This window comes from Centroberyx affinis, unplaced genomic scaffold (assembly GCF_046629955.1).
Source record: "Centroberyx affinis isolate AG114_WGS23_722 - 3 ecotype Tasmania unplaced genomic scaffold, CSIRO-AGI_Caff_v1 ptg003210l_1, whole genome shotgun sequence".
In the NCBI taxonomy this organism is placed as follows: domain Eukaryota; kingdom Metazoa; phylum Chordata; class Actinopteri; order Beryciformes; family Berycidae; genus Centroberyx; species Centroberyx affinis.
The window spans coordinates 22,665-84,319 of NW_027281248.1; the positions used below are offsets into that span (position 1 = coordinate 22,665).

A 61,655-nucleotide genomic window follows, 5' to 3' on the forward strand; every position below is an offset into this window, starting at 1 on the left:
CATAAAAGACGCCGGACTGTTGCACAACCCCTGTGGCATCCTGTTGTACTCGTGCAGCCCTAAGGGTGTTGTGAATGCCGTGTACTTTTTGTGCTCTTCAGCCATGGGTAGGTTGTAAAACCCAGACGTCAAGTCCATGGTGCTGAAGAAGACGTTTCCCCCCAAGGCAGCCAAACAGTCCGCTTGATGTGGACTGTCCTTGAGGGTCCTCGCGTTCAGCCACCTGAAGTCTGTGCAGATTCTCAAGCTGCCATCTTTCTTGAGGGTCCTCGCGTAAAGCCACCTGAAGTCTGTGCAGATTCTCAAGCTGCCATCTTTCTTCCACACCAACACCAGGGGAGAAGCGTACTCACTAACAGACTTTCGTATTATGCCCTGCTCCTCCATTTCTGTGAGGACTTGGCGCAGTTTCTGATAATGAGCAGGTGGAACTCTCCGATACGGCAGACGGAAGGGACGTTCATCAGTAAGCCAAATGCGGTGACCGAAGCCTTCTGCTTCACCACAGTCCAAAGCATGCTTGGAGAAGACGTTGTTGTATTTCTCAAGCAGCTGTACCACTTTCTCTTTTCCAGAGTGGTCAAGGTGGCAGAGGTCGATGTTGACATCCCCGAGTCCAACGTCTTTCATCTTCTGCTTCAAGTCATCTGGCTTGCCTGTCGACTGTTTCTCCTCTGAAGTAGACTCCATATGCTGACTGCAGCCCTGGAACACCTCAAAGTCCTCCACAGCCAGGCAAGGAGACACGTCTGCCAGCTTACAGTTTCTCTTCAGAGTGATGGGCTTGTCTGATAGATTGGTCACCTTCATGGGGACCCATCTGTCTCCCCACATAGGTCTGACGACGCGGCCTACCATGATGTTTCGTGGCATTGTCTTGGATGTGGTTGGTTCGACTATCACAGTGCTGCCTGGTGACAATGGGGTGCCGTATGGGAGCTTACCCCAAACCAGATGTTCACTCCTTGCTATAAGCGTTACTGCTTGTGCAAGCTTCACGGTTCCGATCTTATCTGGCAGCTCCTCACCCCTCCAACGTGAAGTGTTTGCCATCAGATCCAAGAACTGCTGACACTCGGAGGACCCCTCTGCGTTACGTGAAATCAGTTCCCAATAGTCACAGTTGGTTTTGATCTGATGTAAGACATACTTCAGCATATTGGTGCCTATGATGATGTCGTCCTTTTGACCAGGAACTACTAGGACTGGAACCATGCAACGGATGCCATACACGCTCAGTTCTGCATCGTACATGCACTTGGGGCTGACTTGTACCCCCCCACAGCCGACCAGAATGATCCGCTTCGTCATCTGTTCTGTTTGCGTTAGAATGTTCTGGGCCAAAAGAGCCTTTTCTGCTTCTTCACTAATTGTACAGGCCATTGACCCTGTATCAAGCATTCCTCTAAGTCGGAAGGAGCCATTGACCATTACCGGTGCATAAAACAGTTCGCTGTATGGCTCGACTCTGTGTATGTTCTGAACGATAACTGTGCAATCCTCTGGCATTGCCTTGCAAACATTCACATACACCTCTTCCAAGTTTTCATCTGCTTTGAGGGTTGGCCCTTTGACACCCACACGTCCCCTCTCCGAATGTGGGCTGCCTAGTTTAAATCTGCCCCACTTTGTTCATGTCTGTATGATGTCTGGGCGGGTCTTTGCTGGGCTGTATTTCTTGGCTTGCGTTGTTGACATTCCCTTCTCCAGTGGCCGGGCTGAAAGCAGTTCATGCAAAGATTCTCCTGTCTGCAATGTGTACTGGTGGAATGATCAACTGATTGACATACCTTGCATCTCCCCCGGGGGGCAATAGATTGGCCCCGGAAAGGCGGTGCAGCTGTCGCTGACTGGACCCCTTGCCCCAGGACACGATCCAGTAGGCCAATGAGGGACTTTATGCAGACACTCTCTGCCTGAGGGGAAACGGTTGCCCCCTGTTCGCTCTTGTTGAAAGTAGGCTCTGTGACATCACCAGCAACAGCGCCTTCAATCACAGGTGTCTGAATGTGTACACCCACCTGCTTTAATGGTGGTCACTGAGTAGTTTTTGCCCTGACTTCCCTTTGATGCTCATCCAGACGTTCCTGAATCTCAGTTGCCGTCCATCTTTCTGCTGTCTTGAACTTCAAAACACTTGCAAGCGCTGGATCAGGGCAATGTTTTACAAACATCATGGTAACTTCACGGGCCGGATCCTCAATATTCCTTCCTTGTCTCTTCAAACACTCATCCGCCACGTCCACTGCTTTATTCAACCGAATCCAATAGTCCATTGAGCTTTCCCTGGACCGAGGAAGAGTGTTATAGAAATCAGCAAGAGGCATTGAGGAATATGTCACCTCGCCAAAATGCTGTTTGAGTATGTCTATGACAAGCTTGGGGTTTTCAGCGGGTTTCAAAGTTGGAGTGCTACGCAAGGTGATTTTGACAATGTCTCTAGCCTTTCCCATCAGTCTTGACATTATTTCGTGGGAGTGTTCATGAAGTGGAATGCCTCTCTTTTCCAGGTACATATCCATGCTCTCCTCCCATTCATGGACTGTGTATTTGTCCGTCCCGTCACCCCTGAAGTGCGGTGGTTCTTTAACATCTGCCTGCATGACCAACTTAACCCCTGTGAGGTTTAACTCAGAGGGACTCTGACCTACGTTCATGCTCTGTGTCTGAGGAGTGCTGTTATCGAGACTAGGAGCACATTGCTGTAGCTGGCTAACAATTTGAGCCCCAATTTGTTCAGCTAACTGTGTGATGAGACTCCCTATATCTGTACCACTCATGTCTGGAGGGGGTGTGTGTTGACTAGGGGGAGACACATCAGTACGTATGCGGGTGGAAGTAAATGCAGGTGAGCCTACTGCTCTAGCCCCCCCAACCGGAGTAGAGACCATCTCTCTCCATAGCCTTCCCCTTCCAAAACCTACAACACCCTCTTCAAGTTCGGATGACACCCCTCCCTTTCTTTCATCATCCATTTTAAATGGATGCTAACATCAGATTAAAACCAACAACAGGTAAGTGAATTACACTGGGACAATATCTTTGAGAAAAAAAAAAATCCTCAATAGTCTCACAAGTCTCAATAACGTTGGATATCCACAATAATATTTATGCTTAAAACTTCAGCATCCCCTTATAGCCTTAAACATTTACAAAAATACTTGTGCTTAAAACTTCAGCATCCCTAACATGTATTCATACTTGTTACAGCAACCATCGACGAACACTCTGACGGTGGTCTGAAGAAATCCGGGTCACGGCACCACTGTAGCCGGTCCAAACCAGCCACACTGCGTTGTGTTCCGGGGCACGAGTGATCACAGCATTCAGGCGATAATCTTTTATTTCTGCACATTAGTTTGACAGAAAAGCAAAAGGTCCTCGTCACGCCTGGCACACACAGTAATCAACCTCTCGTCAGATCAAATGTAAACTGACATTAAACAAATAAAATGTATTGAAAATACACAAAAAGTTGTATAAAAATTACAACAATACAGTATATACCCCAAGAACAAGGATAATCAATACAAAAGAGATACCATAACAATTATACTTCATCACTGTGCCTGTATAACTATCCACATACCTGCACATTAGTTTGACAGAAAAGCAAAAGGTCCTCGTCACGCCTGGCACACACAGTAATCAACCTATGACAGGCAAAAATGACGAAGCACGTTTCACTAGCAAGAAAATGCACACCTCTCACTCGGTCAAACTCCGCGAAAAATCTATAAAAACCAGTGAAACATACACTAAAAAACTGTAGTAGCAACCCAATACATCTTTACTGTAAAATAATACATTTAAACTAATTTTATTTTATGAACCATATCATCTCAGTGCTGCCTATGCGAACGTGACTCACCTCTCGTCAGATCAAATGTAAACTGACGAGAGTGCGGAAATACACTGCAACGTCACCAGATGGCGCCGGAAATCAAAATAATAACACTCATTTATAATAAAAACAAAGTGAGGGATTTTGGTAAAATAAAATACATAAATCAAGAAAAACGTACTTTGGAAATAAAATATGTAAATGAAAATAATTATAATAGGAAAATAAGGTAGGTGATTTTCCTCTCTGTTACATATCCATTTAGTAAAGACCCTCACATGCCAGTAACATTCATCCTACATTTTAAAGGCCTCCCCAGATGTGGGTCCTTTGTTTGGTCCTTTATTGGCTTCAGCTGCACTTTTGTAAAGGAACAGTTTGGTATTTTGAACCCTGGGCCCAAATAACATGTTTTCCGTCATGATCCCTATTAGTAGAAACCATAACTTCGCTACCCGCCTGCTCGCGACAGTCTTTTAAAACTATGATAACCGTTCTTTTGCAAAACACAACGCTCACAGTATTGTAAAAAAAAAAAAAAAAACAAGCTTTCTGTCAGCTGTTATTTTTGAATTCTTCTGGCTCTCGTGGACGCTTACACCAGTCCATTCGTCCATCCTGTTCCACAATTGGAGAAGTATTAGTTACCTGTACATTAGTAGGCATTTCTGTATGTTGGCTCTTTGGTTGTTCACACTGCGTGAAACATTGAATTGTACGTGCTGTATTAACACTGGTAGGTCTTTGGAACTCTAGTTGTTCATATGATACACACTTTTCTATGTCCTCTGGGAAAATAGTCTCTCAATATTTTTCTTTCCATTTCTCTTCTCCGATTGTCTTTAGCCTCCGCTGTTTGCTCACTTTTTTTTAAGTCATCAAATTAGACTAGACATGAGTGATACTCTGTGCATGCTATTCACCTTTTGTGACATTTGTGGTTGAAGTCATCTGTGATACACAGTATTTACAATGGAAGACCTCTCTGTTTGTTGACAGTGTGATTGTTCACAAGATGCATTGAAATCTTTCTGCTGAACGTTGGTCAGGATTACGGTGTGTTGGCTGTCTGTTTTTCCCATGGCACAGCCGAGTGCAATAGAAATCAGCAATTAAATAGTCAAAGATGTTTTACACATAACAAATTCCAAATAATGCAAATTCCAAATATTCAGTTTTGTGTTTTGGTGCGTTGGCAAAAATGCGTTGGTGTGTTCACCTGCAAATTCAGAAAGAAAACTCGTTGCATTCATTTGAGAAACATCAACAACCATATCTACTGTTTGGAAAGGAAAACATGGAGAGTGATTTCCATCTTGGTAAGCCACATGTATTATTGTGTTATTTAACATAAAAAGATTAGTAGAGGATTTTGCTGAAGAGGTAAACGAGACAGCCCAGGATAGACTAATTGTTTGTGTTGAAGGATTTACATTTGTGTCCAGTTCTTCCTTAGTTGTATTTACATTGTAAATTCAGTTAGTTTGGCTGTTGAAACAAAACTATGATGAAAGGCATAAGATGAAGCTATGATGAAGCATGTTGACATTGAATGAAGCTACATCAGGTGGCCGTATGGTTATTTGTTTCATTAACATGTTGCTATTACATTTCTTTCAGCATCAGCGCAAATGGTCGCTCAACTCACTGCCCTTAATGACGATCGTCATGAAAACATCAACAAAGAAGGAGCAGTACCTTTATGCTGAAGCCTCTAGTTTCTCTGGAGTTCCTGCTGAGCTTGACTGTGACCTTTCACCTCAGTCTGCTGTCGGTCTCGACTCCAAACCTGCTTGTGGATTTGTGAGCCTCAATATATGGGAACCAATAGGCAGCACAGCTTCATCAGCATATAAAACCTCTCTTGGATATGGACAAAGAAGACCTTCCTTCCACAGAGAAAGAGTCTCCTGTCATGAGCGAGGACACAGCTGTAGGAAATGCTGGAGCATCCATCCACCAGTTCAGGATGTTGAGGCTCATTGAGAGATTGATGCTGCTTCAGCAGGTTTTGACGATGACTACCACCTGGAGGCAGTTCTAAAGAGACACATATGCTCCCTCATGTGAGACATCTGGATTTGTGGCTGACTGCTGCTCACCCTGTGGATCTACTCTGGGCTGCCTGGATGAGTGGCAACCAGTGGTCAAATCCCGCTTTGACTTGAAGAAGGAGGGATGTGGTAAGGAGCTCCTATACGCTTCATTACATCTCTCTAGATTTGTGCTGGACTGCTCCTCACAGCGTGGGCTGACTCTGGATCATCTTGACAAATGGAAACCTGTTGTCTGCACTGATTCTCAACTGATGCAGGTCATCTCTGTCCTCCTGGAAGAGGAGGAACTTGATCAAAACCACATGTATGCTTCCTCAACAGTGAGTTCCACATTTTTGGCTGCCTACGCTCCGCGCCATGGGCTTTCTCAAGATCATCTTGATGTTGCAGTTTCAGTCTTTATGCTTGCAGTTAAATCAATTCAGTTAATCTAAAATCATATTGTATCCAATGCAAAATCATTTAGTAACCAAAGTTTAACTGCCCTCTCACCTGCAGTGCACTTCTTTTTCTTTTTTTTTAAGATTTATTTTTATGCTTTATTGATAGCGACAGTGTGAGAGAGAGACAGGAAGGTATGGGAGAGAGAGGAGGACATGCAGTAAAGGACCACGGGCCGGATTCGAACCCGGGTCGCTGCGGGAAGGACTGAGCCTTATGGTAAATTTATGTTGGGCATTAGAGATGTTTTCCTGGGCATCTCATCATAAACGTCAAAGATTCAATCATGTGTATCTTAATCATTGCACTCATAAAGTAACAAAAATATAAAAATTCACAGATTGCATGCTGTTGAAAGACTTACTAAGTTGTGTTGACCTGCAAATTGTTGCTAGGCCATTTGCAATAGAGTGGAGTTTATGCACAGAACATGTTTTCTTCATTAATGGTATAAGGTGGTATGAAGAGCAAAGACCAATGGACACATTAAAATTATGGCTCATAGTTAATGTCTTCTGTTAAGTGAAATCCACTAGCTGATGTCCTCTCCAGTGATTCAGTGGCACATCATCCTGAACGGTTAAGTTCACCTGTCAAACCACTGTCAGACCACTTTTTTGGAATCCACCCCAGCCTGGATAACTGCTGATCATTGCATATGACTGCAAACAATTCAGAACAAAGCTATAAAAATGAACCACAGACTCCCATTCTCCACCAGGAACCACTACATCCCTAATATTGCAGGGAATTTAAATTGGGTTAGAGAATGTCCATTAATTCCACATGATTGGTGAAACATGACATGAGTATTCTAACAAATAATTTTCCAGTGTGACTGAGGAGGCTGATAAGAGAGTAGCTTGTGACACTGTGTCTGTCTTTTCCAGGTTAGCGAATCATACTGAGCGCAATCGTCCATGGTGAGGTGAAGTGGCTGTTGGTGAGAAAGGGGGTACAGAGGTGATAGAGATTGGTCTGATTGGTTTGATCTTTGTTGTGCCAATGGTGTTTTCTCCAGGCTCTTTATTTTATTTTAGGTGAGTTTGGTGTCATGAGGGCAGATCGAGGTCAAGAAGATACACTCACTGTAGGTGGTGAGTGTATCTTCCTCTTTTTCCAGGTCACTTGTTTGTTGAGTGAGGTTCCATGGACCTTTGGGAGCAGGTTGGCATTGGAAGGGTTAATAGACTTTCTTGTTTTGCTTCACGGTTTTCCATTTCCTTGTATTCGAGTACAATACCATTGTGGTTGGTGGGTTTGCAATTAATATAGGTGTGTTTTGTATGAACCTCTTCCATTATCAGGGTGTGATTGCAGTTGGAGGTAGCAAACAACTTCAGAGGCGTTGCTGTTTAGGAGGGTCAGTTTACACTGACTACTGTGAGGGAATGTTGCTGTTGTTGGCTGTCACACATTTGTGTCCTTTTAGTTCTTCTTCTGTAAGGTTGAGAACAACTTCATGATATACTAACTTTGATATAATTTTTTTTATTAAAAAGTGCTGAGACCAAGGGGCATCCTGGTGGCTCAGTTAACTAAGGTACATACCATGTTCCAACGTTGAATACCCAAAGGTAAAAAGGTAGCACACACACAGATCTTCAGGACAAAGTTGACTAATCTCAATTTCACCAATTTATTTTGGCCATGTCAACAAACATGCTAACGTTTCGGCCTAGCGGCCTTCATCAGAGCATAGAGGAAAATGGAAGTCATGTCATTTATATACAGGAGTTGGCAGGTGATTGGCTCAAAGGGTCACATGGTAATTAACTTCCTGAGGTCACATATACATCTTTTTTTAACAATATGACAATGACTAAAAAAGAGTGAAATGGTAAATCCCATACAATTTAACAGTTCTAACTGAGGTTACAGGTTTTGTTATATACATTCTATGTTTCCATATTTTGAAACTTGTTCAGAGGAAGCATTTGAAACTGAAATCATCATTCAGTCCAGCAGGTGTCATTGTGTTGAGTGTTGAACTCCAGTACATCTCTGTCTACATACATACCATGTATCTGCAACATCCTGGGATTGAATCCATCTCGCGACCATTGTTGCATGTCATCCCCCTCTCTCTATTCCATTTTTCCTGTCTCTTGGCACTGTAAAACTGTCCAATAAAAGTGTTTCATTTATGTTTGTTAATACCAGGAGACGTGTTTTGGTCCACACACGCCCCTTCACCCTCTGAGTCCGCCTCTCAATCAATAAGCATGGATAGAAAATGGCACTTCAGACTCAATATCTTCTCAGTTTTTCAAAAACAGTCAGCTGGTGTTAGCAGATTGCTGTAAGTCACAGATTGCTGATGATTCTTACCCCTGCTTCATATACAATTCTTACCTTTGGTTGAATATTATTGAATTTGTAAGAAAATGTTGCACACCTCTTTCCACAAGACCAGTAAGATGACTTTGACTACTTTTACATCAACGTACACATACCTTTGAGGCAGTAATAAAGTAGATAAAAAGGTGGTTAAACTCCAGTTGGTGATTATCACATCATAGGGCAAACAACCACCAACATTAACAAAAATCATGTATATTTTCAGAAAAGCATCAATTTATGATTATATTCCTTATAATATCCTATCCTTGTACAACATTGTAAAGATTTATGTCAGCCTAAAAAGGAGGGTGAACCCTATTCTGCAAATAAAAAGGTGGGTGGGTTCACCCCTGGTCCTCCCTCTATCAGTTTGCATAAAAATGCATTTGCGACCAAAAAATACTTGAAGAATGTGCGACAAGTCTGATTTACAACTTTTTTTCTTTCTTTTAAAGCATATTTTTTTCACAAAGTCCACATGAGTCTGCAGACAAATGAGTAGTCAACACCCCTCCCTTCCCCACCCTCCCCTCCCTCCCCTTGTTCCATCAGGAGAAAAGAGCTGTCAACCCCCACACAAGACAGAAAATACAAATACATACATCATGAGCATGAGTTATGACTTTTGAGGATGGAAATAGGATTTCAGTAAGAGCACTTCAAGTATTAGATGTTATAAAGTCAGTTAATTGTTATTAGTTGTTGAAAAACGAAAATCAACTTAAAATTCTACAATTTGCTCCAAACTTGCATATGTTTGTAACGGTGTGTGTATAAAGTAACTTGACACTTTTAATCAACACTCATATAGAAAATTAATATGAGTGCTATACAGGCATATTGCCCCTGTTCCATGATGTATTGAAAATAAGTAATGACATATTATAAGTCCATATATAAAAAAAAAAGTGTGTTCAGCACTTTGTAATTTTGTTAAGAAAAGTGCTATATACATAAAATTATTATCATTATTATTATTGTCTCTTTTACAATATTTTTTTTAGCATTTGGCAACATGCAAGTTCCCAGGTTGGATTCAAAAACCCCAAAAGTTGCGGGTACATGGTATGTGCCAGGTAACTGATCCACCAGAATGAATGGTATTTTCCAGTATTTGCCACCTGAGAGTTGGGGTGAACACTTGTAATAATGACTTTATCAGAAACACGCTGTTAAAAGCATGTTATCCTGACCCTCTAAGAAGGAATTATACCTTAGACATTTACTCAAGTTTGGCTGCCCGCAAAATTAGAAAAAGATATATTTCATTCCCTATCCCCCCTCCAAGGCTAAAGAGGTCCACTTCAAGATAATTAATGAAATTTACCCCTCTAGTGAATTTCTAAGATTAAAATTTAATATAGACTGTAATTCTTGTCAATTTTTTAATACAGAGGTAGAGACAACAGATCATTTATTTTTTCACTGTAATATTACTCCTAATTTTTGGTCTAATTTGAATTTATGGATTAAATCTAGCATTGAGGTTCTACCACCATTTCTACTAGAAAATGTCAAATTTGGAATGTTTATAGAAGATAGAAATATATATTTGTTAATGAATAATTTAATTATTTTGGCAAAATATTTTATACACAACTATTGCAAAACACAACCCTGTTTAACAGCCTTTAAAAACGAATTAGAAATATTTTCCAAATCTCTAAAATGTATCAAAAGCATGAATGCCCAAAAATTACACTTATATGTATATGTGCAGTATAAACTAATTTAACCCCTGGAATGTATACATTGTTCTTTGTTCTTTTTTCCCCTTTAATTTACAATTTCTTTTCTCTTTGTTTTGTTTTTGTTTTCTCTATTTCCTTGTATTATTGTCTTTGACACATATGTACTGTACTCAGCTTACTCTGGTGATATAGAAAGAACTGTCATTGCCAATTTGTTGTATCGTTGAAGACTCTAATAAAAAATTTTTAAAAAGTTGGGGTGAACAGTATTTTCTCCTAGGAAGCTCGCATTTCCCATCCTCCCCATGGGACCTGAATGCAGCATTAGCCTGCTGTCAGTTGGTTCCAAAGCGCTGCCGTCACATGACCACTTCACAGTTTCACACAGGAAGTGGGCAGGAGGATTCAACATGGCTGTTGTCTGGTGACAGAAGGGGAGTTGTTTTCAACTCAGAAGTAGAGCTTTCACATTATCCACCCAAAATAAAGCGGAATTCACATTTGTTAGCTGGTCTTGACTCTGGTCCGATATGGCCCAGTGTGTTCAGTCTGTGCAGGAGTTCATCCAGGACTCGTTTGTCCCGATGGTGGCCGTGTTATGCAGTGAAGATGCGGAGAAAGTGACTCGCAAAAACAACCTGAATTTTGCCGAGCTACTCAGGCCCTTCTGCAGGCTAACATCCGAGGGTAAGAGGAGCTAAGACTCACCATGACACTAGATTGCCATTGATACAGCTGTCACATATTTTGCATTTTAGTAAATCGCGTTCTCTCTTTAGGCTGCTAGCTAGCATTTTTTTTAGCCTTAGGTGGGACACAGTTGACGTTAGCTGCAGGCTAACAGGCTAGGCTAGCAGACTGGACTGTAAGCGGCTGCCGGGTGACGGGAAGGCGGGGAGGTGGAGCTGAACCCGCCCGGGGTTTGACTCTTTAAGTTTCCCTACCGACTTGACATTTGAGAGGGCCGACTGCCACCTGAGCAGTCGGCCTTTGTCACCCGAGACGAGAGCCGTCTTCTCGGATGACTTGTAGTCAACCTCAACAAACCTCTTGGTAGTAGCCTAGTGGAGAAATCGCCTAGTAGCAAGCCAGCTAACCGGCTAACGGGCTCTGGTTGCAGTGCATACAGGCCCAAAGTCCATCATGAAGGCTAACTCTGTCGCTAGCTAAGTGAGACTAAGGTGCAAGCCGTGTCACATACCTGTCAACATAATAACAGATGTGGGGAGATGGTCATTGTGCTTTGTTGTGTGACATTGCCAGATAGCTACATGAACTCACTCCACCATTAAGATTAAGGACCTTGAGTAGCCTAGATTATAATGCTGTGCCCTTACTTTGACTCGGTGCTAGGCAGCCACCCTTTCAAAGGTTTAAATGTGAACTTAATGCATGGTATTTACTAAATGTGCAGTTCTCTCTTGTATGGATACTAGATGTCACACCAAACTCTATGCAATATTCCGTTCCCTTGCTTGTGACAAAAGTACATACCTGATAGTCCAGTGGTTCTCAACGTGGGGTCCAGGGTCCCCAGCAAATTCATGAATTGTTAAACTTCAGCATTACTTCATTTACAAGAAGTTAACACAACTAGAGAATGTAGAAGAATGACTGTTTTGATCATAGTTTCTCTGTTATCTCTCTACCTACAATACAGGTAGTTATGGAATTCTGGACAAAATCATATCTAACAATACAAATATTCTCAGATTTGGGTTTGAGAGAAAACATCTCATCAAATGGGGGTCCGTGGCTCTAATGTGGACTAAATTAGGGGTCCTTTATATGAAAAAGGTTGAGAATCACTGTGACAGTCCATGACATAAGACAAGTCATTAGCTGCTGCTTTTCAATTCGGCATCCATCATCATCATCAGACCAGACCTGAAAAATTGGCCCCACAAATGCTAAATTAGTAATCGAAATAATAAGACTATTCCTGGAGCAAACACAAAGCGTATGAACAAGCAGTTCTCTCTCTCTCTCTCTTTCTGTTTCTGTCTCTCTCTCTGTCTCTCTCTCTCTCTCTCTCTCTCTCTCTCTGTCTCTGTCGTGGCTCTGTGTGTGTTTGACTGGCACCAGCAGACTGACTGTGGAACAGAAAACTCTTCCTCCTTTTCTTCTTTGCTACTACTTTCTAGGGCTGGACGATATGAAAAAATCTTGTGATATTTGATTTTGTCCATATCACCCAGCCCAATGTAGTATACATACATTACTGGTAAATGTATAGGCTACAGCAACCATTTTCCCACATTTACCATAACATATACAGCTGGTCATGTTGTTAGTTGAATAGGCCGATGGTTTCTCCACAATTATAGGCATACTATTAAAACATCCAAATAATATTGAAAAAAATCAGAAAGTAAAAAATATTTTTGTCAGATGCATTATCGGTTCTTTGGTATTCAGAATCAGGAACCATCCTTACTGGGGACATCCAGTGATTTGTGAACAAAGTTATAGCCCTAGACTTTTCCGGGATACTAATTGCCTTTAACCTACAAATAAACCTAAAGCCAACACTGTACAATCTTAAAGTCAACTCAAAAGTTGCCAGTGACATACTTGTTCAAGTATGATAGTATAGCCCTTGCTCAAGTTCAGCAATGAGATTCTTGAATTGTCCGTGGTTTAGAGCATGCGTGCGAATATAATTGATGATTTGCAGCATGGATTTCATGATGCGGTCTAAATTCAGCTTTTTAGACGGCAGTTGCTCCCGATGGACGATTCAGTGAAAAGCTTCACAGAGCCCCACAAGCCGTTTCACAGATCCGACCATAGATGGTGCCATAAGTTTCGGTAATGGTAGATTTGTTTTTGCAATGCCATCTAACACTGCTTCTTTCACATCGATGCCACGGGTTCTGTCTTTTAATGATGTGATACCAAAGAGTTTATTACACAAATCATCTGACACGGCAACACAATACTGAAAGATCAGCATGTAATTGTGATCCGATTGCATTGTGTACGTCCGACAGTTGGACATCTGATACCGTTTGTTTCAGTTTGTCATTTTCTGGAGGCAAGATTTCAACAACATCTGAGGCATGTTTTTCTGACGGACTTTTCCAAGCGTTTCATTTGTCCGTCCGGAGTTCAGTACCTTCCGGGAATTCCTGATCGATGTTAGTACGTTAGTGCGTTCGACAAAATAATATAAACTCTCCCACTCTTCTAAAAACGTTCGGTGTTCATCTTCATATCTGCGCTTACTTTTACATTCGCCTGCCGTGTTTAAAGTGAACCTGCCTTGAAAGAAAACGGAACGCTCAACAGCAAATTCACCCTGCACATTGTTTTTTTTTTCATATTCAAGTTATATGATTGGTTCGCAAATTTTTCAGTAGGTTCAGTTTACTCAAGTGGTTGGCTCACACATGTCCTGTAACTTTGTTTTTAGATGTCCAACTTGAGTTAACCTGCTTGAGTTACATACTGATAATGTGTAGTTATCAGTCAATGCCATAGGGAGTTCAACCATGTAGAAATGTTGCTATGACAGGCTCCTTGGGTACTAATTCTGCATAGTCTTATCAAAGTATCATAGCAAAGTGTTAAACTTTTTATTTCATAAACAGGCTTCACCCCATGCAGCTTTTGTGCAACTATTTGCAAACTCAAATAAACCTTACTGTTGCTGACAACAAACCAACTGATTATCCTGAATGGTAATACAGATTTTTTTTTTCCAGTAACAAAACTTGAATTTCATTTGCATAATGCAAACCCATCTTCATAGACAGTTCACATATGATTCACATATGAGTTACCGACCTTTGATTCAGTGTGCATGTTCATTAACTTGACTAGGAGACTAGGCTATATAAAGTTAAGACAAGCCCATAGTTTTCATAGTGTAGGGGTCACAGCAGAGGTTCAAACTGTAGACAACACAAAACAGTGCATCTTATTGGTGCCACACAGATTGAGGATGGATGGATGGTAGGGCTGAACGATTTTGAAAAAATATCTAATTGCGATTATTTTGACTGATATTGCAATTGCAATATGATTTGCGATATTAGAGGAATGATCATTTTCACATCATTATTCTCATTTTCATTGAAAAACGTATTAAAATGATTATGGTGTGATTTTTGCGGGGATCTGTACCAAACAAAAATGTTTTCTTAAGTCTGTAGAATATGATGTGTAGGCCAGGACATCTCTGCAGCACCACAATATTTCATTTAAAATGGTATTTTGACACATTTCGCCGTTAACAAATATTGCGCCTCCTGCGATTAAAAAAATTGCAGCAGGCCATATTGCGATTTTGCTAAAATTTTGATTAATTGTTCAACCCTAATGGATGGGTGAACTTTTGATAGCTCAAGTAGACGTCAGGCTGAAAGGAATCTGTCAGTGAGTAGATCTGTCAGGTGAGTAGATGAGGGAAGGGGATGGACAAAGAGCAATCAGATTTACAGGTGAAGTTCCCCCAGCATAGAGATTCAAATTGAGTGTCATTGGTAGCAGACTATCTTTCGCTGAACAGATATATGCTAGGTATTTTATTAATGCACATGGATTGGTGAAGTCCAGGGATGGGACGATATATTGAAATCAATATATCGCAACACAAAATGTTATGATGCGTATCGTGGGGCAGAGAAATGAATCGTGATATTAGCTCAATTTTATTCTGCTGTAATACTCACAAATAAGACAGCTTGCCCATCACAATTTCACAAACTCTCCATCCAAATTATATTATTTGCACTTACACTATTAAACATTTTTAAATTGTTGTTACATTCTATCGAGCCAATGCCATCACTAGAAAGATATGTGTCTCAGAAGTAAACATAATTCTGCATACCATATTTCCTCTAATAGTGGCAGGTAGTCAATTAAAAGCCGGGTCTCCGATAATGGCCGGGGCCGTGGTCGACACGAACAAATAAAGGCCAGCCTCAAATACAGGCCGGGGAAACAAACAAAGGAAAAAAACAACGGTGGATACCGGTAAACTCCTGGTGCCTGTTATATAATGTCACTCTAGTTTGTAGTAATGTACAAGTGCCACAAGATGGCAGTATGCCACAAGATGGCTTGGCCGGCGGAAGTCTCTGGAGCATGTCATCGTCGATTACCGTAATTATCGGTAATGCATCGCAGTAACAAAAAAACGGCTACCTAACGTACCCCAACAGAAGCAGATCAGAAAACAAGGAGGCTTCGTACTAAAATATGAGCAAATATACTTATCAAACAGAGGGAATTAGAAATAAAGGCCTGTCTCTAATATAAAAACGAACGAAACACCGGCACTCACAGAAAATTGATTTTCTAATTTATTAAGGGCAAGAAACAAACGCGTTTCAGCTATGAGCCTTTTTTTTTTTTTCTGTCTCTAATATAAGCCTGCTTCCAATAAAGACCTGGTACCCTCGGCAGTTGAGGTAAATAAAAGCCCGGGCCAATATTAGAGGAAATACGGTAGTCAGACTTTGTTGTCATTGAACTTTTATTTATCGTATCGTGATTGTATCGAATTGTGAACCCCATATCGCGTTTGAATCGTATCATGAGATTAGTCAAAGTTACCATGGTAATTATAAGGCAGTTTTGTGATGCAGTCTGGTATAGCCTTTTTTTATGCCATAATGTGAATTGCTGTCTTGTCTTTTGGTGCAGGTCACATACGGGACCCCAACAACCAAGTGCAGCCAGTGAAGAACCTACGCATTAGCGTCAACAACGTGGTGACTCGCCCCACCCCGGCCTCCGGCGCCCTCAGCCCTGCCCAGCGTCGACTGCTGAGTGAAGTGGTATTATCCTGCCAGCCACCAGAGGGCGGCGTGGCCAATGTGATCACAGCAGGAGACTATGACCTCAACTTCAATGGTGAGTAACAGACAGGACAGTGGTGTCTACATCAAAGCATGGTCAGACATACGTTGCAAAAGCTGCAAAATACACACCTATTACTTATGTCACACAGTGAGCAACTTTGTTAATGGGCCTATTCTGATTGTGGGCTGTACAAAAGGCTCTGAATGTGCTATGTAGTGGTCTGCAGCTAAAAGGTTTGAACAGGCAAATCATTTTTGGTTTATTAGGTTTTGGTTTGTTTTTTTTGGTTTAGTTTATTGCACATATTAAAAAAATCAAAATACATAAAAAAAACAAAAAAACCCCAGAAAAGATGTGCACGAGGAGCCAAAAACCCCATAAGGGCTTGTCAAGTGGCCCTCCGATTGTGAATCAACCATAATAAAAAACAATCAAAGCCAAAAATGTAATGCAGACAAATATATAAAGGGACAAAAGGAAAAAGTTACAGAGAAATCACATACAGACACAAATATCATGGAGCTAAGAGTGGTGAATATTAATGAAGGTGAATATATACAAAAATACATTTGTAAAAAGGGTAATATGGTGGAGAGTGATTACGATATTGCATTACTTAATTTGACCAAAAACAGATGAAAATTGTGCTTCTTGAATAAATTTAAGCTGGAGCAGATTCTAATGTGTTCAGGTAAATTGTTCCAAAAATGTGGACCTCTGAATCGAATAGAAAATTGGGAAAAGGTTGTCCTGAAGGAAGTGGGATGAAGATTATTAGCTAATCTTGTATGATAATGATAAATTTGAGAATTATACTTAAATACATTTCGAAAACAGACCGGGTGTAAGTTGTGAATAGAATGAAAACCAAAGACAAATTTGAAAACGGTTTACATGGAAAATAGAAAGGTTAGTAGAATAGGTTAATAGAAAGATTCTTAGAGATTAGAACAAAAGAGTGGGACTGGTTAAACTGTTGGAAAATGTAATCGTTTTGATAAAACGTTTTTGTACAGTGAAAATACAGTTGAGGTTGCTCTTAAAGGCACTTGCCCATACGATATTGCAGTATGAAATATATGGATAGATCATGGTATAATATAGACTGAGAAGAATTTTTCTTGATAACAGATTGTCTTCTAATGACTATATTATTTTTATTTATGATATTTTTTGCTATCTTGTTAGATATGAGTGTTATATGATTTTTCCAGCTGAGCTTATCATCTATAATAATTAAGAGAAATTTAGTGACTCAAACCCTTTCTAAAATATTAATTGATATTCGTACCTCAGGGAAAGTATCGTTGATTTGTTGGTTTTTGGGCAAAAACAACATGTACGAAAAATTTTTTTATGTTGAGAGATAATTTATTTGCCTTAAACCATGTGTCAAATTTTTGTCCATCTTTGCCAGATAGAAAAATATTGGAGTCATCAGCAAACAAGATAAAAAGCATTTGATGAGGTTGTGTATAGATCATTCACATAAATAAGAAATAATAATGGTCCCAGGATTGATCCTTGCGGAACACCATAGGAGATCAGCCTGTAATCTGATGAAGTATTCTTCCATAACACATACTGCTTTCTTGCCGATAAGTAGCTTTTGAACCATAGCAGATCTGTTCTACTTAAACCATAAAGTGATAGTTTCTGTAATAAAATGTCATGATTGACAGTGTCAAATGTTTCTGTGGAATGTTTCTCTCTGAATCCATACTGATGGGTGTAAAGAATGTTATTGTCATTAAAAAATGTTAACAGCCGATTATAGACTAGCTTTTTTAATACTTTAGAAAAACATGGGAGGATGGATACCGGCCTAGTTGTAAAACATAGACGGATCATCTGCTTTGAAGAGGGGAATGACTTTAGCCCATTTCAACTGATCCGGAAATGCACCTGTTTCAAGAGAGAGGTTAAAAATGTGAAGGAGTGGTTTGGAGATGTATGGAAGGCATTTTTTGAGTATTGAAGCTTTCAACTCATCATGGCCTGGTGAAGCTGATCTAAGTTTGTGGGCAATGTCCGCAAGCTCAGTCTCAGTGATAGGATGAAATGCAAAGGTACAGGAGGGGCTCTTAATCCCTGAAAGAGATAGCTGGGTTAGTGGTATTTTGTCTTTTTCATATCTTTCTGAGAGTCAGACAATTTAAGCTACCATGGAATACCATGGAATACCATGGAAGGTATCATACGCCACTTGAGTATCATGCTCATTTTCAACAGCAGACCAATTGAATGCAGATAGCCTGTCATTAACTTTGTTCATATTACTGTTATTAAAATTTCAGAGAAAGATCTTATCAACAGGATTTCCTTGGGCAATTTGAGACATTTATTCCTGTAGTCTTTCAAATAAAAGTTGTAGAGAACTGGGAAGCTTTGAATGGCTGTGATCAACTTCTCATCCATTTTGCATTGATTTTGTTGATCGTGTTGCTTCCACTATGAACAACGGCTACACACTGGTCATGTCATGTCCATTGCTCAAGAATTTGTGTCACAGTCGTCATATTGCTCAATGTCACCCAGTGAAAGAGAAAGACTGTTCAGCACAGGACCATGGGAAGAGTGGTAGCTAAAGACAGGCTAAGATAGAGAAAGGAATTAGAAAAGGGAAAAGAAGTGATTACAGATAAGTAGTATTTATTTTATATTCATCAGTGGTGAACCAAGTCTAGACATTTAGGCCTATTATTTAGCCAAATTGTCCTCTAAAATACAAACACTATCAAGTGTGGACCCATTGTTTAAAAAAGTATGCGATAAAGAACAATTTCAGTGCTGCCTGTACAACCTGTACTAGAACCAAAACTGACCAAAATGGGGACAGCGATGGAGCGGAAATATTTAGGCCAAGTTCTAGTTGTCCAACCTCAGAAATCCCCAAAAAACTAACAGGAACTAACCCAGTGTATTTGTGCATGACAAAATCACAAAATCAAGGTACCTACCAATGACTGAATAAATAAAAGTATTTTATAATATATAACTATATTTGAATAGCACTCACAGAGTGCTGTAAAATAAAAGGAATGAAGCAAACACCAAACAGCTTCAATTTAGGGAATATTTCTACACGACAGCAAAAACAAACAATCAATAAATTGCAAGTTTATTAAATTGGGTTTTCAGTTGTGTCTTGCAAGGAGATATAGAGTTTACTAATCATGTTTTCTCAGGCAGGTTGTTCCAAAGTTTAGGAGTGCTCTTCTAAATTCACTTGGAAACCAATTAGGGTAAATAAGGGTTTAAAGGAATAGTTCACCCAAAAATGAAAATTCTGTCATCATCTACTCACCCTCATGCCAGTTGAAACATAGGTTAAGTTTGTCCATATAACACACAGGGAGGTTGCCAGCACAACTTGGTAGCAGCCTTCTCCAAAACAACTGAAGTCAATGGGGACCTGTTCTTTAAGTTGAACTGCTACGTTCTGGACTAGCTGCAAATGAGAGAGAGTGTAAGGCAAGAGTTTCAAAGAGTTTCAGGCAAGAATACACAGCAATCTGGCATGAATAGGATAGAAGTCACTTCATTTCAGAGATATTCCCCAAAGACATGACAAAAAATGACATCAACATTACTAGAACATTTGACCTGTTTGACATGCATAAGGAGAGTGACTGGATTACCAAGTGCAACAAAAGAAAAAATGAGGCAAAGCCTTCAGATCTTCTCCTGTTACAAAGAAAACCATGCAACCCTTCAGGTCTCCTGCAGAGGGCAATAGACACCAAGGAGAAAGTCGGTACCAGGGAGTTTTATGCCGTCACTATTGATTGTTGTCTCTTCATTGCTTCCTTATTGATGTCTTTCCCCATGTGCATTGTTTTTTTTATACTCACCTGGATTCACCTTGGGTAAGAGCTTTCCTCAAACACTTAACCCATTGACAAAACCATTCCTGGTCTCTCTGCATGAAAATGAAACCAAGACTTCCATACATGATTTAAAAAAATTAATTTCTTTTAGAGTTTGCTGTGATATTAATTAGGAGATCCAAATCTATTTGTATACAGAAAGATTGGTAATATTCCTTTAACATTGTGGTGTTGCTGCCACAGTGGCTTTTCTTCCCTTTTTAGTCCCTGTCTTCACTGTGTTATTGTGAGTAGAGCTCCTCTTTGAGGTCACCCAGTCAAATAGTCAAGTAGCCTAACCTGACCAGGGTCATGCCAATCCAACCACCATTTGCCCCAGTGTAATACAATTTTTCTATTTCTACTAGTTTTATTACTACTACTACTAAAACAAATCATAATAATAATAGTGACAATTCACTGTTGTACCCGCAAATGTTTCTTGGCAGGATAGGAAATCCTCTGAAACAGCATTTAGACAATATAACACTAAAACTCTCCATTAAAACGAGGAATAGGGACTACCGTATTTCCTCTAATATTGGCCCGGGCCTTTATTTACCTCAGCTGCAGAGGGTACCAGGCCTTTATTGGAAGCAGGCTTATATTAGAGACAGGCCTTTATTTCTAATTCCCTCAGTTTGATAAGTATATTTGCTCATATTTTAGTACGAAGCCTCCTTGTTTTCTGATCTGCTTCTGTTGGGGTTTGTTAGGTAGCCGTTTTTTTGTTACTGCAATGCATTACCGATAATTACGGTAATCGACGACGGCACGCTCCAGAGACTTCCGCCGGCCAAGCCATCTTGTGGCATACTGCCATCTTGTGGCACTTGTACGTTACTACAAACTACAGTTACATTATATAACAGGCACCAGGAGTTTACCGGTATCCACCGTTTTTTTTCCTTTGTTTTTTTCCCCAGCCTGTATTTGGGGCCGGCCTTTATTTGTTCATGTCGACCACAGCCCCGGCCATTATCGGAGACCTGGCTTTTAATTGACTACCGGCCACTATTAGAGGAAATACGGTAGTTTCTCTGCTACACTCCCCTGATTCATCTCCTAGTCTAAAAATAGTTTAAAAAAAAATTAAAAAAACATGTCTTTTATTGTGAATGCCAAAAATATGGAACCCCTATACAAACCAACTATGAATGATGACTCATTTTTGGTTTAATAAATAAAAAATATATGAATATGTAAATTATATTGATAAGATGGAGAAATTTGTCTCTCCTTTATTCTAGCAACTCTGCATGTAGATTAAATTTAGATTAACCATCATCTTGCATTTCTGACATTGGATGATGAAGTTTGACTTAATTGACGTTTAATAGTTCCCATTCCAAACTCAGACAAGTATTAATGATTTGTTTTTTATTCAGGATGACCGTCCTTTAAAGAAGTGGTTCTCAACCTTTTCCATATCAAGGACCCCCAATTTAGTCCACATTAGGGCCACGGAGCCCCATTTGATGAGATTTTGTCTCTCGGACCTAAATCTGAGAATATTTTTTATTGTCAGATATGATTTTGTCCAGAATTCCATGACTATCTGTACTGTAGGTAGAGAGATAACAGTGAAACTATGATCAAAATAATCATTCTAAAATGACAAAATAATTAAGTTTAACAATTCATCAATTTGCTGGAGACCCCCTGGGATGCCCTCAATGACCCCTGGTGGTCCCCGGACCCCACATTAAAGGGATGAAAAATGTAAAAAATGAGCAAAAACTCATACCACGCTGGAATTGTCCTTGAAGCTGGGTGGCCCACCCTGATTGTGATAAGATAACGTGATGTGATGAGATAATATGAAACATATTATAATATTAATGATCCCTGTGGGGAAATTAGGTCATTGCAGCACCATAGGTAATAGGATTCAGCAGGGAAATATGCAGATAGTATATGACCACAACAGAATATTTTCTAACAGAAAGATATGATTTAAAGAAAATAAGAGCTGTGCTAGTGAGCCCGACCCAGTTCTCCAACCAGTTATCAAGCATCAAAGGCAGCAGATCAGGATTACCATTGGTAGCAGCAAGAAAAGTGAAAATAAAACCTTAAAAATAATAGCTTTATGATCAGAAACACAAACCAAATCTTGAGGAATAAAGCCAGCTGAGAGAACTAAATCAAGAGTATGACCTTTCACATGAGTGGAGCCTGTCACAGATTGCACCAGATTAGAGGATTCTACAAAATGAATAAAACCATGGTTGAGATTAGGGGATGGACAACATACATGGATATTAAAATCACCTAAAATGAGAATTCCGTCAAAAACGGACATTGTAATAAATAGAAGTTAAGCAAATTCATCAATAAAATATGTATAAACATAATATAATAAAAAGTAATATCAGTATGTGTACAGTATGAAATTATGAACAATTATGAAAATACCAATAAGTATCATTCAGAGAATCACTGCATGATTCTTTGCATAGTCTTTTCTCGACTATGAGCAACAATTGACATTTCCCTGTTCCCTGTATCTGAAGTACCGTATTTCCTCTAGTAGTGGCCAGTAGTCAATTAAAAGCCTGGTCTCCGATAATGGCCGGGGCCATGGTCGACACGAACAAATAAAGGCCGGCCCCAAATACAGGCTGGGGAAAAAAAGACAAAGGAAAAAACAACGGTGGATACCGGTAAACTCCTGGTGCCTGTTATATAATGTAACTGTAGTTTGTAGTAACGTACAAGTGCCATAAGATGGCAGTATGCAACAAGATGGCTTGGCCGGCGGAAGTCTCTGGAGCATGCCATCGTCGATTACCGTAATTATCGTAATGCATTGCAGTAACAAAAAATCGGCTACCTAACGAACCCCAACAGAAGCAGATCAGAAAACAAGGAGGCTTCGTACTAAAATATGAGCAAATATACTTATCAAACAGAGGGAATTAGAAATAAAGGCCTGTCTCTAATATAAGCCTGCTTCCAATAAAGGCCTGGTACCCTCTGCAGTTGAGGTAAATAAAGGCCCGGGCCAATATTAGAGGAAATACGGTAGTTAAATTCTGATGTTCGATATGATGAAAGCCAGTTTGGTGGTGGTTGAATTGACCCTAGGTTTTCAGTCCGAGTTCCGGTTTCCCCCTTGCTGATTAATGAATGCTAAGACCTTGACGGAAATGGGATGTTGCTAACATTAGCCCCGGCTCTCTGCTTTCACCTGTCAGATCGCTCTCTTAAAGCTAGCGTCCCCTGGTACAGTGCCTGGAGAGAAACACTGTTGGAGCTCAGCACCTCCAAGCTCTACACAGGTATTCTTGTCTCATGGTTGCTACTGTGGATGGGTGGCGGCCCTCATCTCTTAACTCTACCCTCCCTGCACTCCTCTTCCCCCTCTAGCTTTCCGTAGCGATACTGTCTAGTGGAGTCTCTCTTCCCCGTGCTTTTTTCTCACAAGGTGGTGGGCCCTCTCTAGAGATTTAGATTTTTCTTCTCTGTGTGTTGCTATGTGTGTGAAATGTTGTTTGTCTTTCTATAAAGAGGTTGCTCACAACGTCGAAGCGTATTTTTTCATCCACTTTCTTCGTCTACTCTCTCCAGTCACCTTGGAGAGAGTGGACACGGTAATGGCATCTCATGTCTTACCAAAGATAGTCTTGAAAGGAAAATCCACCCTAAAAAGAACATAATGCTTATTTGTTAATTTATTATTTGTGAATGTAAACCACTCACTACCAAAGTGAGACTTTGCAGAATTGCTGCCATGATCATGTCATATTGGATGGTAAATTTGAGCTGCTGAACTATGAAAAGCGAGCAATATCTGCTGGAGTTCGTTTATGGTTGAGTTTAAATTCGTAATTAAAAATGATTTTTGATGTGGACGTCCCAATCTGTTAAGCGAATGCTTCCAAGTTGAATCAACAGGATGTCATCCCATTCTCCTGCTTCTTCCAATATGATGTGAATGTGGCATAAGATCCCAATCTGCCACGTGATCAAGCGACATACAGTAGGAGCTGCTCCATTGTAGGGAATCGGTAGGAAGACATTCTGGACTCGGTTGTGCATTCATACCCCTTCTGGAACGGAATTAAGACCAGTAATGCTAAAACAACCATTGAAATCAATACTGATGAAATATTAGTATTAAATTCAGGGTGACAACTCCCAATGGGGGCTGAGTATTCAGTGGCAAGATTAATTCTTTTCTAGGGTGGATTTTTCTAGTGTGGTATCCCTATGAAGCAAATTGACCTAAATATCCCTGTTATATCATTAGAATGTTTGTAAGACTAATTGAATGTACATTCATTTGGTTACAGTGGTAATGGCTACCCTATGTATTAAGGCTGTGCAAGTGAGCTATATACGCTTTTTTCTGAGCAAATTCCCCACTCCCCACTTTAGGAGTGAAATGTTATGTTACAAAGCTGTCCCATCACAATGAATTGTGAATTCAATAACATCTGGTTTGGTGTAATCTTGTTGTAAAAGTGGCAGCAGCAGATAACTGTTCGAATTTTTGCAAGTTTGAAGGACTTCATTACCCGGGAATCCTGTAAGGTGACATTTCTCCTTAGTGTCTGGTGGGGGTGGATGTGATGAAGAGGTTCATGAGAAGAAGATGCGAGGAGGAGAGGAAGCGAGTGAACCGTGTCCCGTGAATTGGAATGTCCTTGCACGCAACATTTTGAAGTGACGTGTGAAGCATGGCATTGAGACTCCTCCCACACAGGATGACAGCTGTCTAAATGATTCTATGGCTCATGTTTTGTCCATGTAGAAATGTTTCACAAAATTAAGATTAATGTGTAATTCATCTAAACGAAGTCAACCTCTAATTATTGTCTAACTTTTATCCTTTTTGCGACTTGGATTAGGAAGTGAACCAAAGCTTTATTCTGTCTATACCCCTACATTGCCATAGATCTAGCTGTAAGAACGTAATGTGCAAAATAGCGCCAAATCAGTCTGTTGTGCCAATAACCAGAAGAGGAGAGAATACTAGAGGTGTGAAGAGAACTGTAATATGTTGCTCTTGTTGAACTACTGTTACTTCACTTAAGTGTTAACCAGTTGGATTAAGTGTCTAAAACATTATTGGTAACACTTTACAATAAGGGTACATTAATTAAGGGTTAGTTAATGCTAAATAAGCATTAACTAAGTTATTAATTTATACATTATTTAATAGTCATCTTTATAAACTATTAAATAATGTATAAAGTAATACCTTAGTTAACATGTACACCATTAGTAAATTACACATTAGTTAACTGTTAATTAAGGGTTAGTTAATGCTTATTAAGCATTAACTAACCCTTAACTTAGCGTACCCTTATTGTAAAGTGTTACCACATTATTTAAGAATAACTCACTAAAAATCATTCAAGTACTTAGTAACTTTTAATGGAATTAAATGTTGGAAATCACTAACTGAATTCGAAGTCAATAAGGCAGGTTGAGGGAAAGTTTGTATATCAAAAAAGTTAATTACACCAATTTATCACAAATTAACTCCTGAAATGCATTGAACATACCAGTTGATCTAACAGTGCAAGAGTATGCAAGGACGGATTTTTCTTATTAGAAATCCACTGATTTACAGCGACCAGAACAGAGGCTTCAACAATATTGTCTTTGTAGCAATGAAGCAGGTTCTCCTTGGGCTGTGGAGTGACTTTGACATCAATCACCACCCATTACATTATTCTCTCTGCTCCGGCGGATCACTGGCTGATAGAGACGGCTGATGATCTTGGAGTCAGCTTTTCCATGGCTTTCAACAATAAAAGATAAAGTTTCACATTCCTCATCTGGTGAACGAGGAATTGTAATGTTTTCCTTCCAAGTGTCATTTACCACAGCTGGTGTAGACGTTAACCTTGCCCCCTTTCATGGCGGGAGCCTGGCCGGACCATGCAAATAGAAAACAAAATAATTTTGAAAAATGCTGATGAACTCCCCTGGTGTTGTTTTTCACATATTACGCTACCATCAAAGAATTTTGACTATTTTAAAATGACTACAGTCTCTCACTTTGCAGCTAAACTAATCATCCTGATGAAAATGTGTCACAGTTACTTCACAGGTGTCGTTCTTCTCACAAGGTTTTAATAGCAAAATTTAAAAAAAAGGAAAGCCATGACTTGATAATAGCCGGGTATGTAAGAAACAACATCGAGGGAGCGAAAAATCTACAATTACAAAATACCACTGTCTCAACTTACTTCCGTGGTTGAGCCATTCTTGCACAATGCAAGGAGTCATGGTTTAACCTCCATGAGAGTTGTTGATTGTGTTCTGTTGGATTAAATCCTCTCTCTCTCATGTTGTCTATGTGTGTCTTTAGCGACCACGCCTTGGTTTGAAGCCTACAGAGAGAACTTCCTGCAGTCTATGCCTGCCTCGGACCACGAGTTCCTCAACCACTACCTCGCCTGTATCCTTCTGACAGCGCATAATGTAGCGGTGACGCACAAATGTTCAAAAGTCATGTGTTCTATCCACTCGCTCTGGCTTTCTGCCTCTCGATCTTGACTTTTCCAATAGTTTGCACCAGGGACCTTGTAGTAATTACACACACTCTCCTCAGACAATTCTCAGCCACTTTGAGCGGAAGATGAGGGAAAATTCCAAAGAGAAATTCTACTTAATGTACTTAATGCTGTTTGGCAGTTCTTACCGTTTCCAGCTTGGTGACTTTGTCGCTAGATTTAGCAGGTTTTCAGACTTCTAGCGACAGGACATGTGTGAAGTTATTTTCTCAATACTGTGATGAAATCATATATCTAAACATAAAACTAGACAGCGCCCAATCCTAGTTAGCGCTTTGACTTAGTATCTTCTCTCGCCCAATCATTCTCTGGATCTCTGTCCATCTCTTTGTCTCTGTCCCACTTGATCTATTCAGGGTTCCTACGCAGGTCTGGAAAGTCTGGAAAAGTATTAAAAATGAATTTGATCATTTCCAGGTCTTGAATAGTTTGGGAATTTGAAAAAATGTCTGGAAAAGTATGGAAACGTTGTAGACCCACTTTGAGTCCACAATTTTTGTTGATGTGAAGAATAATGTTCAGATAGAGGGATGCTCTTATTACCCAGTCGCTGTCAACATGCATTATATCAAATACCGACCAAAATCAAATCCAGTCAAGAACATAGGGTCTGGAAAAAATATGGAATTTTAAAATGGAAACCGTGTAGGAACCCTGACAATCATCTCACATTATTCTGACATTTGTCACTGTGAAGAACAATCTTCATCTATACAGTGATATGACCTAGTTAGCAGGGGCAAGATGTTCAAAACAAATCAAGGTTTGGAAAAAGTATGGAACTTTTTAATTGAAAATGTGTAGGAACCCTGTCTATTACTCTCTGTCTCTCTCCTGGTTCTCTTTGGTTTATACTCTCCCTCCCTCCCTCTCTTCTAGCTTACTCTTGCGTAGTGCTATGTGTCAGTTAAATAATTTAGCAGCTCAGTTCAATAACCTGTTCTTTCAGCCTTATTAGAAATGTGTCCCTGGCCTTAGACTCTCCCGTTCCTCAAAGCCTCTCTCGGTTCAGTTCCTCTGCCCTCTTTTCCACATTTAGCTTGTTGTTGAGTCCATGACAGCACCGTCCCACACAGGCCTGCTGGTGGTGTCCTCCAGCGAGGCGGTCCCCGTGGAGCAGTTCCTCAAGCTTTCCCAGGAGCAGCACAGGATTCAGCACAGCGGAGAATACACCAACCCCAAGTGGTTTATTCCCAACACGCTCAAATACTACGTCTTGCTGCACGACATGAGCGAGGGTGACGAACAGAGGTACAGATTAAATATATGCATGTAAAGCTACATAGGATGTGGACAGATGTAAATTTGACACTGTCATCTGATTCACTCACATCTCAGCCTTCTCCCAGATTATTGAAGTTAACAGTGGCATCTTTTGACAGCTCCAAAAAAAAAAAAAAGCAAGCAAATGCCTAAATTTCTCCAAACAACTTAAAAGAGCATAATCCAAGGCTTTTGTAGCCAAATACATCATCCAAAAGTTCAGTATTCACCTCATTATCGGCTTTATTTTCCTCACTGACAGTTCTCTGGTTGTACGGAAGAGGATTAGGACCACATGTGAAAAATCTATTTGAGTTCTCAGTTTAAAGTCAGAATTCTGAGAATAAAGTCAGAATTCTGAGTTTAAAGTCAGAATTCTGACTTTAAACTCAAATAAATTTGTGGCCCTAATCCTCTTCCATACATGTGCACCCTACGGCGCTTTTGCAAAAGACTCTGGTTGCTAATACATGGTGAAGAAGAGCATTGGTGAGGAAAGTATTAGAGATAATGCGGTACATATTGGATTTTTGGACCCACAGTGCAATTGCTTGGGTACAAAACCCAAGCAATTTTTTTTTTTCAACGTTTTTTTTTTTAAGATTCCTTTAATGTGAATTGTAATTGAATATAAATCTGTTCTGACTTTGTAAGAGTACATTAGATATATAGTATAGTAATAGTATATAGTATAGTAATAGTATTTTAATTAGGTTATTTGTTGTGTTTTTTTTACCCCCCACCTCTAGGGCAGATGCTGTGTATGAGGATATGAAACAGAGGTATGGTGCTCAGGGCTGCTATCTGTTGAAAGTGAACTCTCGCACCCTCTCAGCTGGGGCAGATGAACAGATCCCAGACCCCTGGAGTCAATACCTGCACAGGAACAATATGCACAACCAGGTAAGCAAAGGCAAAAAGGCCCAAAACTGGCCTTGGAAATACTTGAAAGTTTTTGGATTTGAGAGAAATGAAATCAGGCTTTGAAAACTTTTGAAAGAACTTGATGTGTTAAATATAGCACCTAAATTCATCATTCATCTCTCTATCCTAGGATCAACACATGATTAACATCCTAATGGTTATTTGTGTTCATATAGCAGTAGTTTTAGAGTAAACAATGAGGCCTGAGCTACAATGTCTAATTTTGACCATCTTAACCCTAAAAGATGCCAGTTTTGAGTACTTGAATTTCACCAAACAAGACCTTGAAAGTCATTGAAAAGTCCTTGAATTTGATGTCTAGCTCCACTTTGTGATTTAGGCTAATAGGACAGCTGGGGTTTCATATAAAATATTTTAATTTGGCTCAGATTTGTCACAGAATTCCCAAAAGGTTTAGGGCCAGTGTTTTGATTTACAGCTGTGATACCAGTCATGTGATCACAGACGGTTGCCTTCTCACTGAAAAAGTCCTATGGCATTCCCATGGGCTTCCTTTGGGGACCTATAGGAGTTTGTGGGAAACCCCATGGGAATCCCATACACAGCTGTGTGGTGCAGCAAACTCAACAATGAAACCAGACTGCATTTACAACTTTTTAGCATTATTATGCAAAGTGTCACAAGTGCCATAAATGCGTACATTTGTCGCCTGGCTTTCCCACGTCAAAACAGAACTCTGGACAGTTTTTGTTCCATGTTCTACCCATTGAGATATGCAGGGAATCAAACCAAGGCAATAGTAGTGCCTGGGTCAGTCTATCCAGCTGAGGGAGAACAGGTCAGAGTACATAGAAAGATTATGACTGCTATCCCCAGTGCATCATTGCATTAAGAACAGGATGTACTTACTTTAATAGCTTTATTACACCACTACTGTCAGGCTTGAAAGACGAAGATGCATCCAAATAGTGGTCAGCAATAGACTGCTATTTTCTTTGTTTGGCAATTCACTAGGCAATATTTGTATGTGAAAGTCCTGCTGTCTTATCAACTTAAGTCAGAAATTGGGGCTGGAGAAGAGTGTCTCATCCCCTTTAATTGTGATGCTGTACATTCACTCTGTATGCCCAAATTACATTCTGTTGTATGGGCTATGGTTGGAAATCCTCTCCACAAAGGGAAGTGATGAATCCAAATTTAAAGGATAAGGCCGGTGTTTTTTAATGCATTGCTTACCGTCAACAAATCCTATGAAAATAACAAAAGCAGCAATGAATTTGTTTTGCCAGCAAATCTCGTCCATGTAGCCGGTGCCCAATGAAGCCATGTCCCAGCAGCCATAGAACTCTATTGTATTAAAAAAACGATTAAAAACACGTCACAGAGCCATGCCGTTGCTCTGGACAGCATATTTCATCATTGCGATGCACCGGGCCGGCCGACTTTTTCCTCAAACAACTTAATAAGCCAGCTGTAAACACTTTGCGATCTCAGGAAAGTAGTTCCGTAGCACCGAAAATAGTCCCCGGCGTAATGAAGAATTTGTTCCTATTTGTATTTGATTTGGTAATAACTACAACAGCCTGACTTTTCATGGTAACAATTAGAGATTTTTAAAATTGAAACTATGTCTTTGTGAGCTGTATTTCAAGGTTTTTAGCTTAAAATTGGAGCTTGGACTTCCGGGTTGACGGCTAAAAACGGTATGTGAGAAGTCAGAAAGTAACGGGAGTAGAGCAAACTTATTGTTGATTTTGTTATTTTCATAGGATTTGTTGACTGTAAGCAATGCATTGAAAAAACACCAGCCTTATCCTTTAAGTAGTGAAATCCCCTAAACAATAGTGAGCAAGCCATTTGGAGCCACTAAAGTGTGAAGTTGTCTAGCTCAGCTTTAATGTGTACCATCATATGATGTGCCATACGTGCTAATATGGTCACTGTTATTCCAGGACACGTATGAAGAGCCGGCTCCAGCAGCGGTGAACAATGCTACAGTTGAGAATAACATCAGTGCAGCTGAAGTGGACTGGCATGACTCGGTGGAGAAAGGTCAGTCACTCTTCACTTGACTCATGTTGGTCTCCACTTGTCTACAAGACCAGTACTGATGTCCTGTTTTCACTTAGGGCGTTTTCACACCTATAGTTTGTTTGCTCTGGCTATACCTGCTATATCTGCTATACCTGCTATACCTGGCTACAGGAGCTGTTTAGCTCAAACTTGCGGAGTAAATTGAGTACACCTGGTAGTTGGGTCGGATCGAGGTCGGATCACGTTCCCGACAAGAACGAACCGCTCCAGAGTTCGTTTGGGACTGGACCGAGACCACCTCCTCTAAAGGGTCTCGGTGCGGTTGTTTTGGTCCGCACCCGAGTGTGATTACTGTGTTCACACCTGCTCAAACAAATCGCACCAAGGGGGAAAACGAACCAGAGTCCGATTTAACCGGACTAAAAGCGCAGCTGTGAAAACGCCCTTACTGAACCTTTATGGTACATTCACACTGCAGGCTCTCATGCTCAATTCTGAGTTGCTGCTCATTTCTGAGTTTTTTTGGATGACTGTTCACATCTATTCTAGGATCTACCCTATATCCCATACAAATATGGATGTTACATTTTGTTTCCAACACATTTCAGTTATGGTATATGCCTTCGAGTTTTGACTGAATTGAAGCTTCTTCCCAAATACCAATCAAATTGGCTATTTTGCTTTCTTTCCATTGTTGTTTCATTGTCCTCCATGGCTCAGCCAATCTGATTTGCTGATTTACTTATTGGCATGGCAACGCTGAGAAATTCCAGAAAGATTTTGGTTTCTGCACTTGGCATACAAAAAATTGAACAAATACATGAATTCTGAAAAGCAGTGGTCGAAAAAGAAATCCAAGTGAAAAAAGATAAAAAGGAACAAAGGGAAAATGAATAAGAATTAATAACTTTTCTCTAGATTTTTTTTTCTTTTTTCTCCTCTCATTTTTCCCCCTTTGTTCCTGCTCTTTTTGTTGTCCGTGCAGATCCATCTGTCTGCTTTTCTATATATGGTCATGTAATTTTCCTGTGGAATGTACTGTAGGTTAAGGTATTGTTTCTTTACATGCTGGCTATAAACACTAATCTGTATGACCCTGAAAAAGACCACTGGGCCCACACACATTGGGCATTTCTAGTTGTCTTGCAGCCCATGTAATTACAGCTTTTTATCGTTTTTCTTATCTTTTATCTTAAGACAGAGTGCCTTGGTTTTTTGATGCAAAGCGTCTCATGGATCCACAAAGTATTTAACTCGCATACTCATTCATGCTTTCATTCACTCGCTCACAGTTAGCCTATCTAACCGCATTGGTTCAAATCAGTGAATTGTTACACCCCTAGAAAATATCGATTTTTATGTTCTTTTTCTTAATAACCAGTACCATAAAAAATGATCTGTGCCTTTTTAGATGTTAACAAACCACACGTTTGGTTAAGGACGTCACTTACAGCCCTATGGTCGGCATCATTTCCCACGCAAACACTTGAACGCATGCTATAATGACGCCGCTATGGTGAGCGAGGTGGCTCGAGGCATGGCAATGTCCACAGATGACACACTGAACTAGCATTACCCTATCTGCCCCCTAGTGGCCATTAGGATTTATAGTAATGTCTACAGACAACACACTGAACTAGCATTACCCTATCTGCCCCCTAGTGGCCGTTAGGAGGTATAGTAACGTCTACAGACAACACACTGAACTAGATTTGGCCTATTTGCCCCTTAGTGAGCATTTGGAGGTATGGCAGTGCCTCCAGACGACAGACTGAACCAGGATTAGCCTATCTGCCCCCTAGTGGCCATTTGGAGGCTTGGTAATGTCTACAGACAAACACACTGAAAGATCATTCACTCGCCTCCTCTCTGCAATACTGCTGAACTGTGTAGGCTGCTTCACGTCTATGACACTGCATCCTTGTTTTTTGGATCACTGCTTTTTAGTCATTTTTCCTCAATTTTTTATAAGCAAGAATTTTTTCAAGAATCTAAAATCTTACTAGCATCAGTTTGAATCTTCGGTGTTCAAATACAACTAGGCCTACATGTAGGTCACATGACTTGGGATCCGATTTTGTGCCCCATAGCCATGTGGTTTAGATTGGAAGTGAAAAAAATTGACTTCATACAGCTTTTGGTTTGTAATAGTGATTAGAACACATCAGATCTGTGTCACGTGTGAGGGAAAAAGTATAGAAATGGGACACTTCTAGCTGCAATGTGAATTTAGCTTTTGTTTCCCGTCTAGTTTACTCTCTTGACTGCAAGCGTGATAGGTTTAGATTTGGCTCCATGGTGGGCAGCTGTGGCCTGCTGACTGCATCCATCTCCTGCATCCTTTGAAGGTCCCATATTATTCAGTGATTTTTATGCCTCCGCGCCGGCGACAGCCGTGGCCGGAGGCATTATGGTTTCGGGTTGTCCGTCCGTCCCTCCGTCCGTCCCATTCTCATGAACGCGATATCTCAGGAACACCTGGAGGGAATTTCATTACATCTGGCACAAACGTCCACTTGGACTCAAGGATGAACTGATTAGATTTTGGTGGTCAAAGGTCAAAGGTCACTGTGACCTCACAAAAGATGTTTTTGGCCATAACTCAAGAATTCATGCGCTAATTTTGACAAAATTTCACACAAATGTCTAATAGGATAAAATGATGAAGTGATGACATTTTATATCCAAAAGTTCAAAGGTCAACTTCACTGTGGCATCATAATGTTTTGCTTACCACTGTAGCTGAGAAAACGATCTTGGGTCATTCTACAAAAACGGTGGAAGTGCTGTCACTTACTTTTGCAGACACCAAAATCCTTTAAGTTGACCTAATAACCACATTAATTATATATGTTCAATAAATAAAGACTGTCCTTGCAATGATAAAACAATGTTTATGGAGGCATACAACCGCGAGGCGGTTATTTCTAGTTTTTTTTTTTTTTTTTCCTTAGTCCCCATGTCAGTTGCTCAATTGCAGAGCAATTGCAAACTGATTATTAAATACAAGATCCACCCCACTAGTTAAAGTGAATGAATATTACAGGGTCATGCTGTTGTGACTCAACTCGGATTGTGACACTGTTTGCCATCAGACGGAGTGTCCAACAGCCTGGACAGCCATCCTCTCCAGCTGGACACGCCCATTGACTCGGGGAGCCTGGACACCCTCAGCGCCATGGCCTCCGACCCCAAGAAAGGCGGCGGGAGTTCCGGGGCTCCGGCGGGGGGAGCGGCGAGCCACGGGGCCTGCCTGACCCTCAACGACCACGACCGCATCCGGCAGTTCATCCAGGAGTTCACCTTCAGAGGCCTGCTGCCGCACATCGAGAAGAACATCAGACAGCTCAATGACCAGGTAGATGCACACACACCCCATCGTAATGCATGTAATGGTTATTTGGTACTTCAAAGTGCAAGTAATTTACTGAGCTTTTTTTTGACCAGACTATTATTCTTGTCTGATATTATGACTGTAGAATTTGTCTGCCTACTGATGAGATGAATTACTGCCTAATGTATCAGTAATATGTTTCTCTACTGAAATACATAATTTTGCTGCACACTAAATGTTATCTTACGTTTATTCTTACTTATATTTAGGCTTGGGTGATATCCAAAATGTAATATCGCCATACTGTTCGGCCAAAATATTGCGATAAACGATGTTATCGTCAGTGGGGGGCCGGGGGAGGGGGGGGGGGGGGGGTTGTGTGTTTTGTCTCCATTGTGTGTGTTCATTAAAATTTCCATTAGCTCCAACAGCAAACAGTAATGTCCATTACCTGCTCACATACACAGACAGCATGTGTTTAAAACTGATTTCAAGGAATGCACCAGTCAGATTCTTTGCTGATTGAATTATGCATTTTAGCTGGCCTTTCTGCTAACAATGACATATTGTGTAAAAGTTGTTATGGCTGCATTACACTATTGCCTAACCTTGTGGAAATAAATCCTAGTTTTTTGCTGAAGACTTGTGTAGGAGGAGATGCGTTCTACTGATGTTGTTGCAATTCCTACTGCACCTTTAATGGATGATTCTGGTTCTGGGTTATTTTCCTAGTTGTTGCCATCATGACAATTGTATTCAACATTTTGTCACTTTGTCACTGCTCTCCAATACACACCCAATAGTCAAACCCAGAAAGCAATTTAAACACGTCACTTTCAACACAATAAAACCCACACTGCAATGGGAACTGCCTACATCCAATTTTCCAATTATGCATTACCTAAAACTTGTTTATACTGCACTATTAGATATGTTGTTTTAACTAGTGCAAGTACTTTTTACACACTGATAATTGTAAATTGTTTATAACTGGTCACCTTTCTACTTTTTTTTTTAATCTATTCCTTGCTATTTTTATTTTTATTTATTTTTTTATTTCTATCCTATGTTATTATGTACATATAGCTTTTATGATACTTGTCATTTTTCCCTGTATATAGTTTTATATGATTATATATTATTATTGATATCCTGTTACTAGGTTCGCTATTTGCACAGTTGTCGGAGTTGTTGCAACCCCATTTTACTGCTGTTGTACAATCATGTGACAAATAAATCTCTTGAATCTTGAATCTACTAAGTGATCAAGCGGCCCTCCAGCACACACACTCAACAGGCATACTCACACTCTCACTCTCTCTCTCTCTCTCTCTCTCCCTCTCTCTCTCCATAGCTGGTCTCCAGGAAAGGCCTGAGTCGATCCCTGTTCTCCGCTACCAAGAAGTGGTTTGGTGGAGGGAAAGTTCCAGAGAAGAGCATCAGTGAACTAAAGAGCACGTCTGGCCTCCTGTAAGCTCACCAACACCAAAGCCTAACAGGGCTAATACAGATTACAGGACAAGCACGGCTAATCCGCTCAGCTAATTTGCCCGCCATGTACATCAAATGTCATGGTGACTGTGCAAACCCACCTTGAGTTACACGGCATTATGTGATAGGCATGACACCACATGTGCCAATCATGAGTATTTGTGGAAAAAAAATGCAACTGCTTTTATTTATGGGAAAAAATGTATGGAAATAAATTTTAAAAAGAATATATGATTTATCGTTTTTTCAGCTATCCCCCAGAAGCCCCGGAGCTGCAGATCAGGAAGATGGCCGACCTGTGTTTCCTGGTCCAGCACTACGAGCTGGCCTACAGCTGCTACCACACTGCCAAGAAAGACTTCCTGTCTGACCAGGCTATGCTGTATGCTGCAGGAGCACTGGTGAGAACACACACACCTACAAACACACACACACACACACGCTGTATATATAACAGAACCTGAATGGATAGAACGGTCTTTGCTATTCAAATCAATGCTGAGGCGAGAGGTTTTCCAACAAAGACCTAAGCAGTGGAAAACCGGCATTGCAGCTGAATTAAGTTGTCACCACTAGATGGAGCTCTTTTATCAGTTGCTGGTCCCATATCATGTAAAGCAGGACTCCCCTTGCCTCTGTGATGATAAAGGAGTTGGATGGTCTATCATACATGGTGAAAGTATCAAAACGCACGGTCGCCAACTAAATCCACACAATCCATATTAGAAAAGCGAGCCTCTAAACGAGCCGTTTGGACTTCCATAACTTTGTGGCGTCACAAACGTTTGCTCATTATCATTTTTGTAAGAAATAATAGACTAACAAAGTGTTTTTTTCAAAGCGGTCGAGCAGTTGTCATTGTTTATTACCAGAGAGTTTTCCCTACCTGTAGCTGCCGGGCTGCGGCATCTCACATTTCACTCTTGAAACGGTTAGCCAATCAGAACAGAGGGGTCGTTAATATTAATGAGCCTTAAAGACACAGCGACAGAAACAGCCTGTTCTTGGTAAGGCTCAGAGAGACGCTGGAAAATGATTAAAATGGATTGAGAGTGTTTTTGGTACATGACACCACACACACAGCTTTGAATGGACCTGAAGACATAATATAAAACACAGGAAAGTGTAGAGTATGGGACCTTTAAGTAGCTCAAAAGTTTTGACATCTGCACAGTGAGTAGAAGTGCAGGTTATAGTTGAGTTAATCTGTTTCAGCCGATGTCCTTTAGCTGTTTAAAGTTAGCGAATGCTAACTTTTCTTCTACACTAAAAGTAAGCTAAGCTATGTTAGTTTATAGAATTTAAGGGGCCATTTTAAGTTAAGTTGATGCTTACCAGCTAGGTTTGCTAATATGCTGATTTGGACAAGCAGAGCTAGCGAGAGAAGCACAATCTTTGATAATGCTATGTTAATGTTGTCGCAAACAAACCAGCTTTCAGGTGACTTTTGATAGTTTGCTAACAGACACATCTGCACAGCAGGCTTACCGCGGTAGTTGGTGTTACCGGTGTTACACAGTGTTTGGGCATACACCAATTACACAATGATTACATTACTTGCCCACCGTTGTTTTGCTTTTTTTTACAGAAATAAAACCCATTTAGTTAATTTTCGCATATCAGCGCCCACGTTCATCACATAGCACATAATACGGTGACATGTACCCCCCCGAAGCATTTTCCTGAAAAGGAAAACCCGCCAAAATAACAGTTAGCTGGAGCTTCATCAGAAACCAGAGAATTGGGCTCGGTCTATTTCCTGAAATACAAATCGGGGAACCTAACGTTAGCTGGTTCAATTTATCAGTTTGTGTTTGTCTTTTAAACGTTAAGTGATGCTGACACAGCTTGCTTGCCTCCAGAAATAATTATACAAGGTATTAAAATGAATTGTTTCTGTTCCAGGATGTAGTTAGCTACCCGACGTTAGCTCGTCCGCTGTGGCAGCTAACGGCTAACCGTTACTAAACAACTGGACTTCCTTTACGATTATCAGCAGTTTTCTCACATCAGAAACATATTAAATTGCCGGCTTTGCTTCACAATAACCTGCACAAATCAACTAACTAAATTACAACAAGGTGAAAGAAACCGAAGCGACGTCTGTGAGCTATCGTCGATTCGGTTGCCACTTTATGAAAGGCCACAATAACGTTAACCAGTGTAATGTAACGTTTCTTTTATCATCGACAAATATCTTATCTTGAACATGAATGTGGGCAAAGACAAACAGACACCCACACACACACACACACACACACACATCTGATTGTATTGATCTCCTGTCCCAAATGTTTGCTGACCCAGCGTTCTCTGAGTGCTAACAAGGTGGTTTTTTGGGTCATTGGCATATTACAGGTAGAAAGGGTCTGCCATTTTATTACCTTTCTGCACAAGTGCACATGATTTGCATGCCCTAATGAGAAGTGACTACATTTTATATCACGATCTGTCTCTCTCTTCCTCCATCGCTCTATCCTTTCCCCCGTCCATTTTGATCCCTCCCTCGCTGTTCCTCTTTTTCTGTCACCTCCCATACATCCGCCTCTTTCCATTTGCCTGTAGGAAATGGCTGCAGTGTCGGCCTTCCTGCAGGCTGGAGCTCCGAGGCCATACCCAGCACATTACATGGACACAGCAATACAGACCTACAGAGATGTCTGCAAGTATGACTTAACATTTGCTCTCTGTTGCCTTGGTTATATTTGTATGTAGACATGTTTTCTCTCATACAGCCTCCTGTTTTTATCAAGGTTTAGTCATTTAGTCATGTCATAAAAACTTGTTGCCTTTTTATTGCATTTTAAGACATTAAAACAGCCTTGAACTGGTCAAACAAAGAGGGACATCAACATAATCATAAAACACAAAAGCACAAAGGCCAGCAGCACTTAAGGTCCACTTCCCCCCCATGGCGAACCTGTATTATGGGGAAGAGCTTTGAATAAATAGCTGTATTTTAATGGTGAGTTAATAATAATAATGAGTTCAGTAAATTTTGAAAAAATATCTAATTGCGATTATTTTGACTGATATTGCAATTGCGATATGATTTACGATATTAGAGGGAATGATCATTTTTACATCATTATTCTCATTTTCACTGAAAAACAATGATTATGGTGTGATTTTTACGGGGATCTGTACCAAACAAAGATATTTTCTTAAGTCTAAGTCTCTTAAGTAGAATATGATGTGTAGGCCAGGGCATCTCTGCAGCACCACAATATTTCATTTAAAATGGTATTTTGACACACATTTCGCCTTTAACAAATATTGCGCCTCCTGCGATTTGAAAATTGCAGTAGGCCATATTGCGATTTCGATAAAATTTCGATTAATTGTTCAGCCCTAGTCTGAAGTTATAAACTTATCCACAATGGGGCAGCAAAGCCAGAAGTGTGAAGCCAATGAAAGTTGAAATGAAGATGGCATGTGCGTCCTTGAAATAGATTGAGAATGCAAGATGGGGAATCCTGTTCTCTTGTTTTGCCAATGAGGAATGAAGAGATATTAGATGAAGTGAGGCATTTCCAATATGTAAGAATGTCAGCATTACAATTTGGCAGCTTCCTTTATCGTATCGCCTCTGATTAGCCATGACAAGAACCAGTGCAGTCCGGTGGTTGGCTGTCACACTGAGGTACTTAGTGACTGAATCAGTCAACAGGCTAGTCACAAGTTGGCCATAAGTTGGCCACGGTTGTTGGTGTGTTTTTACACTGGAAACCACCATTTGTATTTAGTGCCTCTACCTGAAATGCATGACGTTGCAACATGTGTTAGCGTCATGTTAGAAAATTTAGACAACAAAATGCGTGAAATGGCCTTGCATTGTTGCGTGCTCTGCTTGCACAGATCATGTAATGGGCCTTAGGCTCATACTATCTACTTACAATTGTCTACTATCAGAAATGCTACCAGAATAACATTTAGTGTTTGTATTTTTCTGATGCTAACCCTCCACCCCTCCACTCATCCCTCAACAGGAACATGGTGCTAGCTGAGCGCTGTGCTCTACTCAGTGCTGAGGTACTGAAGAGTCAGGGCAAATACTCCGATGCTGCAGCTCTGCTCATCAAGATGACCAGCGAGGTGAGGAAACGCAGATGCTGTAGCTCTCAGTCCTTTTTTTACGTCTTGTGCTCTCAAGTCAAGTCATTTGCACTTGGAGTTGATCACAATTTATTTAAACATGTACAGTACTGTGCAAAAGTCTTAGGCACATCTGTGCCTAAGACTCAAATCTGTAAAGTGAAGATGCTTTCAAAAATAATGAAATTAAAAGTTTCTAAAATATAAAAAAAAATTACTGTAAAGAGCAGTCACACTAATGACACAGAAAAGAAAAGAAATAAACATCTAAGACAAAATTTATATAAAACATCTAGGGTGCCTAAGACTTTTGCACATTACTGTATATGCAGTTTATTCATAAATACATATACAGCATAGGAAAGATAATGCTTATAGGGAAAATTCACCCTGATTAAGAATTTATTAAGTGATTTCTGTGAACTTAGACAGTTAAATTAAATAGACTTGTGAACACAAACAACCCTCTCTTCAAGCTAAAAACCAGGGAACCGGGGCTCTAGTCTGACACCATTAAGAGACCAACGAGACGGAGAAACAGAGACTGATTTTGAAGAATATACTTTAATTGTGGTTTTCTCCTAGGACTCGGACCTGCGCAGTGCTCTGCTGTTGGAGCAGGCAGCCCACTGCTTCATTAACATGCGTAACCCCATGGTGCGCAAGTTTGCCTTCCATATGATCCTAGCTGGCCATCGTTTCAGCAAAGCGGGACAGGTGAGCCTTTCACTTTCACCTATAGCTAATCTTTGCTGTCTAACTGGACGCGGTTAGCTGCAGCTTTAAGTAAATTAAAACCCATGAACGATAGGGAGTTAGTTGGGTGATAATAAACTGGTTGATGTGTCTGCCTAGTAGAGGCAGACAGTTGTCTTGGTTGTGCCATTTGGTGCTTCCCTCCTCAACCCCAGTCATACCGGTCATACCACCTTTCACCACTAGAGGGCAGTCTAAGCGCTATCAAAGTGAGAATCACAAAAATGAAAAATTCTACAATATGCACCAAACTGTGTCAAAACTGCACAACACTCAGATAGTTAACATGAGTGCACTGCAAAGACTGGCATATTGCCCCTGTTCACCATTGGATTCTACTGGACACTGCTGTGTATGGAGGATATTTTTGGTCATAATTAAAATTAAAAGTCCAAATAGAAAATAAAATAAAAAGAGATGAAATTAAAAAGATTAAATTAAATTAAACTAAACTTAAAAAGAAAATTGAAAAAGCAAAGTTAAAATGTAAAATGATAATTTGAAAATGTAAAGTGACAATGAAAAAAAGTGAAATTTAAAATGCAAAAGCTAAATGGAAGAGCTCAAACTGAAAGCTTAAATTGTAAAGATGAAATTGAAAATGGCAATGGAAATAAGAAAAGGGAAACATCAAATATGAAACTCAAAATGGGAAATGGAAAAGCTTAAATGGAAATACTTAAATTAAAAGCTTAAATAGAAAAAACTATTATTTTTTTTTTTGCATTTGCACTTTACCATTTGGCATTTTAAATTTTATCTTTTCCATTTTCCATTTGACATTTTAAATTTCATCTTTTCCATTTTCCATTAGGCATTTGCCATTTCGCGTTTGACGTTTGGCTTTTCAAGCTGTATGTAAATGAGGAGGCGTGGCCCAAAGGCTGGAGGGAGGGTTTGAAACGGCTGGGGCGCAGAGGCACCTTATGGACAGCAGGGGGAGCTTACTGCTTAAGAGCACACTGCAATGAAAACAGAGCAAATAGAGTGAGCAGGGTCGGAGGGAGGAATATTATTTATAAGGCAATGGCTTCAACATCCTCTGTGACCTAGGTAAGGACAAGGAATTAATGCTCTGTATGTCCGTATAATCAGTATGTTGTTAGTATGTCCGTCTACCATTTAGTAGCCTAACTTGAACATGGAGGACCTGAATAACAGTATTCTCAGTGTGGGGCTACTAGTAAGACCGGTCTCCACTCCAAGACTGTATGCCACCGGGAACACCGCCCACCGTGACGACCCTACTGCCCAGTGATAGAGAAGATGGGGTGTGTGCAAGTGAGATCGATTTTATTCAGGGCTTTGAAAAGCAGAACAAGGTGGCGAGACCCAGGCAGGCAGGGGTGAAGTCGCCCCAGAGGTCAGTGAGGTACAACTTTGACTGATGGAGCATTATGATGAAACTTTTCTATGGAACTCCATCAGCTGTCAATCAGCCCTGATGCCTTTTATGGGTTTCTTGATTGCTCTCACCTTGGCCGTCTTCTCTATCCTTTAATCTGTCTTCTTCACTCTCTACCTGTTTTTCTATCCCCTCATCTCTTCCTCTTCCTCCTGGTCCTCCCCTCTTCCTCTACCGACCTCACAACCTGGTGGGGTCACCCTCTCTCCCCTCTCTCGAAGCAGAAGAGGCACGCGCTGCGGTGTTACTGCCAGGCCATGCAGGTGTACAAGGGGAAGGGCTGGTCTTTGGCAGAGGACCATATCAACTTCACCATCGGCCGCCAGTCCTTCACACTGCGCCAGCCAGAGAACGCTGTGTCAGCCTTCAGGCAAATCCTGACCAATGACAGCCAGCAGACGGCCACACAGCAGGGGGCCTTCCTCAGAGAGTACCTCTATGTTTACAAGGTAACATGAGTTAGTACGTCTATATCTGTATGCTAACATTACTGACTAGAAAATCACTCTTACTGACTAGAGCACCTCATCTCATTGACTTAAATTCTGATAGATTTGGTACTTAAACCTAAATTTAACTTGACTCTCAACCTGCGGATTTAATGACTATAATATTTCTTAGTGTGTTAGGAGTTGTGCATTCACAGAGTTACCTGTGTGTGTGTTTCAGAGTGTGACAGAAGGAAGTGAGGTCGCCCTTCCCCAGCTCCCCCTGCCCTGCATCCACAGCTCAGCCACACGGGTCTACTTTGGCCATGAACGCCGCCTCGCAGAGGGTAAAAAAAACACACTCTCTTCAACATTTTTACATTTTGCATCTAATTAGTAAGCAGCTAGGGGATTCAGTGTCTTGCTGAAGGACCTTGCCCACCTTGGAAACTAAATCCACAGCACCACTGGTTGTGTGCTTTTATGTACATACACTGCCTGTAAAAAGTTTGCAGACACCTCATTGAATGTACAATGATTTTCATTGTCTTAAAGCCATTTAGATTTAAAGGCTTATGCCTGAATGCTTGAAATGTATTTCTTAGACAAATAGAAATCGTGAAGTTGATGCCTATGTATGAATTTCTTTCCAACGCCTTTGCCTTTCCATCTTTAAAGAGTAACTAAACTCCATCCAAATCTTTAGTGAAGCCTGACACCTAATGGTGAAAAGTAGGGTACTGCACTGGCCGTCTGCTATTGGCTGGTGTTTGTGCCAGGTGATGTACAACAGGTGAAGCCAGGTGACCTTCCATAGAGTACAACAGGTGGTGACATCACCTGGCACAAAGACCAGCCAATAACGGATGAGCAGTGCAGTACCCTACTTTTCACCATTAGGTGTCAGGCTTCAATAAAGATTTGGGTTTGGAGTTTAGTTACTGTTTACAGTCTGATATATAAGATAGTTTTGATTTGTTTAACACTTTTTTGGCCACTGCATTATCCCATTTGTGTTATTTCATAGTTTTGATGTATTTACTATTATTCTAAAATGTGGAAAATAGTAAAAATAAAGAAAAATGTGATGTCCCCAAATTTTTGACTGGTAGTGTATGTGTTTGAATCATCACACTGACTGCAAACTTGACAACTCCCTTAACTATAGTCGAGGTGCCCTTTAACCTTAACCCTTACCCTGACATAAACTTAATTCTAATCTTAATCCTAAACCTAAACCCAAGACCTAATCCTAAACTAGCCCCTTGTAAAAGTGAGGACTGGCCAAGTTTAAGAACTACACTCATATTGAAAAACCCAGTGGACGTATTGTCATTATATTGTATAAATGATTTGCATGCTCTCTAATGTAATTGATGGTGCGCAGGTGAAAAACAGGCAGCCACTCATGTGTCGCTGGACCAGGAGTACGACCAGGACCTGGCCGCCCTGTGGTGCCACCTAGAGGAGCAGGTGGTGGCCGCCGCCAACCGGGGCGTCGTCCCATCCACCTTCCAGCCCACCCAGTGCTGCCTGAACAGCCAGACGGACAACCTGCGCTTCCCACTGGCTGTGGTAGAGGGTAAGAGCTCCTCTCGGGAGATGGGAAGGATGGATAGATGGATAAGTGGATAGATAATATTAATACACTTTAGTTTATAGGACTTTTCTTAAAATAGAGTTCACAAAGCGCCTTTACCTCATTATCTCCTAGATTTTCTGCACTTGTTCCACACGGTCCGCCACATACGACAGTAGCAAGCCGACGCTGCCTTGACATGCTGTCGGACATGTTGTAATTATGGATAGATTGCGCATGAACAGCCCAAAGTGGTGAATACAGTTTACCACTTAACGACAATAGAATTTTACATGATACCCAAGATGCCAAGATGTGACATGCTCGCTCTTTGTTGAACATTTAGGTGTCACGCATATACACAGGGTTCCTACGCAGGTCTGGAAAAGTATTAAAAATGAATTTGATCATTCCCAGGTCTCGAATAGTTTGGGAATTTGAAAAAATGTCTGGAAAAATATGGAAAATGTTGCGGTTCAGGTCCGATACACACATAATTCTAGCTTTTATGTTGTTGTAGAGCCACTTTGAGTCCACAGTTTTTGTTGTTGTGAAGAATAATGTTCAGATAGAGGGACGCTCTTATTACCCAGCCGCTGTCAGCATGCATTATATCAAATACCCACCAAAATCAAATCCAGTCAAGAGCATAGGGTCTGGGAAAAATATGGAATTTTAAAATGGAAAGCGTGTAGGAACCCTGCCAATCATCTCACATATTCTGATATTTGTCGCTGTGAAGAACGATCTTCATCTATACAGTGATATGACCTAGTTAGCAGGGGCAAGATGTCTATCTGCGTAAATCATATTGAACACCAGACAGAATCTTCAAAACAAATCAAGGTCTGGAAAAAGAGAAGAGCAACCAGTCATGTAGTCATGAGTGACTTTGTCTCTGTCTTTCTTTCTTTCTTTCTTTCTTTGTTTTCTTTTCTTATACCAGGCTATGTTCTAGGGCTGGGCAATAATTCAATATTATCGTTTATCGTCTTTCAGTGGAATCATATCGTGATGATATGAAGATATTTTAATATTGTGACACACATTTCTGCTGTCTAAATTGACGATGACAAGCAAATTTTACTTAAAAACTCATAAAATGAGGTATGGTAGGAATATTATTTGAATATTTCTGTTTTGTTTGACATCACACCTAACATTACCATTCGGTTCAATGAGATGAACATTAATTTTATTATTTAACGTGATTTTGCATACATGAACCATATCGTGATATATATTGATATCGAGAAAAATCCTTATGATTATCATGAGAGTGATTTCAACCATATCGCCCAGCCCTACTATGTTCTTTTTTTTTTTCTCAATGTTCTTTTGTGTTTGTATTCTCGCTCTGTTGTACTGTATATCTGTTTTTAACAGTGTTTTTACAAAAGCCCATCTAGGGACAAACATTGCAAATTAGCTTAGGCTATAAATTTTATGATATGTGACATCAGACTATTTTCGTTTAAATGTTCTATGTCTATGTATCGATCCCTATTCAAATAAACATTGAAATGAAATGAAAATGATACAGAAAATTGGTTAACAAGGTGACAAAGTAATTTTTTCATTTCATTGTGACTTTAAAAACGACTTTATTTTTCTATGGCTACACCGCACGTTTTGGCTGATAAAGGCACCTGTGCCAAAACATGTAGGGTAGCCATAGAAAAATACAAACTTTTTTTTTTTTTTTTTACTTACTTTTGTACACTTTCTTCAAACCCCATGCTTAATTTATCTCTGTCTCTGTCTCTGTAGAACCCATCATAGTGGAGGTGACGTTCAGGAACCCTCTGAAGGTCCCTCTGGTCCTGTCCGACCTCTCCCTGCTCTGGAAGTTCACCGCCAAGGACTTCTCCCGGCCGCAGGACGAGGCGGCGGGGGAGACGGCGGGAGAGGCCGTCACCAACGAGAAGGAGGCGCTGGCTCCCAGGGTGAGGAGGACCGCCACGCTTTCACCTCCTCACGGCCGAAATGAGGAAAACTCTGTCGATGCTGGCATAACTGGCCGACAGAATTTGAAATTTCCCAACTTTTGCCTTCTACCACAGTGATAAAGATAATGACAATGAAGTGGAGAATAACCCAAAGTTTTCTTCTGACTGTTTTGAATAGAAATACTGGAAAAACGGGTCTGGGGACCACCAGGGGGTCCTTGAGGGGGTTCCAGGGGGTCCCCAGCAAATTGATGAATTGTTAAACTTCACTATTGTTTAATTTACAAGTTAACACAGTTAGAGAATGTAGAAGAATGACTGTTTTGATCATAGTTTCTCTGTTACCTCTCCTAACTACAATACAGATAGTCATGGAATTCTGGACAAAATCATATCTAATAATAAAAATATTCTCAGATTTGGGTCCGAGAGACAAAATCTCATCAAATGGGGGTCCGTGGCCCTAATGTGGACTAAATTAGGGGTCCATGATATGAAAAAGGTTGAGAATCACTGATTTAATGGATACATTTTTTATTGTAGTTTTTTATTGAACTCTTGCCATTGCCACTGCAGTTGACGGTCATGCCATCAATGCTGACCGACTTCCAGGTTATGGAATATTATGGAGGTTTGAGGTGTATTCCAGACAGGGAAATTCAAGGATTTTGATAAATTATCTGGGCAATCTCTGGGGAATATCAGGGAATTTCACAAATGGGTTAATTTACAGGAATTTAGCAGATGTTTTTTCCAACTTGCTTCACACATTCTTCACATTAGATAGTTTTCAGCCCAACAGTAGTAAAAAATCAGAGTGAAAAGGAGGGAGGAAGAACATTTTTAGGTCATGGAAGCACTCTGACTTTGTTATGGAAAGTGATGGAGTTCATCAGACACTGTGAAATATTTGATTTTGTGTCTGCACTGTTTTGGATGCTCTCTCTTCTCTGTGTCTCTTTGTTCTATGAGGGATTTTGTTTCCCTTCTCGGCCAGCTCTCACTTCTTTGATTTTTTTTAATTTTTTTATCTCAACTGGACTCAGTTGGTTAAATAAAGATCAATGAAATAAAATATTAAGATATAACACTTTTATAACCTCCCCTTTGTCGATTTTCTCTTACAGACGGCACAGAAAGCTGATGTCATTACCAGTGAAGTCATCCCAGAGTTTTGTATGAGCCCAGAGGAGACAAAAGTGGTGAGCTGTTCTTTCTCGTTACTTTGAGACTTGACTTGGGCTCTGGTGACTTGGGACTTGACTCTGACTTGTACTCTGATGACTTGAAAAGGTTTCTAAAGTCTTGACTTGAGATCTTGTGTTTGTGTAAATGACTTAGATTGAAAGTGATGAGATTTGTTCCAGCAGACGACTGAATTGAAATTCTGTTTTCTGAATTTGTATGGAATGATTGAATTTAGTGAAGTTGAAACTGGTTCTAGAAATCAAACTCATGATGCTCTTACCAAGTTTTTATCCTGTTAAAACCAAATTGCATTGAAAAGTCCTAGATATTTAGTTTTCTTTAAGATATTAAATTGATACTGGACTCTTGATTTGTTCTGACTTGACTTGCTGTTCTAATTTTAGACTTGACATTAATGACATGGACTTGACTTGGTCTTGACTTGGTGTTCTACATTTAGACTTGGGACTTGACTTGAGACTTGTTCTTCAAGACTTGAGACTGACTTGGGACTCAAGCAAAGTTGACTTGGTCACACCTCTGGATTCAGGCTAATGAGCTGCTACTTAGGACTTGGGCTATGTTGCGGCTGGACCTTCCTCCTCAGCCTGATCAGAGCTGTAGTTCTGTTCGGTTCACATCAAGTCACTGTGACCTTTGACCTCTGTCCCAGGCCCGCCTGAAGCTGCTGCCACACATGACTGGCCAGCTCAACATCCTCGGCGTGGCCTACAACCTGGCCTCCCCCTCCTCCTCTGGAGAGATGGATCATAGCACTGAAGGTAACACATCCGTATCATCAGCTGATATTTGCCCAAATCATTGTATCGGCTTAATATTAGCATCAATTCATATCCAGAGATATTATTGGTGTCTGTAGGGCTGAACGATTTTGAAAAAAAATCTAATTGCGATTGTTTTGACTGATATTGCAATTGCGATATGATTTGCGATATTAGAGGGAATGATAATTTTTACATCATTATTCTCATTTTCATTGAAAAACGTATTAAAAATGATTATGGTGTGATTTTTGCGGGGATCTGTACCAAACAAAGATGTTTTCTTAAGTCTGTAGAATATGATGTGTAGGCCAGGACATCTCTGCAGCACCACAATATTTCATTTAAAATGGTATTTTGACACACATTTCGCCTTTAACAAATATTGCGCCTCCTGCGATTTGAAAATTGCAGTAGGCCATATTGCGATTTCAATAAAATTTCGATTATTTGTTCAGCCCTACTGTAGATATTGGTTGGAGGAAAAGATATTTTTAATTCAAGTCAATTGAGATGGAAACAGAGAGGCTTGCTTTTAAAATGATTGAATAATGCTATTGTTATCACTATTTTTCTTAGAAAGTACTTTTAGTAGCAGTACTACTGCTACCACACATATAAGTCATGGGCAAAACACACACATACTGTTAGACTGATGAAACATGTGACATGTGTCCTGCATTGTGCATTTTCAGATCTCTGTTTAAGAGGCTGAATGAAAAGAAAAAAAAAAGAAATGAAACGCAAATGCCGATCAGCCATGCTCCTCTGCCTCTCGGAAGCTATACTGTATGTTTTCCAGCTGCAGTAACGCATAGTGTGGTTTTTTCTTCTTGTCTTCAGGCCAGCAGAGCTTGGATCTGTTGGTGGTCCGTGGCAGACAGGACCTGGAGATCCGCGGCCCGAGGCTCAACCACACCAAAGAGGACAAGACATTGGTTCGCCACGGCCCCGACCGGCGTCTCGATCCCATTATAACACCAGCCATGCCCCTGATGGAGGTACTGCTGACTCCCCTCACTATGGAGACACACAGCCCATCCATGCATTGCTCACAGCGTCTAGTAGGGCTGAACGATTTTGAAAAAATATCTAATTGCGATTATTTTGACTGATATTGCAATTGCGATATGATTTGCGATATTAGTGGGAATGATAATTTTTACATCATTATATTAATTTTCGTTGAAAAACGTATTAAAATGATTATGGTGTGATTTTTGCGGGGATCTGTACCAAACAAAGATGTTTTCTTCAGTCTGTAGAATATGATCTGTAGTCCAGGACATCTCTGCAGCAAGGCAAGGCAAGGCAGCTTTATTTGTATAGCACATTTCATACACTGGGGCAATTCAAAGTGCTTTACAGGATGATAAAAATACAGTAAAGGTAAAAGATTTACAATTAAAAAGTGCAAAAGTACAGACAAGAGATACAGAAGATAAAACTCTTAAAAGTAAACTAGTGCAGTTCACATCAAATGAGATAGAAAGATGAAAGAACACAACAAATATAACAAATACTCCCACTTTTAGATGCACATTGTGAGTGAACCCATATGTTTTTCTGTAATTTTCTTTTCCCCTGTCCTTCCTGATTCTACTCTTGATCTGATATTTACGTCAGATCTCACTGCCTAAGGCAGACGAGAGTCATAGATTCTCCTCTTGGTCAAAAACCTCACCATCCAGAGATGGATGAGAATCACACAGGGTAAAGCTCTGTCCCCCCCACATATAGTGTTCACTCATGCGCAAGTAAGCATTACCTGGACAAGACGAATGAAAATTTGTACTTGCCCGTGTCAGCTCTGTTGGGATCCTGAACAGAAAGAGTTAAAATTAAGTTTATTTAAAAGCTGAGCTGAAAAGATACGTTTTTAGCCATTACAGGGTAGAGTAGGCAGTGTAAAATAAGTTTTTAGCTTTGACTTAAAAGTGGTCAGAGTCGGGGCCTGTCTAATATCATCTGGGAGGTTATTCCAGGTCTGTGTTGCATGATAACAAAACGCTGCTTCACCGTGTTTTGTTCTAACTCTTGGGACAGCCAGTAGGCCAGCCCCAGATGTCCTAAGGGTCCTAGAAGGTTCATATGGCACAAGCATGTCAGAGATGTATTTGGGCCCAGAGCCACAGAGCACGACAATATTTCATTTAAAATGGTATTTTGACACACATTTCACCTTTAACAAATATTGCGCCTCCTGCGATTTGAAAATTGCAGTAGGCCATATTGCGATTTCGATAAAATTTCGATTAATTGTTCAGCCCTAGTTGTCTAGCCTTTCAAATCTGAAGACAGAAAGATATAAAACCAAAATTGGTCCACACTTGCTTTGATGGACTAGACTGACAATATATGATGAGAGGATTGGCACCAAAATGACACTAAAATTTCTATGACACTTTTAGCAACCAATAATGTAATAACTGCCGGATAATATAATAGCTTGTCAAAATCTAATAATAAAATCTAATATAATCATTTACACAAACACAAGATCTCAATATCTAATAAAAATGTCCCTCTAAGTAAGTCGAACATAATTATAATAAAAAACGTTAATGTAATAAATTGCCAGATAATGAAATAAAATCCCCTCACCGATATTGTAATAACTTCTTTCCCCAATAGCGTAATAACTTATTACATTATCTTGAGCCCTAGAGTCCTCACTGCCATACTGACCTAGAAAACAGAAACAGCTATTGGCAATGTACCTTGCATGGGCCCATTTGTTGTTTGTTTTTCTTATTCCCAAAGATAATTGGCCAAACGTAGACGATGTGACATCACGTTGAGATATTCACAAGTTCACACCCATTCTCTGGGTGAAAGTGGAATGGAAAGTGGAATGCATTAAATACCACAAACTGATGATATCTAACATTGTAGGAGTATCCAAGGGTGGATTTTTCCTTTTAACTGAAGATTTCTCTGTGATGGTTACAGCTCCTAGCTTTGGCCCTGGGCTTTACTCAGCTTAGGCTGTTGACCAAATAAAATGGCTTTCAGAAATTCAGTTATGCCACCATGTTAATATAATGAATTGTCCATCAACCAGTAGATCTGATCTTGTTCATCTTGTCACTTACATATGGGCAGAAATATGTGTCACTAGAAACTGAAATTGAATTATTTATATTTGAATTTGAATTGCTCAACTTGAATAATTGCATTAAAAAACTTAATTTGAATCACATAATTTGAATTTGTATTGTTTAACTTGAATAATTGCATTGAAAAACTGAATCTGAATAGCATAATTTGCAATTGAATTTATTAGTTTGAAACTGAATTCCAATAAACAGAATGTAATATTATGAAACTGAATTCATTTGCTCTGAAACCGTATTCAGTTCTCACGATTCAAATTCACTTCTCGTAATTCAAATTCAGTGCTTGCAATTCAATTTCAGTTTACTGAGACACACATCCTGGTCGTTGAGGAAGAGCAATCGAGTGCAGATTCACAGAACTCCCTTTCATGTTTTTGGCCCGAAAATTCCAGATCCCTTAATTTCATATTTTCAATTTGTATCTTCACATGCTAGTAGGCTAATGTAATTGTAAACATTACGACAGCCAAAACTTTGTGTATGCTCGCTGACAAAACAAAACAATTCTACCACAATAGCTATAACGTTATCATCAGTTAAACAGTCAAAAGATCGTTAAAATATATGGTAAACTGATATTACCATGTTTGACATCATCATCTATGATCGAAAGAAACGTGTATCAAGTCCATGGATCAATGGGAGTGAAGGAAATGGTCAAAAACATACAGTAGGTGCTGACTGGCCGAAAAAGGAGTTCTGTGAATCTGCACTCGATTGCTCTTCCTCAACGATAATGAATTACAAGATTATGCAAGTTCTCACGCCTTTGCTATCTGCCTGCCTCAGGTCTTCTTCCTGCAGTTCCCCACCGCCCTGCTGTGCGGCGAGATCCGGAAGGCCTACGTGGAGTTCTGCAACGTGAGCCGCGTCGCCCTGTGCGGCCTGCGGGTGGCGTCCACGCACCCGGACTTCTTCACGTTCGGCGGCCGGGCGACGACGCCCCTCACCCCCCTCAGCCCGTCGTCGGCCGAGAACTGCTCCGCCTACAAGACCCTGGCCACGCCCCCCGGGGCCCGGCCGGGCGCGGCGGCGGCGGTGGCCTCGGTGGCGGCGGAGGACTTCGGCCGGCCGTCGGGCGCGGCCGAGATCCCCGTGGAGGGCGGCACGCTGCGGCCGGGGGAGTCCGCCCAGCTGCCCCTCTGGCTCAGGGGGCCGGACCGAGAGGGGGTCCACGAGATCAACTTCCTCTTCTACTACGAGAGCACCGAAAAGGGCGGCAAGATCAGGTACGAGTCGGAGGGGGTCAAGTGCAGGGAAGGGGAGACGAATTGGCTCATGGCACCGCTGTGGCACTGTTAAAGGAATAGTTCACCCAGAAATGAAAATTCTGTCATCATCTACTCACCCTCATGCCAAATGAAACACAGGTGAAATTTGTTAGTCCATATAACACACAGGGAGGTTGCCAGCACAACTTGGTAGCAGCCTTCTCCAAAACAACTGAAGTCAATGGGGACCAGTTCTTTAGAGTTCCAAAACAAAAACAGCCAAACAATCACACTGTGAATAGAAAGACCTATACACCATTATTTGTTGCAAATCAATCAGCTGTAGTTAAGATTTGCACTAAATGATGGTGTAAACTTCACCTGTGTTTCAACTGGCATGCTTTCCTTTAAACCAAAAAACTGCCTTAATTTAGGTTGATTGTATGTATTGATTTAAAGATGAATGCATTGTATTGTTTCAATAACAAGCTGTCGTTTGGGTTGAATTTAAGGGGGCAAATATAATTATAACAATTTCCTTGCATGATTTTGGAAATGTAACAACACTGGTTTGAACAGAAATCGGAAGGACATTTTGATATTTTTCAGCTATAAAATTCAAAACAGCACTCAGTTGAGGGTGTTTGACCTCTCTACACCCACCTTTTCTGTCAAGCTTTTTCTTAATCTGTGTGTCTTGGGCTCATGACTTACACTACCTGTCAAAGTCTGGACACACCTGATTGAATGTACTGTGTTTTTCATTCTCTTAAAGCCATTCTGATCTAAAGTCTTCTGCTTAAATGCTTGAAATGAGTTTCTTAGACAAATATAAGTAGTGAAGTTGATGTCTATGTATGAATTTCTTTCCAAAGCCTTTGCCTTTCCATCAAGGCAAAGGGCGGCTACTTTAAAGAATCTAAAATGTAAGATAGATTAATTGATTTATAATTGTTTTGGTCACTGCATAATTCCATTTGTGTTATTTCATAGTTTTGATGTTTTTACTATTATTCTAAAAGGTGGAAAACAGCAAAAATACAGAAAAATGAGGTGTGTCCAAGCCGTACAAATAAGGTTTACTTACTGCTCCTCCCATCCTCCTGGCCCGCCCCTTCTTGTTTCCATACCTCCACCTCTTATCCCTTCATTTTCCCTCTCCCCCCCCCTATCCAGTCACCGGGTGTTGCGTCACACGGTGTTTATCTGCGCCAGTCGGTCTCTGAGCGTCCGGGCGTCGGCCTGCCGCAGCAACGTCCCTCCAGAGCAGCATCAGGAAGAGGAAACCAGCGGTAGCATGCTGGTCTTCATCGACGTGGAGAACATCAACACGGTGAGACACACAGCAGGACACTGCCAGACCCCCAATACACTGGTCCAACTCCAGCCTGATTGGATTTTTTGCTAATTTCCCTTCCTGTTTTACATCACTGTAGATTGTTTTCCAGTGAGATGTTTTTCCAGTGAGGTGTGTTTTTCCATTGTTTTACCAGTGAGATATTTGCTATCCCTCCCTTGTCTTAGTTGTTTTTCAAAGTAAATATTTTGAAACAAACGCTGCCTAAATTTTACAAGGTACTCCTAGTAAAGAAGAGGGCACAAATTTTAAGCCGTAATTGTGTAAAATCAAGCAGAAGAAGACGCCCACTCCTGTCTCGATATATGAAATGGTGACTAGGGCTGAACAATTAATCGAAATTTTATTGAAATAGCAATATGTCCTACTGCAATTTTCCAATCGCAGGAGGCGCAATATTTGTTAAAGGCGAAATGTGTGTCAAAATAGCATTTTAAATGAAATATTGTAGTGCTGCAGATATGTCCTGGCCTACACATCATATTCTACAGACTTAAGAAAACATCTTTGTTTGGTACAGATCCCCGCAAAAATCACACCATAATCATTTTAATACGTTTTTCAATGAAAATGAGAATAATGATGTAAAAATGATCATTCCCTCTAATATCGCAAATCATATCGCAATTGCAATATCAGTCAAAATAATCACAATTAGATATTTTTTCAAAATCGTTCAGCCCTAGAATGGGATGCATGTTAAAACAGTCACATTTAACATTAAACGGATGGAAAATGTAAACAATTAGCAAAAACTCAATTCACCAAATAGATTTTTTGCAATTTACCAAAAAGTAAATCAAATGCCCATATGTTATGCGCATATGCTCAATATTAATATTAACTAATATTGAGCTGTAGACAAGAGTGGGATGTCACCAATAGGCCTTCGTACTTCGCTCTTGACTCCAGCAAAATCCTTAGTGTTGCTGGAAATGTCAGGGAAAAATCTCACCCCACACTTGTGAAGCCACTTCTAGCCTCCACTGCTTGGGTGTAGACCAGGAATATGGAAATTCTTATCCCCTTCCAGATGATCGGTCTCTTTTCCTGAGCTATTGCCTTAATTCTCTGAGTGTCACAAGAGCACAAAAAGTCACTGTGATGACAGTTCGTGGAGGCTGTTCAGATTGTCCATTTTCAAATGCCGCCACCTCCACCTCTTCCTTGGTTGCAGCGGAGTTAGCTTTAGCTTCTTCAGCCTCCTGCTCCAGAAAAAAAGACGCGAGGTTCAACATCAGTTAGGCTGTCCAAATTGCTCTCTTTCTGTTCTTGTATCTGCTTCAGTAGGAGCTGCATACTTGAAACTGTCGTGTTGGCCTGATATATCGGCATCGTATTAGTATAACCCTAAAGGACCGTGTTCCTTCTCTCTCCTTCCCCCTTTCAATCATTTTCTCTGCCTCTCTGCCTCCCCCCTTTTTCTCTCTTCTCCTACCTCTCCTCAGAGTGAAGCTGGAGTGCGTGAATTCCACATCATCCAGGTATCCAGCAGCAGTCGACACTGGTGGCTCCACAAGTGTATCAACCCAGCCAAGGATAAAGGTTTGTCTGGCACTCTCAGCGCCCTCTCGCTGTTTTTTCTAGTCTCATAAACACTCCAATGATTCTCTGAACCAAAGGATACCAAAATGATGGGGCGGCTAGCTTTCTCTGGACAGGGTGCTTGCTGTTATTTAGGAGACACTTCACGGAGATTTCACTGTTAAGTTTCGATTTGTCACTTGACAATACCCGACACCACCAATTTCATTGGTGGGCAAATGGGGTGAATCTATGGTTTGTGTTAGGGCGGATGGGACGTTCTTCTCTGTTGCAGCCCCACTTCATGATTTAGACTGACAAGACAACCGGAAGTTTACATAAAAATCTTGCGTAGTGCAGCTTTAACACTAGAAACCTTGACCTTCCATTACTTTTTCAAGACCTACTTTCTGTACAAACTAGTCTTGTTTGATTTTGAAAATCATGCAAGGAAATAGCAGTAGTACCGTGTTTCCTCTAATATTCTCTTTATTTACCTCAACTGCAGAGGGTACCAGGCCTTTATTGGAAGCAGGCTTATATTAGAGACAGGCCTTTATTTCTAATTCCCTCTGTTTGATAAGTATATTTGCTCATATTTTAGTATGAAGCCTCCTTGTTTTCTGATCTGCTTCTGTTGGGGTTTGTTAGGTAGCCGTTTTTTTGTTACTGCAATGCATTACCAATAATTACGGTAATCGACGACTGCATGCTTCAGAGACTTCCGCCGGCCGAGCCATCTTGTGGCATACTGCCATCTTGTGGCACTTGTACGTTACTACAAACTACGGTTACATTATATAACAGGCACCAGGAGTTTTCTTAGTTTTTTTCCCTGGCCTGTATTTGGGGCCGGCCTTTATTTGTTCATGTCAACCACGGCCCCGGCCATTATCGGAGACCCGGATTTTAATTGACTACCGGCCACTATTAGAGGAAATACGGTAACAATATTTACCCCCTACAGTTGACAGCATGCTGGCTTCTGAGACCCCCAAAATCCACTCGCTTTTCTAGCGTTAATGCCCAGCACACCACAGAAATGACACACCAAACTGTCTAAAAAAAGACCCTGCAAATGTTTTCTCCAAGATTCCTATTTTCTTCCTGAAGTATGAATAAACTCTTAATCTCCTCTCTTGTCTTGTTTCCTCAGACTGCAAACTCAATAGCAGAGAAAGAGCCAAGCTGTGCTTCAGGGCCACGCGATGCAAACCCCACCAAGGTACTCTGACGTATAAAATGCAAACAAAGTAGGGCTACTTTGATCGGAATGGTGTAATTTGATTTGGCTGTGTTTTGTCTGTTGTTTCCCAGCTACCTCGGATGCCGTAGAGAAATACACTTTTGCAGACCTGAATCTGGGAAACGAACGGGTAATGTTGAAACTACAACAACTGCAAATAGTGTAGCTGTGTTTTATAAGTCTGTATTTAGTTAAACCTTTGAATTTAGAGCGAGACTTTTTAACATCCACTTTACAGCAGGGATCTAACTACACTCATGATAATATGAGATATCCATCACAAGGCAGCTGTAAGGTTGTGCAAATACAATTATTGCACAAAAGTAATTAGGAAACGAGACTAAGAGTCTAACAGCCTAGCGGGGCTACAAATAGTTGAAATAATAAGATACTGTTGACTTCTGCCTGTTTTCTATTGCCATCACAAGCACTCTGAAGCCAAGATGCAGAATTGAACACACACTATTCCTACTGTTTGGGCGAAGTCATGTGGTTGACATTTGCTGTATAGTTTCCATAACGACGGAATAATTTTGCAAGGCTCTGTATGTTAATATACATAGTAGGGTTCAGCTGGTGATAATATTTAACCACAACTAGGGGGAAACAAAGAATAAAAAGGGAAAAATAGCTGGAATGGAGGTAACTAACAACATTGTATACTAACTAACAGAGGTGGAAAGTAACTAAGTACATTTACTCGAATACTGTACTTACTTGTAACTTACTTGTAACAGAGTGTTTTTATACTGTGGTATTTCTACTTTTACTTAAGTAAAAGATATGAGTACTTCTTCCACCACTGCTAACTAATATATATACACTGGATGTTACACTGCTATTGAGTTTATAGTAGTTAGTATACACTGTTATTGAGTGTATACTAACTATTAGATACTCAATAACAGTGTAATATCCTGAGCTTTTTTAAAATGTATTATACTGAGACATCGCTCACCCCATCCTCTCCCTCTTCTCCCTATTTCTCCTCTCTGCGTTCTCTTTATTCTCTCATCACTTCTTCCTCTCTCCTCCTGTTCTACCCACCCTCTCCTCTCCCGCTCTCCTTCTTTCCCCCCCGTTCTCCCTTCCCCTCGCCTCTTACCCCTCTTCCTCCCTCCAGATCATAAGCTCCACCACACCGTGCGGAGACTTCTTCTTCCGTTGCTGTCAGACCTCGGAGTCTCGGCGAGCCGGCGCGACGCCGGCGGGGCCCTCTTCCCACGGCAGGGGTCAGGGCCAGGTCCCGGCCGGGGGCGACATCACGAGCGTGGTCAAGAAGTGTAACGAGCTGGACCTCGACATCATCGTCCTCTGGAAGGTGCGGTCAGGGAGTTGGGTGGTTTTCACAAGAGGGCCACGTTAAAGGAATAGTTCACCCAAAAATGAAAATTCTGTCATCTACTCACCCTCATGCCAAATGAAACACAGGTGAAATTTGTTAGTCCATATAACACACAGGGAGGTTGCCAGCACAACTTGGTAGCAGCCTTCTCCAAAACAACTGAAGTCAATGGGGACCTGTTCTTTAGAGTTCCACAACAAAAACAGCCAAACAATCACACTGTGAATAGAAAGACCTATACACCATTATTTGTTGCAAATCAATCAGCTGTAGTTAAGATTTGCACTAAATGATGGTGTAAATATACTGTAGGTCTTTTTGGAACTCTGAAGAACTGGTCCCCACTGACTTCAGTTGTTTTGGAGAAGGCTGCTATGAAGTTGTGCTGGCAACCTCCCTGTGTGTTATATGGACAAACTTCACCTGTGTTTCAACTGGCATGAGGGGGAGGAGATGATGACAGAATTTTCATTTTTAGGTGAACTATTCCTTTAAGGCAGCGCAGATCACTGACGCCATCAGTGGACACTATTCATTCTCTGTGAATTCTAAATCTCTGATGCAATATTCACATAATCTGCTCAATATTCATCCAAATTGCTCGTTTTACACAAACTTCCTGCAGTTATTGTGTTCACTATTTGGGTTAATTGTACAGTTATCAGTTGTTTTGTGCTGTTATTGTTACGCATTGAATATAATATGAAATATCCATAAAATATGTCACTTCGTCAGGGGGTCGTCTGTTAACTCAGTGATAGAATAGGGGTCCCTTAAGGAAAAAGGTTGGGAAGCACTGACCTATATGATTCCAGAGGTCCACCGAAAACCCATGCGAAAAGTTCAGATTTTGTTCACAGGTTTTGTTCCGTTTGAATGAGGATCTATGAGTGGGGGATGAGTGTGTTTGTCTCCAGCTTAGCCCAGTCTCTGTGTGTCTGCACAGGCCTATGTGGTTGAAGACAACAAGCAGCTGATCCTGGAAGGCCAGCTCCATGTGGCGCTTCAGACATTTGGCAAAGAGGCCTGTTCCCTGACTCAGAAAGAGGTATATACACACACACACACACACACACAAATGGGAACTAAAAAACTGATTGTGTCATTTTTGTGCTGTTTAAAGAATATAAAATATCAAGAGGGTTTCTGAATAGTCTTTGAATAGTCACAAAGTTCTTGCAAATACGGGATTTGGGAGCTGAATATGTTAAAGTACATTTGGTTTGGTTTTGGTTAGAGGATAATTCGGTTTAGTTTCAACCTGGTCCTTATTTTACTATTTTTTTCTAGGTCTAAATGTGTGACTGGGCCCTACGAACCATGTGAGGAGGAAGCTAGTTTCATGTCCAGTAACTGTCTGTATCTGTCTGTTGTGTTTTTGGCCACAGGAGGCTCAGGAGATGGTGCTGCTCAAGTTCAAATCAGAGGTGCCTCCTCCAGTGGTCCGACCCTCCGTAGAACAACTGTCCCACCTCATAAAAACCAACCTGCACTACCCTGAATCCTATAGCCACCCATTTGTCCGGGAGAGGTGAGACACACACACACACACACACACACACACACACACTCGCACACACATACATACACGTACACCGTATCATTCATCAAGCGTTTCCCTTCCTCTCATGTCACAATTACTGTTGGAGTTGGAAATGCCAACTCCAACACTTAGAGAAATTCAAAGTGAATGTTTTACCACAGGAACATTATCACTTAGAGCTTTAAATCTCTCCTTTCTTCATCAACATCTGGTGAAGTTGCAGTTTGATTGGAGAACACGTCAGCGTCATTATTGCAATGGTTGAACCTAGTCAGTGTTGGGGAAGCTACTTTGAAAGCATAGCACACTGGAAGGAGTTGAACTACAGCAAAGCTACCCTAAGTACTTTGTAAAAAAAAATTATCAAATTGACAATGTACATGTGATACGAAATTATAACAAAATATAATACAAAAAAGTCACATGCCAGCAAAAAATGCCACTCAATTGAGTTTATTGCAAAAAGTGCCCACTTGTTCACAGGTCATACATAAACCAAAAAATAAAATACCCCACTATTCATGGAACAGTGCAAGGAATGTCAGCTTTGGTTTTGTATACAATGTCCATCAGTCAGACAGCTGCCTTCCAGAAACTAGAGTCCAGGTGGGGGTATTGCAGCAAGCAGGATTACTCAGTCAGGTAACTTCTAAAATAGCATGCAACAACTTCTCTGAACATTTGTTAATAAATAGCAATAATCATTTATTGCCATGTGTAACAAGTACAATGGAATGCTTACTCCCCATTCGCTCCCGCAGTATAAATTCTAAAAGGGGGCGGAGCTGGTCAAAGGGGGTTCAATTACAGTAATGGTAAATAAAAAATAAAAAATCATTCCTTTCCTTTTATGGCCCAAAATTGTTTGTAGTTTGTAGTTTCAGTAGTTAACTCACAAAAAATGTTAACTTAAATTTAACTACTTGAATCACTATGCAAATATGAATGTAGTTGAACTACCTGCAAGCTACTGCAAAATGTAGTTAAACTACTAGTTTAATTACATGTAGTTCACTACTCCCCAACACTGAACATAGTGGTTGTTACACAGGAGTGTTTGTACATTCTCACAAATGATGATAAAAATGGTAGTTTGTCCCTAACCAACAGTTGAACAATTCTTTCATGTCTTGTTATGTAAGCCTTGTATATATAACAGCAATTCTGAATGTGTGACAAGGATTCAGTCTCACTCTAAAGAAACTCCAGTCTGGCCCCCCTTGGGTTAAAGGCAGAATGCAATGTGAATGAGCCAATGTAGATACACCTGATTTGATTGAGGAACTCTCATAGAAGTAAAAATTGAAAATAACAAGATATATAACTTGACAGTTTCCCACAAATTTTGCAAGGGGTTGCAATATCTGACCTCTGGCATCTCTGGTCCTGATGAGCAAAGCAAAACTCAGTTAACTCTTGGAGGTTCTGATTGTTAATGTTAGTAATCTTTCTCTCTCTCTCTAGCCTCTGTGTGGTGCCAGTCACTCTGACTCTGTCCAACTGCTCCTTGGCTCAAGTTGATGTCATCATCGACCTGCGACACAAAAGCACCAGGTAAATCCCTCCATGTGTGTGTACTCTGTATCAGTGGGTTTTAATCATGTGTCATGGAGGCACAAGAGTCTGAAAGTTTCCATTCCAATCAAACACGGCAGCAGCTCATTACACTGGACTATGGACCTCCATGACACGATTAAGTGTGCTACATGTAACATTTTACCATAAATAAATAATTAGTACATTGATTTAGAGACATTAGTATAATTGCCAAAAACAAACACAACCATTGGTGACAAGATTGGCACCCTCTACACTACCAGCTTTGCATTTGGCATCAAATGATCATCAAGTTTGTCTGAACAACTCATACAACATATTCCAAGCGTTTTGTAGCCAAATCATTGCGCTACAAATCAGTAACTTCTTTTGCAGCGTGGCAACCAAAACATAAACCAAGAAGTTACTGTTACCTCTGCCTAGAATGATGCTACATAATGAGGTCTACGCTTTTTGGACTCCCACTGCAATCAACTGGCTACAAAACACTTTTAATAGGATTATGCTGCAAGAGAAATCTGATGGACATTTATTCCCTTTTTGGATCTGTAATTGACAGGACTCAATTAATTTTTTTAGAAGGCTGAGATAGAACTGCAGCACCTAAGTCACGTGTTTGGTGGTTGTACAGACTTCAATGGAGTTTCCACTGACATGGGGAGAATACATACCGTATTTCCTCTAATATTGGCCCGGGCCATTATTAGAGGAAATACGGTATTGCTACTTTAATATGATAGACAGAATGGAATGGGAATGAATGGGAAGATGGGACACTGTTCAGTAAGACATTACACTCATACATAAGCCACTTGCTAACAATCTATTTTATGTTATCTGAGGATGTTTGTGTACAGTAGTGTGTGACCAACACAAGGTGATGTTAAAGTGTAAAGGATGTCATTTTAGTTTTTTCCCCCATTGCCATTAATGGTCATGAAATGTCTAAACCCACCAATGCATTTGCCACAG

The 61,655-nt window shown here is 40.5% G+C and overlaps 1 protein-coding gene across 1 annotated transcript; it reads left to right on the forward strand.

Annotated features, from left to right (window-relative positions):
• Positions 1-10,780: 10,780 nt before the first annotated feature.
• Positions 10,781-60,680, forward strand: trappc8 (trafficking protein particle complex subunit 8; the record flags this gene model as incomplete). Its single annotated transcript, XM_071538137.1, has 29 exons — positions 10,781-11,063; positions 16,032-16,241; positions 23,260-23,343; positions 26,388-26,477; positions 27,669-27,843; positions 28,605-28,758; positions 30,693-30,792; positions 33,870-34,132; positions 35,463-35,578; positions 35,850-36,000; positions 38,165-38,265; positions 39,589-39,694; positions 40,280-40,411; positions 42,080-42,304; positions 42,525-42,630; positions 43,671-43,865; positions 45,633-45,808; positions 46,939-47,013; positions 47,673-47,781; positions 48,625-48,782; positions 51,690-52,129; positions 53,288-53,444; positions 54,917-55,013; positions 56,149-56,217; positions 56,310-56,368; positions 57,362-57,559; positions 58,530-58,631; positions 58,972-59,114; positions 60,591-60,680. Coding segments are annotated over exons 1-29 (4,238 nt in total), but the record flags the coding sequence as incomplete, so codon positions are not given.
• Positions 60,681-61,655: the final 975 nt, after the last annotated feature.